Source organism: Schistocerca cancellata, chromosome 6 (assembly GCF_023864275.1).
Source record: "Schistocerca cancellata isolate TAMUIC-IGC-003103 chromosome 6, iqSchCanc2.1, whole genome shotgun sequence".
NCBI lineage: Eukaryota > Metazoa > Arthropoda > Insecta > Orthoptera > Acrididae > Schistocerca > Schistocerca cancellata.
This window is the reverse complement of record NC_064631.1, coordinates 471,213,114-471,285,202: the sequence shown is the minus strand read 5'-3', so window position 1 is coordinate 471,285,202 and position 72,089 is coordinate 471,213,114. Positions and strand designations below refer to the sequence as shown.

The 72,089-nt window shown below is 44.1% G+C and overlaps 1 protein-coding gene across 1 annotated transcript; it reads right to left on the bottom strand.

The window, feature by feature from the left end:
- Positions 1-13,313: 13,313 nt before the first annotated feature.
- On the bottom strand, positions 13,314-64,445 carry LOC126088387 (protein escargot-like). The gene is made up of 5 exons (XM_049906526.1): positions 64,176-64,445; positions 54,533-55,506; positions 51,089-51,400; positions 26,227-26,349; positions 13,314-13,535 (listed from the first exon to the last, which is right to left on the bottom strand). The coding sequence occupies exons 1-5, from the start codon at positions 64,309-64,311 to the stop codon at positions 13,314-13,316; spliced, it is 1,767 nt and encodes a 588-aa protein (XP_049762483.1). The 5' UTR covers positions 64,312-64,445.
- Positions 64,446-72,089: the final 7,644 nt, after the last annotated feature.

The window sequence follows — 72,089 nt, the reverse complement described above, 5'->3', positions numbered from 1 at the left end:
AGTTTTATTAAACGTATGGAAAAACAGTACGAACCTATGCACAAACTTAATATCTTTCTCCGCTTTGTTACCTTATTAGAAATTAATAACCTAGCTACAAAAATCAGTTATATCTATCTATATAAAATGAGCAAAGTAACCTACAATGTGGCATGCCTCTAGAATTTGTTGCAGTAGACTGAATTTAACCGACATCCGTTTCACCATGAAATACACGTTGTTCACTCCAATTCTCCGTCTTTTTACTTAATTAGTTTTCTTTGTAATTGTATAGTGTAGTGTACAAGTAACAAGGAGATACGCTGTTGTCAGAGATGACGTGACACACAGTGGCCAATAGCGTCATTCTGCCACACCTGGCTGTAGCGGACGCTTCTCGGTGAGAGTTGATTGGTTATCGTTAACTTTCTTATACATATGTGGCGTCTGCTTTGCCACTGAAGTATTCATAGTGGTTGAGGTAAAGATATCAATACAAATAATATTACGTTAACAAGCAAAAGTGTCAACGATCCGAATATATTAAAACTGGCAACACAACGAAGGCAGTAAGCAACGTAAATTCGCATGAAATGTACGAGTGCTTGAATATGCAAAAGATCTGCATTTCAGCTTAACCACACACAGCAGGTAGTGGAAACGTCATTTCCAGTCTGTACATATAAGGAAAGATCACACAGCGTGTTTATGATTCAGAAATTCCATTTGAATATTAAAATTTAAATGCAGTATGCATTGTCAGCAGCAATATCCCATGGAGTGGATTCAGCTGCGTGCCGGAAAGGATGTACTGCCACCGGGCACGGTGTCCACCTTCCTTACGGGTACACCACAGTTGTGTCGTGTGTGTATTTGTAGAGTGATAATCGGAATGAAAAGGATACGCACATACTGTAATGTTTGCCTTTTAAGACGATGAAAAAAGAAGAGAGAGGGTGAAATCCAGTGCCTGCACTCCTGCACTCCTCTCGAATACCACCGAGGGGGTGCTGAGCTTAATGTCCTCATTCGACGGACGAATCACCATCAACAGGATCAGATGCCCTCCCCTCCTTCATGAGGCACTGGAGAGAGGTTTGGGACTTAATGCAGCACATTGGCGTAAGGCCTGGTGAACAGAATCTTCACGCAGCCTCCTTTCCTCCATTTGTCAGCCAAGTACTTGGTGTGAGGATTTCATCCACCATCAGGATTCGAACTGGCTCACCTCTGAGTCGACCGTCAGCGCACAGGTGTGCGTTTAGCGCACTCGGCTACCGAAGCGGTTGCATTTGAATATTGGCTGTTTGAGAGGCGATCTTCTTTTCGTTCGTGTAGAAAGGAGTTTTGTGTAGGTACATCGTGCTTTATCTTTTAGTGACGGTGGTTGCAAAACAGAATCGGTGCTTGGAGAAGGGCCTTACTCAACGCCATGCATACTCTCAACTGTCTCGTGCGACTAGCGCCCGAGAGGGCAGACTATTTTCTCCTTTTTTTTCGCTCGACAGTGCAATATCGTAGAACCTCGTCGCACTTCGCCTCAAGAAATGGACTTCTTAGCCGCAAGTAAGTGTCCACGTGAATGGGACGACCACATACTAAGTAACAGCACGGCGACCACTGTTGTGTTACCCACTACCACGTAAGCAGAGAGAAAGAAGTGTCGACAATGACCTGCCCAACGACAACACTGAACAGGGGAGCAGCAACACCTCGTATTTCCAGCCGACCACCGATTCTGCATTCTTATGATGACGAATGGGTGGTGCATCCGAGGAAAACGAACATTGCCATATTGCATAAGCCATGTTCATAACGGTCCAGCACCAGCCGTGATAGTATGGGGTCCCACTGGATACGAATCATCTCTGGTTCGCACAGCCAACAATTTTGACAGCGGTCGTTACAATTTTATCATGAGACTCTTCCGTATCTTCGAGGTCTTCATGGCGCTATCTGTCAACAGTATCACGCAAAACTGAAAGTCATTCGTGCTGTCCTATACTACCTCGATAAAGAGGGTGTTCAATTGCTGATCTGGCCAGCGCCTTCTCCAAAGCATTGACTCACTGCAAACTTCGACCGTTCGTTACCGGGAGACCGGCTCGCCACTACTCACCAGCCGCTACGACTGATGAACTCTGGTACGGAGTTGAAGTAGCACGGAATACCGCACCCGTATCCGCCATACAACCTCAGTTCGACTCTGTGTAAAAAAGATGGGCGTTCAGTAACGAATGCAACACATTTTTACCTCGGCCGATTCAGGTTGAAGATATACGGAGTTTGGTGTCGGACATCGTAGAATATTCCCTCTTCAACCCCTATAGTTTCATGAAGTTCCGATAGCTGGCGGTGCTATACGTAGCCCTCAAAATTGCGTCCGTAACGGAGGTGCGTTCCTAGCAGAGAGCTGACATCGAGTTGCTTTTGAAGGAAAATCAGAGCATCGCAAATATTTGTAGGCGCCTGCAAAATGTCTACTGGCACTGAACAAAAACGTGTTGAGTCGTTGGGCGAGGCTTCTGCCATCATCATCATCGCAATGAGGTCGCACAAAAGTGTCCGATCTCCAGCTTGGGGAGCGGTCCGTGGATGATTGGGAGGTTATTGATGTAGACAGAGGTTGGCTCCGACATTGACCATTTGAGTGGTACCGTGTGAGCATACATGCCCTACCAATAAGGTGGTGTCAGGTCGTCGCATTGAACGGAGAATATGCTGTAAAGTAGGATTTTATAGCCAAAAGGGTGGGGAATAATATGGCGTGTTGGAATACAGAGTAAAACCAATCTGCTTTCAGAAAAAATTGCTGCATTATTTATTGAACTCCCCTCGTATTTCTCATCCTGTATGCCCTCAAATCATTTATAAATGTACTCAAATTCTCTTTATATTATACTGTGTAGTACACGGTGTTATAACTTCCTTACACACTGTGTTGTTCTTTAGTGCATACAGGAGCGAGGAATAGATCCTGTTCATGAACAGAGATTTCAGATATTAATTTATTCTACATCTAATATCAAATAGTAAAAATAATACATAACTTTATGAAGATAGTAACTGTTCTTGAAAGGACAGATACCATTGATGATCGTGCAGCTTCTCTAGAATAAATGATAATTAATTGAAACCCTCAGCTTCCGACAGGTGTTGTTGACATACCTTGATGGGGACAGCTGAAAATGTGTGCCCCGACCGGGACTCGAACCCGGGATCTCCTGCTTACATGGCAGACGCTGTATCCATTTTTTAAAGGAGAAACAGAAACCTTTATTATTCACAAAATAATCGTAATACGTCCTCACACATTACAACTGTCCTGGAGGAACCTCGCTGCCGTCCTACCAAGCAGCATGAAATAACAACAAAGTCAAAGTGGGGTCACCTCCGGCACTCTAAAGAAAAGTATTTATAAATATGAAAGCAAAATTCGAAGTACATCCCATTGTTAACTGTGCAAGTGTTAGTTCTTCCTAGATCGCATACTCGCATAGTTGTCCTTAGCTGATGACTTTACTTAGACGGTTTCACAACGACAGAACCGCCGCTCCTCTTTGCGCACACGGCACACCCCAAGTATATGGCGGGTCCGCAAAAACAGTTACTAGGTAATTGGCATACCAGTCCTTACACTTTTTTAGCCGTAACAGGTTTGTGTGACCATCTTGCAAGTATTGCCAGTAATCCAGTACGTTCAGTACGTTCAGACGTGTGTGTTATAGATGTAATGGACCGTAATACCTATGATCCACGCCACTGCGTTCGTCTTATGACGCGGAAAATACGTTTCCTCTGGAAAAGATACTATGTCAGAAGAGACTCTGTATAGATAGTGCGCCGCATGAACGCTATTATCTTCCTTGCGAGAGTCCATACAGCCAATGCCAGCACGCCGCATTGCTGACACATGGGCAAATCCGCCAAATGTATTGCGTACTTTTTATCATTGGTAGGGTATTTTCGGTTCACTACAATGTACCGCATTGATCTGGCTGTTGTAGGTAGGTGGGGGTGGTGTACCGTGCGCCACACCACGTGCCAATTAACGGCTGGATGTCTCCGGGCGATCTGTCGAAGAAGCAGATGGTACAAGTCTTTGGATGTCGACTGTCGGGACGTCGGTAAATGCCCTCGAACGTAACTGTGTTCCACGATGAAAGTGCGCACATACGAGGTGCATTCAAGTTCTAAGGACTCCGATTTTTTTTCTAATTAACTACTCATCCGAAATCGATGAAACTGGCGTTACTTCTCGACGTAATCGCCCTGCAGACGTACACATTTTTCACAACGCTGACGCCATGATTCCATGGCAACGGCGAAGGCTTCTTTAGGAGTCTTGTTTTCACCACTGGAAAATAGCTGAGGCAATAGTAGCACGGCTGGTGAATGTGCGGCCACGATGAGTGTCTTTCATTGTTGGAAAAAGCCAAATGTCACTAGGAGCCAGGACAGGTGAGTAGGGAGCATGAGGAATCACTTCAGAGTTGTTATCACGAAGAAACTGTTGCGTAACGTTAGCTAGATGTGCGGGTGCGTTGTCTTGGTGAAACAGCACACGTGCAGCCCTTCCCGGACGTTTTTGTTGCAGTGCAGGAAGGACTTCGTTCTTCAAAACATTTTCGTAGGATGCACCTGTTACCGTAGTGCCCTTTGGAACGCAATGGGTAAGGATTACGCCCTCGCTGTCCCAGAACATGGACACCATCATTCTTTCAGCACTGGCGGTTACCCGACATTTCTTTGGTGGCGGTGAATCTGTGTGCTTCCATTGAGCTGACTGGCGCTTTGTTTCTGGATTGAAAAATGGCATCCACGTCTCATCCATTGTCACAACCGACGAAAAGAAAGTCCCATTCATGCTGACGTTGCGCGTCAACATTGCTTGGCAACATGCCACACGGGCAGCCGTGTGGTCGTCCGTCAGCATTCGTGGCACCCACCTGGATGACACTTTTCGCATGTTCAGGTCGTCATGCAGGATTGTGTGCACAGAACCCACAGAAATGCCAACTCTGGAGGCGATCTGTTCAACAGTAATTCGGCGATCCCCCAAAACAATTCTCTCCACTTTCTCGATCATGTCGTCAGACCGGCTTGTGCGAGCCCGAGGTTGTTTCGGTTTGTTGTCACGCGATGTTCTGCCTTCATTAAACTGTCGCACCCACGAACGCAATTTCGACACATCCGTAACTCCATCACCACATGTCTCCTTCAACTGTCGACGAATTTCAATTGGTTTCACACCACGCAAATTCAGAAAACGAATGATTGCACGCTGTTCAAGTAAGGAAAACGTCGCCATTATAAGTATTTAAAACAGTTCTCATTCTCGCCGCTGGCGGTAAAATTCCATCTGCCGTACGGTGCTGCCATCTCTGGGACGTATTGACAATGAACGCGGCCTTATTTTAAAACAATGCGCATGTTTCCATCTCTTTCCAGTCCGGAGAAAAAACATTGGAGGCCTTAGAACTTGAATGCACCTCGTACATTAACGGCGGCGGTATATGACCGATACAATGACTGGAGGAAGATGCGATGTTGGTACGAGTTCTTCGATGATCGTTCCCGTAAGCGAGTGATTCCTGTTGCGCCACCGTTTTAGCATAGTATTAATATACATGGCATGCGCCTTCTCGTCGCAGGTTCACTAACCCAACGCCCCTCTGTCGCGCTGGGAGGGTAAGCGTGTTGAAGTTTACCTTAAAGAGATGTCCCAGGCTTACACAGTACCCAAAAGTCGCCTGAATCATCATAGCCATCACGCACGTCAAGGGGAGAAGGTGTGTCAGGTGACATATCATGGGTGCGAGATAAAGGTTGACGAGTAACACTCGCTGCATCATATACATCGACCATAATAGGGCGTTGAGTTGAGCCACCGAGGACACATATGAGTAGCGCGACTGCAGGGACTTATCCCTTGCACGCCTCCCGTGAGACCCACATTCCCAACTGTCCACAATCTACATATGTAATTTTCCTAATAGATCCGTTGTCCAGCCACTCGTTATTCGCGCCCACTTAAGTTGACGATTCCCGTAAGTGTTCGGGCAACCTATGCGCATTCACACAGACGAAGGTCAATGGCCGGGTAGCCCTTTAACTATATATGAAGATATAACAATATATAACTATATATGAAGATATCATGACAATATTAAATACTGAAATAACTTTAAGGAAAAAGTTCCTGAAAACGTGGATTTCGCGTAGAGCATTGCATGAAAGCGAAATGTGGCCCACGGATAATCCGAAGAAGAAGGATCTGAAAGTATGTTAACTATGGTACGGTCGAATATCTTTGTGAATTAGGTCAAGAGATTAAATACGGTATGACGGTATGAAAAGAATGTGAAAAAAATGGAAAACCCTTATCAGATGAATGGGAAAGGTTAGCAGGACAATTGCTACAAAATCCAAGATCGCTAGCTTGGCGCTGGAAGCACCACTAGATGAGGGAAAATTCTTATAACGGATATTGATTCAGTGACACATGATGAAAATGGCTCCCCGTAGTTAGCCAGTATTACTCAATAAAGTTCAAAACATATGACGATAATGCTCTTAAAACTAGCCGTTGATAAAAGGAAAGGTTCCACGCGTTCATAATCTCCTTTTTCAAGTAAAGGAGACTATAAAAATGTTGAGTACAGTAAATCCGTAGAAATAAAAAGATGAACATCACATTAGAAGAGATGAACACTACATTAAACAGCTCAAAACACAGACTAAATGGAAAACTGATTTTTTCTTAGAGCGTATGGCTCGCAATGCACCAATTTCCATGGGTTCTAGATTCAAAATTAATAAATTGTACGAGCATGTAATTCATATATTAACTTGTATTGGTCTAAAGTCTGTTTCACATTTGGTTTGTTACCGATACTACGATTTGGGTACAGTAGAACGTATTAAGTTATTCACATGGCATACGTCGGGAAGGAAGCACAGTACTGTGGTAAACTTAATACGCTTTCATCATGGTGATACATAGTGAATTTCGTCTTTGGTATCAGTAACGAGCGCAGGGGCGTAAAGGCCAAAAACGTGACTTTAAGCAGTTACCAGATACAGAAAACACATGTAAACAGTACGAAACGAACGCCGTGTTCTAACAAACCAGACAAAAAATACTGCCAACATTTCCTGCGTAGTTCGAAGAAGTCGATTTAGATATCTGCACGGGAAATTCAGAAGCCTTAACGCAGTTGTGCGGGATACTATCAAAAACGCTGAATATATTGGGCTGGTGAATAAGTTCGTAGCGTTTTTCCGTAAATTTGAGAATCATAACAGATACACGTGACAGCGACTTTAGTCATCAATAATATATTCTCCTTCACTATTTGCAACAGTGTGCCGACACTGGGGTGGCTTTCCGATTCCACGACTGCAGAAATCATGTGGTTTTGAAGCGAAGAACTCGCAGAGCCGTGTTCGGAGCCTATTTCCGGAAAGGGAGTTCCTTGAAGGTTGTTCGACTGACGATGGAAAAGGTGAAAATCTGAGGGCGCAAGATGAGGTGAATAAGATGGTTGCGAAATGACATCCCAACCCAACTCCTGTCTCTGTTGGTCCATCACGGCCAGGGGACATCGGCTGGTATGTACTTTTCAATGCCAGTAAACTTTACCAACAGCCGCACACGTCCGCAGCTCATGGGCTAGTGGCTAGCTTTGCTGCCTCTGGATCACGAGGTCCCGGGTACGATTCCCGGCTGGGTTGAGGAGTTCCTCTGCCCGGGTACTGAGTGTTTGTGTCGTCCTCATCGTTTTGTCATCATCATTATCATTATTCGTGACAGTGGCTAGATTGGACTATGTAAAAATTCGGACTTTGTACAGGCGCTGATGACCGCGCAGTTGAGCGCCTCACCAACCAAAAACCATTATCAACAGCAGTACACTTTAAGACATTTTACTTTATTCTGAAAGTATCCAGTGTCGGCAATTGATTTTGCCATTTTCAGGCCGCATACGTGTTTTACAAATCGACGAACTTACAGTACAACCGTAAATTGGCATCCAGCACTTATGTATTTGATGTTCATCTTGAATCTTTACTATAAGCTTGACTGCTTTGTGTTTTTAGATTGGAATTCACGATATCCGGTTTTATGGTGCTATACGATAAGTTCGCTGATTTGAAAAAAGCGTATGGGGCCTGAAGACGGCAAAATGAATTGCTGAAACTGGTTGCTTTTTCAGAATAAAATATCTTAAAGTGTACGGCTGTTGGTAAAGTTTATTGACATCGAAAAGTAACTCCTGTATAGTGTTTTTTGTCAGCCTAGTAGAACGAGGAAAGGTGCTGTCGTGGAGTAGCATCACTTCACGCCGTCTTCCTGGCCGTTGGTCTTGGACTGAGGCTTCAAGACGTGTCAGCTTCAAGACGTCTCAGTTGTTGACAATAAATGTCAGCAGTGATGACAACCCGTCGGGAAAACAATTCGTAGTACACCACACCGTCTCTTTCCCACCAGAAGCATAGTATATTATTTTGTGGATGAACGCAGTTCTTGTAGTTGCTGCTATGTTCAACTATTCCTTTCTTTTCGTTATGTTGCATTAGGACACCATTTCTCGTCACCAGTAACGATACAGGATAGGAATGATCGGTGTTGTCAACGAGCCAGTTGATGACGGGAGTAGAGGTCACCCTATTTGTGGACCTCCCCCATTATATACAAATATATGTGTCCGAAAGAACAGATACCTTCTTCATATACAGTTAAGGCTAACCGGCCATTGACCTTCTTCATCTGTGCTGGATGCACAGCCATTGCCCGAACTCTTACGGGACTCGGTGAGATTGTCCGCCGCGAGTAATGAGTGTAGTGGGCAGGGGCACTACGAATGTAGTGTGTGGACATTAAGTTGGGAATGTGGGTCTAAAGGAGAGCATGACAGGGATAAATCCCTGCAGTCCAACTATTCAGTGTGCCCTCGGTGGCTCAGATGGATAGAGCGTCTGCTGTGTAAGCAAGAGACCTCGAGTTCGAGTCCCGGTCGGGGCAAACAGTTTCAACTGTCCCCGTTGATGTATATCAACGCCTGCCAACAGCTTAGGGTCTTAATTTAATTATATACAAATGTCGCACGATGGTGGAATGAACACAATGCATCACATTTGCCAGTTCTTGAGTATACTGACATGGATAATTCTGGATTAACGCGTTTAAATGATCTTCATCGAACCGTAGTGGTCTTCCTGAACGTGGAGGGTCACTAAGGTCAAACCGACTCTCCTTACAATGAAAAAACTATTTTCTTGCCGTGCTCTGTTCATTATATCCATACGGGGCGCAAATGTTTCTGCCTGCCCCCGCTATTGTCACCCCTCTACTGAGCACAAACAGAAGAGTGGTCGAAAATGTTCCGATCTCTCCACTTGACACTCCATTTTCCAGCGACCATGGCTCCACTCATAATTTCCAGATTGCGAAATGAAAATATGTAAATACGACAGTGAACTACAAATAAAAGCTAACAATCGATAAATAAGCCCATAACAACCGGAATACCAACATTCAAAACAAAAACGCTGCGAAATTAGGCGCTAACCTAATACATGCCCAAGTCTTTGGCAGAATCGATCATGCCAAAAACCTCTTTTTCTTACTATTGAGCCATTGTGGCCAGAAGATTAAAGGTGGACCAAACATGCCAATATAGACACCTTTCACTGTCAGTTTGTTGTTTCGATAGTAGTCTCCGATACATGGCTAAGGCTTTTAACGCGTTAGATAGACGCGCTGGTAAACCACCTACAGCCGTCGGCACACGGACCGTGCTGTCGAACGTTAGCGTTGAGCGTGCCAAGTTCAACGTGCTGCTGAACGCGCAGGAACGATGCGCCTTGTGCCTACGATACGTGGAACCCAACGTGGTATACGCGATCGCAACGCCGCACTCCAGCGGCAGTTGTGGGGTGTTACTACACTCCTGGAAATTGAAATAAGAACACCGTGAATTCATTGTCCCAGGAAGGGGAAACTTTATTGACACATTCCTGGGGTCAGATACATCACATGATCACACTGACAGAACCACAGGCACATACACACAGGCAACAGAGCATGCACAATGTCGGCACTAGTACAGTGTATATCCACCTTTCGCAGCAATGCAGGCTGCTATTCTCCCATGGAGACGATCGTAGAGATGCTGGATGTAGTCCTGTGGAACGGCTTGCCATGCCATTTCCACCTGGCGCCTCAGTTGGACCAGCGTTCGTGCTGGACGTGCAGACCGCGTGAGACGACGCTTCATCCAGTCCCAAACATGCTCAATGGGGGACAGATCCGGAGATCTTGCTGGCCAGGGTAGTTGACTTACACCTTCTAGAGCACGTTGGGTGGCACGGGATACATGCAGACGTGCATTGTCCTGTTGGAACAGCAAGTTCCCTTGCCGGTCTAGGAATGGTAGAACGATGGGTTCGATGACGGTTTGGATGTACCGTGCACTATTCAGTGTCCCCTCGACGATCACCAGTGGTGTACGGCCAGTGTAGGAGATCGCTCCCCACACCATGATGCCGGGTGTTGGCCCTGTGTGCCTCGGTCGTATGCAGTCCTGATTGTGGCGCTCACCTGCACGGCGCCGAACACGCATACGACCATCATTGGCACCAAGGCAGAAGCGACTCTCATCGCTGAAGACGACACGTCTCCATTCGTCCCTCCATTCACGCCTGTCGCGACACCACTGGAGGCGGGCTGCACGATGTTGGGGCGTGAGCGGAAGACGGCCTAACGGTGTGCGGGACCGTAGCCCAGCTTCATGGAGACGGTTGCGAATGGTCCTCGCCGATACCCCAGGAGCAACAGTGTCCCTAATTTGCTGGGAAGTGGCGGTGCGGTCCCCTACGGCACTGCGTAGGATCCTACGGTCTTGGCGTGCATCCGTGCGTCGCTGCGGTCCGGTCCCAGGTCGATGGGCACGTGCACCTTCCGCCGACCACTGGCGACAACATCGATGTACTGTGGAGACCTCACGCCCCACGTGTTAAGCAATCCGGCGGTACGTCCACCCGGCCTCCCGCATGCCCACTATACGCCCTCGCTCAAAGTCCGTCAACTGCACATACGGTTCACGTCCACGCTGTCGCGGCATGCTACCAGTGTTAAAGACTGCGATGGAGCTCCGTATGCCACGGCAAACTGGCTGACACTGACGGCGGCGGTGCACAAATGCTGCGCAGCTAGCGCCATTCGACGGCCAACACCGCGGTTCCTGGTGTGTCCGCTGTGCCGTGCGTGTGATCATTGCTTGTACAGCCCTCTCGCAGTGTCCGGAGCAAGTATGGTGGGTCTGACACACCGGTGTCAATGTGTTCTTTTTTCCATTTCCAGGAGTGTAGTTCGTAAATCACACTGTTTACTCAACAGGCTGCGTAAAATTCCCACGTTAGCTCTAGTAAAACGCACATTTCCTCCATTATTCATATCCTTGTCACGTTGTTCTAAATGTAATATACACAAATAGAAACTTCAATATCGATGTACATGTTTTAAGACAAAAAGGAAAGTACCACGTCCAATCAATAAGGACACAGGCTTATAAAAGTTCCATTACAAACAGTGGGACACAAATTTGCAATAGTTCTCCACATAAGATAAACACTATTTTATTTTCCCCACGTTTTAGTAAAACCCTAAAGTCATTCTTACTTGGTCACTGTTCCTACGCAGTAGTAGAAACTTTAAAACATGTAAATCACGAAACTCAAAAGAAAAAGGAACAAAAATATCTTTATACAAGTAGCGCAAGCTGTCCTGTGGATTAAGCGAATCGAACAAACGCACTCCTCATACAAAAGGTCAACTTATATTTACATAACATCAAATATTGTAGTATAGTCTTACATTAAACTAACAATAAAGTATCACAACCTATTATATACGCGAATATTATGAAAAAAATATTTAGACTTGGAGGAATGCGAACAATTAGCAGATCGCGTGCCTGGTTTTGAATCATCAACGCTACTCACTGCGCTAAAGTGACCACAGTTTTTTTAGTGTCCTCGTATAACATGTTGTCGCTTGCTAAAAGCTTTAATCGTAGCTATGTTATTAACTATAATTTAATTATAACAAATTGTACCGAGAACAATGTGTTTTCGTGGACCCTGAGTGCGTCGCTACCTTCAAATTATATACTCTCATAATACGCAAGTTACAATAATTCTTTTGCCACGAATGCGATGTCTCTCGTTATTTTATTGCAACGAATCACGCAGTAAACGACAGGTTTTCGAATGATTCGCAATTTGCTGGTGCTCAGAAACGACATATATACATGTAGGCTAGAACTGAATGCCAATATGGCGCCTCACAGCTCAATGCTGAAGGGAGATGGCGTGCATGCGACGTAGGTGGCGTTGTGCCATCTGATTGATCAACGCTCAGACGGACGCTCGGGATATCTGACATGCTAGATATTGCTCTGTACGTTCGGAAAAATTCCCGAACGTGCTATTCCACTGAGGCCCACGAGAAAGACAGGCCGCGGCGCGTACGTCCTGCGCTCGCTCGCTTTGCTCAAATCAGCAGACAGACTACGTTTCTACACCTGTTAACTCGTAACTAGGCGTGTCCGTACAAACGAAAATCGAATCTTCTACTGGAATCCGCTATTATGGAATCTTACTGTTATTAGTCCTATAACGATGGGAAGTCCATGGGCCTACTTATAATTTTTTACGGCTGTACTGGCGTACAATAAAATAAAATCAAGCTAAAATGATTATCAGTTGCATAAGGCACCACTTCCAGCATGTAATGAGTACTGTTAAGCAGAAGAGACTAAATGCTATAAACAATCCGTTATACCAACTATGTCGAGTAGTCAAATTAAATTTTGCTGTTGTACTGTTAATCAGTAAGACTTCATAATAGCAGATTGCAGTGGAAGATGCAGTTCTCGTTAGTACTTACACGCCCAGCTGCGAGTTAACAAGTTTAGAAACGCATTTTGTCTGCTGAGCTGAGCGAGCGAGCGAGGTCAGGACTACCGCCGTGACGTACGCGCCGCAGCCTGTCTTTCTCGTGGGCCTCGTATTCCACGCTATCAAGTCAGAAACTCGGCACGTTCAACGCTCAACGTTCGGATGCACGGTCCGTGTGCCGACGGCTTAACAGAGTGTGGGAAAAGTTGGGGACAGCTTTAGTTACTCTCAAAAGAAGCAAAAGTCACTTATTTATGAGATACTTGTAGCATAAACTGTTCCATAGGGGTACAATTTATTCGTACCCAGGTTTATTTGCTGGGGACATATGAGAATGATAGTTTGCTTTCGGAATGCGTATCCCAATTTCAGTTCGAGTCCAGCACTGAGTCGTACCTGGACCCACACGGACACTCCTGGGTGGGATTTATTTGCTTTCTCTCGGTCCCCCCGAATGTACCGCGGCCAGATGGTGGACGCTGCGGCAGGCCCGCCGTGTGGACGCGAGCCTTGTCGCCGCCGCCGCCGCCGCTCGTTGCCTTGAACGCCGGCCGGCTGTGGCCCTCGCTGGCCCGGCAGGTCGGCGCCAGCTGTTTCACGTGTGGCGCCGCGGAGGCGACTGGCGCCAGGCCGGATCGCCTTTCGCCGCATCCTCAGCCGAGCCTCCCACATCACACACTTAAGCAGCCGCCGAGCTCACCGCTGACCGATCAGGGTCTCACACACTCACCGACTTACGAGACTGAACCACCGGCGTTTTTGGAAGTCATTAAACATCAAGCAAATACAATGATCAGCCAGAACATATGACCACCTATCTACAGGGTGGCGCACGAAGTGTGTTATCAATTGTTTCTTTCACAATTTATGATGCACATTAGAGATCCCGCTGGGATCTCTACAGCAGTACCAGCAGAGCTTGGAAAAACAAATGAGTTACGAAATGATGTGTAATTCACGATACTGCCGCTAGGAGACTAGTAAGCAGCAACGATCGGCAATTGTGTTACTTTTTCATGAAACGAAAAGCCTTGTTGTGCTCAGAGGCGTTTTCGACAACAGTTTAACACACGATGGGTCCCTTGCAAGAAGATCATCCACAGGTTGTATGATAAATTTGTACAGGAAGGAACAGTATTGGAAGAGAAGCGACCTCGGCCTAAGCCTGTTTGTTCGCCGGAGAATATTGAAGCGGTACGAGTTGCTGTACAGACAAGTCCCGGGAAATCGTGTAGAAAGGCAGCAGTGCAACTGGGAATATCCACGTACTCCGTTCAACGCATACTTAAAAGTGACCTCCATATGTACCCGCACAAGATGACATGTCCACAGAAGCTCACTGAAGAACACAAGCAGCAGAGACTACTGTTTGCTCAGTGGGCGGAGGATAGGCAAGATACTCTCAACAACGTTTGGTTTCCAGACGAGGCGCATTTTCATTTAGACGGTGTGGTTAGCAAACAAAATGTACGCTTTTGGGCCACTGAAAACACACAAGTGCTTAATGAACGACAACGTTATGCTCCGAGGATTACAGCGTTGGCAGTAATTTCCAGTCACGGACTTATTGGACCCTTTTTCTTTGAAGAAACTGTGAACAGCGAGCGTTATTTGAGCATGCTTCGCAATATCTTCATTCCACAGCTTCTTGCTACTGCCTTGCCCTTCAACACGCAGTGGTTCATGCAAGATGGAGCAAGGCCACATACTGCAAACACTGTGTTGGAGTTTTTGATGATGATGATGATGTTTGGTTTGTGGGGCGCTCAACTGCGTGGTTATCAGCGCCCGTACAATTACCCAGTCTTTGCTCAGTCCAATTTCGCCACTTTCCTGGATGATGATGAAATGATGAGGACAACACAAACACCCAGTCATCTCGAGGCAGGTGAAAATCCCTGACCCCGCCGGGAATCGAACCCGGGACCCCGTTTGGAGTTTTTACACGAGCATTTCGACATGCAGATCATTTCACGCAGGTTTGCAGGTCGCTTCAATGACGGACAAAATTGGTCCCCCAATAGCCCAGACCTCAATCCATGTGACTTTTTTCTTTGGGGGTACCTAAAGAAAAAAATTTTCCCGAAACGTCCACGTGATTTAATGGAGCTCAGAAGACTTATTCTTCAAGCTTGCAGTGAAATTACTGAAGACGTGTGCCGTAGGGCAATCACTAACTTCAGTGTTCGTTTGAAATGAAGTTAGGAAACGAAATGGTGGACATATTGAGCATGTAGTGAGTTAGAACAAATCTCCATGGACGGCTCTTCATTGTAGTATATGTTCCTTTCAGATTGTATTGACAATAAAGTTTATATTCAAAAACAAAATGGTAACACATTTCGTGCGCCACCCTGTAATAGCCGGTATGTCCTTCTATGGCACGGATAACAGCGGTGACGCGTCATGACATGGAAGCAATGAGGCCTTGGTAGGTCTCTCGAGGCAGTTGGCACCACATCTGCATATACAAGTCACCTAACTCCTGTAAATTCTGGCTAGGGGGGTGATGAGCTCTGACACCACGTTCAATCACTTCCCAGATGTGTTCGATCGGTTCAGATGTGGCGAGGCCAGCTGATCTATTGGAACTCGGCACTGTCTTTCTTGAATCACTCCATAACACTCCTGGCCTTGTGACATGGCGCGTAATCTTGATGAAAAATGCTTGATCGTCATGAAGGGATGTACGAAACTCCTTTGCCGTCATGTTATCTTGCACGAGCTCCACTGGACCCATGGATGTCCACGTGAATGTTCCCCAGAAGACAATGGAGACGCCGCCAGCTCGTCTCCGTCCTGCAGTAGAGGTATCAGGGAGCAGCTCCCCTGGAAGAAGACGGATTCGCACCCTCCCACTGGCGTGATGGAGAAGGTATCGGTTTGCAGGGATCCATCAGACCATACAACGCTCTCCCACTGTGCCACGGTCCAGTACTGATGGTCGCGTACCTATTTCAGTCAGTACTGAGGTACACTATGAAAACTGGGTGACGTGAAATACTGTTTCTGACTTGAAATGTCCAGAAAAATAAAATACTATTCTACTCAGAAGAAAAATATCTGAGATTTTATACACTGCCAATTAATTTGGTTGCTTAGCACCCCACCTGATAATTTTGGCTGCGAACTGTTTTCTCACTGAATGCACGTGAGATCTGTCGTGAAATAAAAGTAACTTATCTCACACTCAGCATTTTGTTTTGTCTCTGGTCTACTAACGCTATTGAAAACAAACAGAAATCAGGAGAAGAAGCAGCTAAAGAATAAACTAATCACTACAACATTTGTTTTTTGATTGTCAGAAACAATTTATGGCTTCGTGTAGCGTGAGGTGCAATGCACACACGACATATTCAAAATTTCATTATGAATGATGAAGGAGAGTTTCAATTTAAAGAAAGACGTTCTTCAAAAATTGAGATCTGACTGTTGTCGAAAAGGACTGTATAACATAAGAAGACCCTAAGAATTATGAAATTCTCTCAATACAAAGTTACAGACGTTGCAACCAATTGCGTTATTTGTGACATAATGAAAACAAACAGATCAAATTAACACTAATCATGAATGTTATTAGTTATCTGCGGGACAAAGATTTCCTTCAGTTAATAGTTCTGACAAACGAACGTTTCCTTTTTGTGCTTGAGTTGGTTAACTTGAAAATTTCCTCCAAAAAATCTTCGCTGTCAACAGAATTAATAAGATACGTTTGGAAATAAGCTTTCATTTCCGTAATATAGTATTACAGATACTATCTCTCAGATTCACAAATATCAAATTGCCTTTTCAAAGAAACACAACTGCTCGCTAGTATGCCTAAAGAAGAATGCCCCAGCGCTACACAACAAAGAGGAGAGAGTAAGCGAACCACAGATAAACTTAAACACATAGTCAAGGATATTATTCAGTTCTCTTGCGGCGTGCTCATTCATCTTTGCCGCAGTACAGTGAACGTGAATTATTTACAACGGCAGGAAAAATATGAAAACTTTACAGTACTTCCAACACATCTCACACTACCTAACTTATCACTGCAATGTCAATTACTAACCCAAGCAGCACTATTGTTGTCGGGACATTTGGAATTTAGCGGAAACCTAATAACATGTGGTGTCCCATAAGGTTCCATCATAGTGCCCTGACGTTTTCTTGTGTGTATTAACGACCTTTACTAGTAACAATACCAGATGACAGTTCGTTTTGTGTGCAGATGATACAAATATTGCAATAAAGAGCTAATGAAGCACAGTTTTAGAAATCTCAGTCAATTAAATTTTCGTAGACATTAATAAATGGTTCGCAGCCAATTCTTTATCACTAAACTATCAAAGACATACCTACGTGCTGTTCTCTTCCAGTACATCTCTAAAATATAAGGACAGATAGATAGAAGAGGTTGACAGTGACAAATCTGGACATTAAAACTTAAAATTCAAGTGGGAGGAGCATACGACAGAGCTGCTGAAGCATCTTAACTGTAATCGTCTAACAACAGTGACATATTTTGCGTTGCCTATTAGTATTGTAGGTCGTATATTGTTTATAGAATGGCCCGCCCTAATGCCAAAATGAATTTTATTTACATCCATCTCTCCTTGCTTAGATTCGTTTTTCCTACCGATACATCAGCTCAGTCTACGCTGTCTAAAAACGCAATACCCCATAAACCGATTTAATGTGCGTGTCAGAGGGTATTTTATATTTTACTATCTGTCGCTTTATTTAGACGAATGCAAGTAGCTGAATGAAAGCTAACATCACAGTACTATTCATATCTGAGTACCTAGTTTGGTGGCTTTTCTGTCATGATAATAATAATTCACTTATATTTATTAAAAAGTGCGAAAAAGTTTTCATCTAAAGAGAATAACTGATTGTTTCCGTGATCTAGCTTCCTGTTAATGTCTTACTGCACTCGATTACGGTTTTCAAAAAAATTACAGTATTTTGTTGTATTAATTATGAAATTTAGTAATTTTTATATAAGGTCTTGATGTGTTATGCTATTCACTATGGTCTTAAATCACACACATATAATGACTAAATAAATAAATATAAATTTCCTATCTCTCCATACAGATATGAACCGAGGAAAGATTCCTTATATTGTTCACTGCGATATGCCAGTTTAGGTTCTCTTAGTTGATTCTGTGAAAGTGATATGAAAGGTATTAAAAATACTTGTTGCTTTCCTCCTTGAATTCTTTTTCAAAACAAACATTCCCAAAATATTGGTCGCCTTACTTAACATTTCAGATGTACAATATTTTCAATATTTCTGTCGAACAAACTTACAATGGTCACACATTAAGGAAATATTTGATTATGTTCACATCCCTCAATTCTTTACATAAATGTGGACGAATATTGGCACCCTTGCATGAAAAATGTTGCCCAAGTCAATGTCCAAGAAGGGTAGGATTCCTTCTTTAATGACCCAGATGTCGACAGGGTAAACTGTAGCTGACATTTAGCTTCAAACAAACCGATAAACCAATAAAAAAAGTGACAATTCTTGCTGCCGTTCTTTCCATCTGCTCTATTCCCGCTCCTGGTATATCTTACATGGATTCACAAACTTGAGCAGTATTTCGATACAACGTGCACAACTATTTTATAACCGAAATCTCCAGTCGGCAACTACATTATTTATCAGTTGAATGACATACTGTGCTCATTCCACTTAATATCCTGCACACTGTTCCTCACAGCTATCCGCTTTACATAGATGACACTAAATGAGATTTATTAATCGTTTTAACAAATCATGTAACTATACTACGCTTACACGTACGTAACGAAACAAATCTATTTTTGTACTTAAATAATTAGCGGTTTGTCACTGAATCTAACTGGAAGTATTCGAGATCTGAATGAATATTGTAAGAAATTTTATCGCATAAAATTTGCCCATGGACAATCGTGACTGAAAACAATTTTCGACTTTAATACCGCTGCCTTCCTAGTCTCTGTAACTTACAAAATAGTAAGTGAAAGGAAGATTAGTTTAGATACAAGGAGCTACGCGATTCCTCAACGAGCTGTTTGAAGGACGTCGTAGCTCTCAAGAATGGCCTGCTCGGTCACTCGATTTAACATTAGTAGATTTCTGTTTGTGAGAAGTACCTAAATATAAGCCTGTTTATGGCACCGAAGCACCAACCCCAAGTGACTTCAAACAGCGCATCCAGGAATTCTGTCGCTCCGTGCACCAACTACTTCCCATCTCGTTCAAGCTGTTTCGAACGCGCGTTTAGTTGTGCATTCAGGAAAATGGCCACTCGTTTGAATAACACATTTAAATGAACAATTCGCCATCAGAACACTCACCTGAACGCAGCCGAATGTGTATAGTATGTTGCATTCACTCTTAAAACTTTGAAAGTTTCTAGAACCCATTCTACATTCTAAAGTTGATAGAAATTTTATTTACACTGATTTGTACACAGTTGGGTTAAATACATCTGCTACATCTTAGAGAAAAGTAATATCCTAATTTTAAAAATTATAATGCTACGAATTAACTAAATAAACTATTTAAAGAAAATCACTCCAGGTGGTTTTGAGAAGTTTATTGAGCAAGCTATTGGTTTCAGCCTGTACATTAATCTGACTATTGTCAAGTGGTTCTGAAAACTGCCCCAAATATGAGAGATACATAAATATTGTATATAATAGAAGATAAAAAACAAAGCTTGCACTTGTACAGTCTAGGTATAGACAGTGTATAAAACGTACATTGTACTGCAGAGGAGCAACCTCAAAGGATAACAAAAGTACAAGTAACGTAGATTTGAAAGTTACGTGCTGAATGACACTGTGAGAAAAACGGGGGTACGAAACTATACAATTCTGTACATTAAAATTATGACATGCTTAAGAGGATTTACGTCCTAACAAATTCTAAACCTCCAAATTACGAGGGTCATTCAATAATTAGAGAGGTCAATTGGTCTGGAGAAAAAAGCGCTTATTTTTATGAAACAATACTTTTTCTACTTTTCAACATAATCCCCTTGAACATTTACGCACTTGTTCCAACGGGCTACAAGATTTTTTATTCCGGCAGCAAAGAGCTTTTTACCTTGCTGTTTGAACCTATTTCCCACAAACCTTTTCACGTCCTCGTTGTCCTGGAACCTCTTGCCACGTAATGCCTCCTTCAGTGCACCAAACAAATGGAAATCACTAGGCGCTAAATCAGGGTCGTAAGAGGGATGAGGCAGTACTTCCCAGCCCATTTTGTCGATGGTTTCACGGGTTAGTTGAGCAATATGAGGACGTGCGTTGTCTTACTGTAGAATCACACCTCTCCTCTGAGATCCGCGACGACTCTCTCTCATGGCTGACTTTACCTTGTTTAAAAAGCAAATCCCAGTAGTATTGGCTGTTTATTATACGCTGCTCTTCAAGATAATCACAAAAAACTGGACCTTCAGTATCCCACAACACCGTCAATATGTCTTTTCTTGTGACTGCTTGGATTTTGAGTTTTTTCTTGACAGGTGAGCTGGTGTGCTTCCACTCCATGATTTGTCTTTTAGATTCTGGCTCATAATAGTGAACCCAAGTTTCATCACAAGTAAGAAATTTTGTTGTGGAAGTACTCACCTTCTCTTTTATAACGTTCGTTTAGCTCTGTGCACAGTCTTAACCTTGTTTCCTTGTGTGGCCGCGTCAACTCCTTTAGGAACTATCTTGCATGTTTTGCGGTACTTCAGCTTGTTACAGATAATGTTATGAACTGTACCAGTACTAACCTGAACCTTATGAACTATCATTTCCACAGTCACAAGGCGGTCAGCACGAATAATGTCATCATTTCGACTTTCAAGTGAGGGAACTGAAACTGCAACTGGTCGGTCGGAACGGTATTTGCCAGTCACTGAGTCGCGACCATTTTCGAACTGCTCTACTCGTAAAAATTTGCACGATTCGTACAATCTTCACCATAGACTTAAGACATTCTACAGTATATTTACACTGGTTTCTCGCTTTCAGGAAAAAAAAAACAGAACGTTGTTTAACTAATGTGGACGTTTCAAGAGGACTCGACATCTTGAAATGTATTTTTGAAGTTATAAACATCAGCTGATCAGGGTTCATCCCAGTGATGCCAAATTAAAGCCAGAAAAGTACCAAACTTGCACGGCTAATAGTCTTTTTCCCAGACCAATTTGTCTCTTTAATTATTGAATGACTACAAAGATTATGCGAAAGAACTTGATCTCCTTGTAGCAGCAGTTTATCGTAGTTCGCTGGAGCAAAGAAGGGTACCTAGCGACTGGAAAAAAAGCACAGGTCATTCCCGCTTTCAAGAAGGGTCGTAGGACAGATGGTCATAATTATAAAGCTATATTGTTGACGTCGATCTGCTGTAAAATTATAGAACATATTTTATACTCAAGAATTGCCTCTATAAAAATCAACATGGATTCCATAAACAGATATCTTGCGAAACTCATTTCGCTCAGTTCCTACACGAGATCCATATAACTGTACATATCGGCGCCCATGCCATGATCCGGGACTTCAGGAAGGTGTTTGACACCATCGCGGACTGCCATTTAGTGGAAAAATACGATCTTACCGAGTATCGGACCGGATTTGTTACTGGCTTCAAGACTGCCTTGCAGACAGGACTCAACACTTCGCTCTTAACGTAACAATATCGACAGATGTAGAGGTAATATCTAGAGTAACCTAAGGAAGTTTGGTGGGACAGTTATTGTTTACAATGTATATAAATGGTATAGTATAAATCGTCGGAAGCTCCTGAAGACTGTTTACAGACGATACTGTTGTCTATAAGAAAGCAGTAAGCCAGAAGACAGTATCGACTTCCAGAATGTCCTACAGAGTACTGATGAATGGTGCAGGCTCTGGCTGTTGACTCTGAACGTAAATAAACGCAGCGTACTGCACATACATAGGAAAAGATATCCACTACTGCACAACCACTGTTGATGACAAACTGCTAGAAGCAGTATGTGCCGTAAAATATCTAGGAGTAGCTATCTAGAGCGACCACATAACACAAATAGCAGGAAAATCAGATGCCAGACTGAGATTCATAGGAAAAATCGAAAGGAAATATAACTCATTCACGAAGGGAGTGGCTTACAAGTCCATTGTTCGGCCGATTCTTGAATATTCTTCATCTCTCTGGAATCTTTACCAGGTAGGACTAATCGAAGAGGCAGAGAAGATCCAGCGGAGAGCGCCGCGTTTCGTCACGGCATCGTTTACCCGGCGCGTGAGGATTAACAAAGAAACTAAACAAACTCGAATGGCAGAGATACAATAGAGGCGATGGGCATCACGGAGAGGTTTACTATTGAAATTTCGAGATAGTGCTTTGTGGGTAGAGTAGGGCAACATATTACTTCCTCACACGTATATCTCGCGAAATGACTTACCGACAATCATTTTTTCCTACGCGCCATTTCCCAATGGAAGAGGAAGAGGGGATCAGTTAGCGTTACCAGATATACCTTGCATCACACGCTCTTACATGGTTCGAGGAGTATGGAGTATATGTAGATCCAAAGGGTTAAAATAATTTTTACATTTAATAAAAGCGTAAAAAAGTTGCACTGGGTAGTACATTCAAGTTGAATGCAAAATTGCGTCCTCTAAGCGTGAAAAAGATGAACCACAGGTAACTGTAGAGTCCGTCAGCGTTCCTCGCACGGACTACTTACGGAGTATGTTTAGGAGCGTTTTGTTACAGTTACTAAATTGCGGCTTAACATGAGAGAAAATTCTCAATTAAGGAGTGGCACAAGTCAGAGAAACTGCCGTTTCTAACGCCTCGAATCTACAGTGACAGGATCGTTTATTCAGTAAAGCCAGTACAGTTAGCAGATGTATGATCGATGGCAGCGAAGCCAACAAACACAATGCCGAACAAATATGTGGCCCAGTATGGGATGTGCAGCTCTCGGCTTCGCTGTCGTAGGCTGCATGTAAGAAATCTTTTTTAAGTTTCGGCCTTAACCGTGAGGCGATCGTTGAGGCCGGTGAGAGCAGGCCGGGGTTGCAGGGTGCAGGGTGGCGCTCTATTCCTGCCATCGCCTTCCCCGCAGTCTGAAGGGGCTGTTAGCGAGAGACCCTCCTCCCCTTGGGCTAAACTTAGTCCACAAAGTAAGAAACCAGGCACGGAGATGGAAGCGAGGAGTTGGCCACTCGCCGAGAAGTCTGTCTAACTTTACGACCTGTTGCCGCAACGTTACACGTGCTTCAGAGAAATTATCTCTTCACTGCCAGACGCACTAACAATCCGTAGGCAGAAAAAACGGACGGTATGGATTATTAAATAAAATTCCAATACACATTTCATTTACCGTAAAGACCGATCCTACTGCATTTTAAAGTTGGTATTCTTCCGACTATTTCGATGTTGTGCTTCATCTTCCTGTTTTGTGCTAATTTTTCATCTCTACGTAACAGTCACATGCAACATTCTGCATCATCTATTATAACTGAGGCGTGGCGAGCTGGAGCCAGTCTTATTTTGTTCATGTATCAATGAGATCGACTGTGGTTGAGGTACGCTAAATTTGCTCTTCGCGTGTCTTATCTTGCGGCTTCACAGGCAAAGCGAGATGGTTGTTAGCCTTCGACGCGGGAGACGAGTGTCAGTGGCTGCTGAAAGAGTGTGATGGCCGTTACACGTTGTGGTGTGAAATTGGTCGGGCGTTTTGCCGACATGGGCAGCTTGGAGATACAAGTTCTGTGACTTCGCTGGGAACAAAATCTGAAGGGAAGAGGTGAACTGTGGAACCCGCTCCCTCGTATTGTGTACCTGATGTGGAGTAAGTCGTCGTAATTGTTTGTTCATCGACGCACTCAGAGATTTTGAACTTTATTATTATTATGGGAGACTTTCTTGGCCTAGTTAAATGGTGGCCGTTATTTGAAAATTTTCTCAGAAGATTTTTGTGTCTCTTGCAATCAAATGATTTTATGTTGCTGTTTTTAAAGCCTGTCCTCTATTACTACAGTTGTCCATGTGTAAGTGAGTCAAAGGTTCTGCCCAGTGTTCCTATGTTTCAGAGTTATTGGAATGTCTTTGTGATTCGGGCAGAAACTTTTAATTGTGCCAGCGCCTTGGCGCGGGGAGTGAAATGTCATCCAAAGTCTAGGCCTGGCAGTGTTTAAGAACCTGGCCACTACCGAAGTTGGTCACATTTCCCCTTCCAAAGTTTAGTATTTATCTTCCTTCCGCCAAGGTGGGCTAAGCTGGTACATACATATTTTGTATGTAACGTGTTTCTTAAATATTACGGACTGTCAACCGGCTAACCTTAAACTGCATAGCATCTACTGAGTTCCTTGTGCAGCTTTTTCTAGTAATTTTTACTAACACGTCTGATTAAGTAAACATTTTTTTTAAGATCAGTGTCTCTGTTGTAGTTTTTTTAATTAAGTGATTCTATCATGTTATGTAATGCATCTTAGTTTGGCACTAGTGCTCAACTGTTATTAAGTCACCCTTTACCTGTAATTGTTTCATTATGTCTATTTTGAGGGAAGTCATATATTGGAGTTTGAAGTTCTCAAGTTTGTCAGTAACCCCTTTTCTTAACTTTGAATTGTTTTTTAGAGTACTGAGTACGTTGGGTTTCTAATTGTATTTGCAAAGTTTTATCTAGTGGCTCGTCCACAATTTGTAATTCTCAAATTATTTTTTTAAGGCGTAATGCCAATAAAGTGTCTTAGCTATAAAGTGTGACTACCTGTCGTGATTCCATCCCGCTTCCTCTTTTATGGTATTTAAGATACGCTGTGCAACTGTGGTACGACTAAGGAATCACGTATCAAAAATACTGAATTATTGGTCTGCCTCTCCTATTTTTCCCTCCTATTGCCCATTCCACCGCCAAGTTAAATATTCATGGAAGCCGTAGCAAATGACGCACAAACTTGTACCGTATGATTAGGTTCATCCACAGACTTCTTTCCTCACCTTTCCTTTTTCATTATTTCTCCAACTCGTACTTAACACATTCATTTAATTTTCAAATCGTTCAATAGTATAACACCTCTAATGCTTCTAATTTCCTTTTCACTGAATTTCAGGTGGTCTAAGTACCACTTCCCTACAATTCTGCATGCCAGACGTACTCTTTCAGAAGCTACTGACTCAAAGGCACATCAATTTCCGATACCAGTAGAGTTCTTTTATTAGTCATTATTTAAAGCTCTGTCAGCCGTCATGTTAGCAGATAAAATTTATAGTATTTCGGGTGTGACTATAACGGAAACGACTGTTTTTTAATATAAAAGCCCAAACATAATTCATTATATTTTTGCCATCATCAGTGTGTACTTTTATTCAATTTTGTAAAACGTAAACGTATTTTAACTAACAATAATTCTAATGTAATTAGGCCTAAAAACACTTTTTGTCTGTCCTTATTACCTACATTTTTCTATATTGCGGGTTCCGTAGGATCCCCTTTTCATTACTGTAACTATATTGGCAGCTTGTCATCTGCCATTAAATTATATTACTGTGAGTTTGGATGCAGAATTGACAAATCACTTCACCGATAAGCGAAATTTTGTTGCATGAAAAAAATTTGCTGCTACAGTTTGCGGTTACTTGCAGTTAGTTTAGAAACATCCGTTGTCATCTGCCTTTCTTCTGTTGTGAAAATGCACACACAAACACAATACATGTTTTTGTGGAATTTCACTCGCTAGTTACGCTTTCTCACTTCGCAAAACACAGTGTTTATACTGCTGCTGTGTGTCCAGTCACTGTTGATGTTCACTTGTTTTCATATCAGTTTGGTGCCAAGTGAGAAACTTGGCTTACTTTCGCACTCTCTCTCTCTCTCTCTCTCTCTCTCTCTCTCTCTCTCTCTCTCTCTTCAAGTGGTTCAAGTTGCTCTGAGCACTATGGGATTTAAATCTGAGGTCGTAAGTACCCTAGACTTAGAACTACGTAAACCTAACTAACCTAAGGACATCACACACATCCATGCCCGAGGCAGGATTCGAACCTGCGACCGTAGCAGCCGCGTGTTTCCTGACTGAAGCGCCTAGAACCGCTCGGTCACAGCGGCCGGTTTCTGGAACAATAATTGTCGCACGGTAGTCTGATCACCGTTTCTGAACGTGACTGGCGTCTAAAACATTCATGAACCCCCTAACGGGGAAACGTAATGGAATTGTTTTTTAGTCTCCTTAAACACTAAAATTTTGTATTCGTAGTTTTTTTATCACCTGTACATCATACCGGTGATTCGCAACTGAAATGGATATTACTGGAACAGTGGATATAGTTTCATGAATGAAATATGTAATTTCTTGTTCGTTTGTGCAGCAAAGTGGTGGCCCACCATGAACTCCAGGTATAACTGGAAAACTAGCTGTTATATGTTGTTGTATCTGCACAAATTTAAATGAAATATTAGTACTGACTTATAAACAGCAGTCTAGGCTATAGGTGATAAACGACAAGGTGATAAGGACAGTGTTGTTCATTTTCAGCTCTACACGAGACTTTTGCGGTGAAGAAATTAATTGCCTATGAAGTTCCTACGAGTATCAATAAAAGTTTCAGTACAGCATTGCAGCTGTTGACAAAAAATTCTGTGATCTTGTTAAATGGAGCTGCCAACACTGGGATTTAACTAATGATGGTTCGAACCTCCAGTTCCTGAGCGTTCCATCAATAAAATGATTGTGGCTCAGGTGAAACGTTCATCAAACGGGAGCCTAATACCCAGCATCCCCGATGATGCACAACGGATAAGTGTTTAAAACTCTATCTGTGGCCCAGTGTGTTCATCTGACTATGTACTGTACGAAACTCATCCTGCTGTAAATGTTTAAAGTCAAAGAGCAAACATATTTTACATGGAGTAAATATTTCTGTCCACCACGTAACATTCATTGCACTGCATATTGGTAAATTAATCATAACATTTCAACGTCATCACACAAAATTCCCAGTAAAATGAAAGCCCTCTCTTTGAACAAACTTGTAGCGTATTCTGAAAATTGAGAGGGTCCCCATGAAAAAACGAGTGATTATAGGGAAATGCAACTTTGTGGAAATATTTGTAAGGTCATGCGGAAGAGAAGTAACGAATTCGCTATTGAGAGACAAAGATTTTAATTTCCACCTAAGAGGGTAACATTTCCAGAATGAGATTTTCACTGTGCAGCGGAGTGTGCGCTGATATGAAACTTCCTGGCAGATTAAAACTGTGTGCCCGACCGAGACTCGAACTCGGGACCATTGCCTTTCGCGGGCAAGTGCTCTACCAACTGAGCTACCGAAGCACGACTCACGCCCGGTACTCACAGCTTTACTTCTGCCGGTACCTCGCTTCCTACCTTCCAAACTTTACAGAAGCTCTCCTGCGAACCTTGCAGAACTAGCACTCCTGAAAGAAAGGATATTGCGGAGACATGGCTTAGCCACAGCCTAGGGGATGTTTCCAGAATGAGATTTTCACTCTGCAGCGGAGTGTGCGCTGATATGAAACTTCCTGGCAGATTAAAACTGTGTGCCCGACCGAGACTCGAACTCGGGACCTTTGCCTTTCGCGGGCAAGTGCTCTTTCAGGAGTGCTAGTTCTGCAAGGTTCGCAGGAGAGCTTCTGTAAAGTTTGGAAGGTAGGAGGCGAGGTACTGGCAGAAGTAAAGCTGTGAGTACCGGGTGTGAGTCGTGCTTCGGTAGCTCAGTTGGTAGAGCACTTGCCCGCGAAAGGCAAAGGTCCCGAGTTCGAGTCTCGGTCGGGCACACAGTTTTAATCTGCCAGGAAGTTTCAGGGTAACATTTGTTAATTGCGTACCATGTTTACGTTCCAGGTCACAAGTATTCCTCAATGTGACGACCATCTGCATCCACGACAAGCTGGAAATTTGTACGGACCCCACTTCACAATTGTTCGCAACATTCTTCGACCGGTGGACCATGCAGTGTTCAGCTATCGTGACAGAGGTCGCGCACTGTTTGAATATCGCACGTTTTGTGTTGCATTTTCAGCCATTGCAAAACAAACTTCTTCAAAAATTTGTAGCGCAATTGACCGTCATCCTCTTCCAGGAACAATTCCCAAATCGCCAGCTAATTCTAACTTCCGAATCATCTTCTTCAACCACAGTGCGCAATTAGGACCCCTGCGGGTTCCTTCAGTGCGTCAATACTTGCGAAGAACAGCACTACTGTTTCTGTTGTTCGGATAAAGTAGCTTTACGAGCAAAGCCCGGCTCATATTGTCCAGACTCACGTTGGCTGTCAACAACCGTAATGCACACTCATACTTGCGCTTCAGTCCTAGGCCGCCGTATCAGTACAGACGCCTAACGGCAACTCATGACGCTAACACCATTAACAACGCAAAATGCGCAGCGCTCAGTCTGAACATCATTCCTATAAAACTGGGTACCCATATGGTACCCAAACTGCGCAAGAGAATTAAAGGATCACTTTTTCTAAACCACATTGCGCCACTGAAGTTGGAAATTTCGCTCAAAGCTACATTCCCCTGTAATGGTGTAAAAGTGCGGCGCCTTGCGACGTCACCCTTGGGGGCGGTTACGCTTCAGACAGCAAAGTGTCGACACATGTGAAAAAAAGGCCGCAGCTCAGATGTTCACCTGTGTTGTAAGGTGGATTACTGATGCCTCATTGGCCGACCGGTGTGGCCGAGTGGTTCTAGGCGCTTCAGTCTGAAACCACGTGACCGCTACGGTCGCAGGTTCGAATCCTGCCTCGGACATGGATGTGTGTGCTGTCCTTAGGTTAGTTAGGTTTAAGTGGTTCTAAGTTCTAGGGGACTGGTGACCTTAGATGTTAAGTCCCATAGTGCTCAGAGCCATTTGAACCATTTGATGCCACATTGGCAACAAATTTCACCATAATTCTCCAAAACGCCGCCGTGAACGTGTCACATGATGAGAAGGTTGCCACATCCCCTCTTACCCACCTTTCACCCCATCTTTTGACGTCTCTGCAATGGAGGTCAGAATCGCGACACCCAGCCTTGAAATCTTATAGTTGGCCGAGGAAAACATTTCAGACACACCACTGCTAAAAATCGACACTTAAAGGCCTCAGGGCATAAATGAAACCACCCCTTTCCCCACGCCTTCTGGGGATCGAAAACGACAGATCGCAGTGCGATCATCACCGTTGAACGTTGGAGTATTATGGGCAAAGTACTTCAACTATCACGGGATTCTCACCATCTAACGTGCCAGTTGGACAGAATTTGGCACGATGTACCTCAGGAGGACAATCCACAACTCTGTAAATCAACACCAAGCCGAATAACTACTTGCATAAGCGCCAGAGGTGGACCAATGCGTTAAGGACTTGCTCAATTTGTGAAGCTCTTACTCTTAAATAAATCATCCAATTTTACAGAAACTGTAATCACTTGTTTTTCTTCACTTGTACGTCAGACCTACCGATTTCTGTCCCATTCGGATAATTCCTTCGTGGCGCGCCGTGGTTTTTCGGTTTACAATCTATTTTGAACAAAGTTAAATGATGAGTCGTGCTTCGGTAGCTCAGATGGTAGAGCACATGCCCGCGAAAGGCAAAGGTCCCGAGTTCGAGCCTCGGTCGGGCACACAGTTTTAATCTGCCAGGAAGTTTCAAAGTTAGATGATGATTATAGAAAAAAACTAAACTTGCTCTAGGACCAGAGGCAATGCCTTGAAGAATTATACGATCTTGTTTTATTCGACAGAAATCTTCCTGAATGAACCATATAGCGTGCATTTCCTATGAGGACGGCTGCCTGCGTTTAAGAAGAAAGCTGAGGTCGTAATTATCTGAAGAGGGCAGGACAAGGAGCCAATGATACCCCCAGTCCTACAGGCATAGTTGCCTCAGTACGTTCTGGGTAATATGTTCAAGAAATCATTATACAAAAGACTGCCAGACCATAGAATACTGCGCAGTATGAGCCCTCACCATTACGTATTTAGCCGCGCGGGATTAGCCGAGCGGTCTGAGGTGCTGCAGTCATGTACTGTGCGGTTGGTCCCGGCGGAGGTTCGAGTCCTCCTTCGGGCACGGGTGTGTGTGTTTGTCCTTAGGATAATTTAGGTTAAGTAGTGTGTAAGCTTAGGGACTGATGACCTTAGCCGTTAAGTCTCATAAGATTTCACACACATTTGAGCATTACGTTGATAGCCGGCCGCTGTGGTCGAGCGGTTCAGATGTTAAGTCCCCTACTGCTTACAGCCATTTGAACCATTATGTAATTAGGGGAGATGTAATAAATAAGCTGATGTCGCCTGCGACGGCACCCATCTCACAATGGTGAGAATTATTACTGGCGATTTCGATAGGCTTTCGTGGTCTTCGTTCTTTAGTCGCCTGTGAGTGTCAACGGGGATAGAAGAGTAATATTTAAGAGAATATTGCGAGGATAGAAAAAAATTCTTAATGTCCGCAGAACTTAACAGAAGATAGGTCTTCACGAAAGGCTATCCCCGGGGGTCAATATGTGGTCCAAAGCTTTGGGTTGTAGCCCTGGATAAGATACTACATACGTTACATGAGAATGGAAGCATAAGTGAGCTGGAAATATTGGCAGATTACATTATATTAATTGTGCGTGAAGACTCGAGAAGAAGTGTGGTAAGATAGGTGTAATGTTGCGACTCATGGAATCCGAGGGCGATGTCAACGCATTAAACTCAGACCTGTGCCTCAGTGGGAAACTTACTCTTTGCTGGAAGGTAACCTGCCTAGCAATCCAAAAATAATATTACGTGACACAACAACTATACAAAACGTAGTGCCGATGTATCTAGGTTTATATCTAAACGAACGCCTTGCCTACACACATCACATTGATGAGGCAGGCAGAAAAGAAAAAGTAATGCACGAGGTGTCACAAAACAAAATCGACTTTCCTTGAAGGCAGAGTATACCAACGTTATTCGTGATACCTGCTGTGGCGTACGGTTAGAATTTGAGAGGAAGTAGGCTATAGCTTGTAAAGCCCATTAAAACACACACATGATGCTACTGAGGTTAAGAGCTGCCTATTCTAAAACACAGACCGATGCATTGCTTGATCATTCCGCAATACTCGAGTTTGAAGCTGGAAATCAGGGTAAGAGGAGCCCTGTATTCGCTGAAGAATTGCGATTAAACGGGAGTACAGTGCGTACCTGGAAATGAGTTCAATACAAAGAAAGAAAAGCAAAAAGTCATGTTAAAATTACGAATCTATCCCTGACACAAAATCAGATTAAGACTGACAAGTTAGACTCCTTAATCTGTCAGGTAGTCTGATTGTTAACAGACGGGTCATGGCCTATATGCAGCGTACCCGTATGAAATCAAAATCACACTTGTAGCGGTTGTGCCAGTATGGGTACTACCTTGCACACGGTGTGGCTGGGTATGTCCACTCTACGCAAAAACGTGTCACCCATTTGACACGCAAGTTGTTGCATCCAAAACCAGCACTGAGGAGTGAACCAACCTGCAGCTAATTGGACGATACTGCAGCCGCAGTTGTTTATTTGTTCCACATATACACTACCCCACACTGCACTCCGACCAAGCCGCACCATTTGGCTCGAACTATCTAGTCTCTAGGTTAGGGCGGATCTAAAATCCTTTCGGACAGAAAATTAAACGTATAAAAAGAGAGTGACTCGTTGTCTGAACTGTCTACACATAATCAGACGCACTAGGCCTTCACGTATATGTTTGGGACATATTGTCCGAGAAATAAAGAAGCACAGCTCTAGTCCTTCAGATTAAAAAAAAATGGCTCTGAGCACTATGGGACTTAACAGCTATGGTCATCAATCCCCTAGAACTTAGAACTACTTAAACCTAAATAACCTAAGGACATCACACAACACCCAGTCATCACGAGGCAGAGAAAATCCCTGACCCCGCCGGGAATCGAACCCGGGAACCCGGGCGCGGGAAGCGAGAACGCTACCGCACGACCACGAGCTGCGGACCCTTCAGATTCGACTGAGGTTTTGCGGAAAGTTTCCCTAGCTGCAAGTCAAATGGAGGAATTGTTGTTGAAGACCTCATCTGTTCCACTGCAAGATTGCCTGGTAAATGGTGGAACAGAGCCACCACACAATACTGGGCCGGGCTAAGACTGGCAGTCTGTCCTTAGGGATAGAGTACGAAAAGTATTAAAAAAGAAAAAAAATAATGATTCCCTTAAGTTCCACAACCAGAAGGTTCGGACACCGGTCAGCTCGCACGACACTATAATATTTTTCGTTGAATATCGGAATTGATGTTCAAATGTGTGTGAAATCTTATGGGACTTAACTGCTAAGGTCATCAGTCCCTAAGCTTACACACTACTTAACCTAAATTATCCTAAGGACAAACACACACACCCATGCCCGAGGGAGGACTCGAACCTCCGCCGGGACCAGCCGCACAGTCTATGACTGCACGCCTGAGACCACTCGGCTAAGCCCGCGCGGCTCGGAGTAGATGATCTTGGAAACAATTCCAGCAGGCCCACCATAGTACATCGTTCCGGTTTCACATACAACCTGAGATTTTTCATTGTGACATGAGTTGGACTTTACAAGGAAGTTATGGGCAACATGTTACCAGACTTTTGCCAAACCTTAAAAATCTGAATAGCGCGCAGAACGAAAAGTGGGAAAAAACGACAAGGATATAATGCTCAGTCGACGTCGAAGTCATCAGTGACAGAACAAGCTCTGTCTCGACAAGAATCGCCATGGTGTGGGGAATGAGCAGAAAGGTTAAATTTGCACAGCAGAATCTTAACATCTGCACCACGTCTCTCCGTTAAAAAAGACGACTGGCTCAATTGTCAAAACATACTGCAGAGAAATGGAAGCGTTTGTCTAGCGAGGTAGGAAATACTTCACTTGCGTACAAAGATTCAGAGAAACGCTGTTGACAGTATAAATGGAAATGCCGTGTGGCTAGGGTCTCCCGTCGGGTAGACGGTTCGCAGTGTGCTGAAATAAAGCCAAAGGCGTCTCCTATAAGAAAACAGAGGTGAGCAAACGTAAAAAGTAACTTAACCGAGAATTTTAACCCACCAAGATAGAAGTGCAAATTAAAATTCTTTTATGTATACCTGAGAAGTAAGTCATCATTGTAGCAGATAAAGGATATAGGATTACTTCTTAATTTCGTACCTGTATTTGCGTTTGAACGAATGAGTCTCTATTTACATAGATTAATTATAGTGTATAAGTGTAATCACCAAAGAAAAATGTAAGACAAGTACCTTCAAAGAAAGTTTTTTTGAGAGTGATGACAGTTATTTGTGTTGAGATAAATTATCCGACAAAGAAAGGAACGAAAAAAGCACAAACGTCCAATGAAATTCTTGGTTAGGTTAGGTTAGGTACATGCAGTGCCTGACAAAGGCTTTACACTCAGACGAGTGCCAAGCTTTGCATTTCTTGAAACGTAAAAAAAATGTTTTAGCGTCAGACTACGTTGTTAATGAGCCTCAGTTGAAGTCGACTATATTAAATAAATTTCTTGAGATAACTGTGCAGGAACGTGAAGGTCCCACACGTTAGGTAATACTTCACATAAATTGTTGGTTCTTATTCGTTGGTAGGATACTACATAGCGTAAGTTTCTGTAAGAAGTAGGTGGTTTAAAAATAGCTTTACTGTTCCGTTACAGATCTTTTGGAGGATATCCAAAGCAGGTTACAGTAACAGAGGAGATCCAGCACATACACTGTGGGGTAGAGGGAGACATTAGTCTGTTCTTTGGAAAAGTGTCAAAAGACGGGGTGTAGGTGATGGGATTGCAGTTATGTGGGAAAAGTATGGATGGGAACCTTCACTTGGTATGGAAAGGAGTGGTAAAGTTATAGGACATAACATGGACCGATCTCAGGAATGATACCACGGTTTGAGAGGGAAGGCTGTTGAACTCACCCCAAAAAAATGGTTCAAATGGCTCTGAGCACTATGGGACTCAACTGCTGTGGTCATAAGTCCCCTAGAACTTAGAACTACTTAAACGCAACTAACCTAAGGACATCACACACATCCATGCCCGAGGCAGGATTCGAACCTGCGACCGTAGCTGTCGTGCGGTTCCAGACTGTAGCGCCTTTAACCGCTCGGCCACTCCGGCCGGCGAACTCACCCCAGCAAAGGATACTGTAGAGATGTAAATCAGGAAGAACTGGTGGCAGAGGCTTAGTAGTAGGACAGGGTTCTCAAGCATGGGAGATAGAATGTTCTGGGATTCGATTTTTTGGTAAACATAGTATTCGTCAGGGTATTGCGTGTGTGATAAGTGGAACTTTATCAGTTGGTACAAAACGCGAGTGAGAAAGTATAAAAGGTTAAGAAAAGAGAAGTGTAGTTCATGACGTACAGTGATTTACAGGTAAAGGTATGTGTAGGACCACAGGTTTTTTTTTCTTTATTGAATTTCGTTCCCCCCGATGGGGGCGGGCTGGCAGCAGTTTAATACGCTGTTCATTAGTCTATAGAATTGAGAACTGCAGGCTAGAATGTGAGGGGTCATTTCAATGCGCATTTTTCTCGGTGTGAGAGTAAAACGTTTTGCGGTGTCGAATGCGCTTGATTTTATATTGAGAGTGAGTTTTACTCTATTCTGTTGAAGATTATTAGTCAGATCCACGGCGAAGAAATAAAAAAGAGAGCCAGTCCGTAATAACCGCATAAAAGCAACGCGCGAGCTGTTAAGAGTGAGCTAAAGGCACGTCAGCCGCTAGTTCGGGCTTCTGCCGCCAGGTGTCTCTTGACGCCGGCGCCGCGTCAGCCCGTGCCGGCCGCTATTGGCGCACGAGCGCTCCGCAGAACACACAGGTTAGCAGCTGCGGCCGCCGCGAACCAAAATAAACGGCGCACGTGGGGGGACCACTTGCCGGCTGGCACCCTCTTCCTCCTCTCTTCTCAGGAGGGCCGCCCAGGAAGGAGCGCTGCGGGCCCTCAGGGTGCCGAAATAACCTGTCCAGCGCGGGGCTGTGTTTACAATCGCCCCCTTCAGCATCGGGCGGGGCTGCAGCTTCGCTAACGTGACGTCATGTTGTGCAACTGGTTTGTGCAAAAATACGGCTTCCAGTCTAACGGCCTACGCATAATACTAATCAAGACGAACTGCAGCTGCGATGTCCTCAGGTGATGTCATGTGACATGTGCCTCCAAAATAAAACTTTTATCCATTATTAATGTGGAACACTGCCACTGTGGCCCCCATAAATAACTGCAACCTGTCGCCTTTTGTGATGCTTAAATTTTTTATTTACCGTGACCGGTTTCGAATCATTAGGCGATTCGCCATGAGATGGTACACATTTTCAATGAATTTCTGGAGCACTGTAAGGTTTGTGTAGCTGTGACAAGATAGATGAACGAAATAAGTTAGCAATGAACGTGGCGAGAATTATTTGCACCATAAGATCGACTTAAAGGCATTGCTTACACTTCTTAGCATCCATGTATTTGTTCCTGGTGCACACATTACTTTGGAAAACACGAACTTACGTTTTTCCAGTTAGGTTCAAATATACACCTCTACACAAGCTCTGATGCACCTCGGCAGCTGCGTGGTCACCGCGGTTGACCAAGCCGACACGGTAGCTCTTATATTATTTTTTATTCGATGGACAGTTTACAAATTAAACAGTGAATTCAACTTTGAAGACAAACCCACTGATTGGGTGACAATAGTTTGCACCTAGAATAATCTCAGTTATCTTGAGCAAAGTTATACTGCAACCACTTTTAAAGTTTGTTTTACCATTATTACTGTATTAGACATATTTAGCATATAAATAGTTTAAAACTGGTTCTTTTTTTAATGTTGCAAATGGTTTAATCATTAATTGTACTGTTGAATACTTGAAATGTATGTTTTAGTAAAATACAATTAAAAAAAAATGTGTCATTTTGTTGGGGCGGTGGTTCGCGTCTTGACACAGCAAAATTTTTTTCCTAAAAAAAAAAAAAAAAGCGCGTTCGGTCAGAGGGTTAGCTGCCTTCTGTAATAAAAAAAAACTGACTTAATCGATCATCAACGAACTTAAACGGATGTCTTACGACGTCCGCCCCGAGCTAATGGAACGAACTTAAGCGAACAAAATGAGATTAAAAAAAAAAAACCGCTAACTTAAGGGCCCAAGATCGATTCCTGCCAGGGTCGGATATTTTCTCCCCTTGGATACTGGATGTTGCGTTGTCCTTAAAATCTTATCTTCGTAACTGACATTCCACTACTGGCTGGATGGCCAGGTCCCGAAAGCCAATAATTAAAAAACATACACACACACACACAAACTATGTGACAGCCAGCAACGCTCATGTGCTGTACAGAATGCAAACAGACCAAAGAGCTCGTACAAAGAATTTGCGTTGGAGCAGAAATTTTCTTTGGTTAACACTCGCATTACCGAAATTGCATACAAATTGGTTTATGTTTCATGCAATTCATTATTTTAAAAGTAATATGCGCTGTTTACAAAGTCGGTCAAACTACGCTGATCAGGACATTGGTGATTGCATATTTAGGTTTTTTTCACAGTTTTGAAGGTTTTTTTTACAGAAACAAAGGTCAGTAGAGTAATAAACCGAATAAGTCATCGTTACATTATTTCTCTGTAATGAGCCGCCAGAGACTATGGCTTCCTCATTACTCCTAAAATATTCCTGAACACAATTTCTGTAATTCCAGGTTACCTTCCTATGAAAGTTAGGTAAGTGGTTTCGAGTTCGCCGGCAGCTATTCCTTCTGAAACTGTAATCATTTGTTTCTCTGAAAGTGTACATCGCAGCTACCGATTTCCGCTCCATGCGGATAATACCTGCGTAGTGCATCCTTTTTTTCGCAGCTGTTGTGATTATTTGTACCTTAGTGTATCCACTTCAGTTTGTTAGTTTCTTTTACCCCTCTGTGTCTAACACTCGTCACACAAGCACATCACATACCTCAACTTTTGTGCCCGGTCGTAATTGCACCACTAAATGGTCGACACCTGTCAGTTCAAACTAACCCTCCACACTTCCAACACATGACCTACCGCCCAGGGGAAAATAAGCATTAATGGTTTGCTCTTGCCACATTTACTTGTAGGTACTAACCAGCTGAAAAACATACTACTCCCAACAGCTATAATTAAAAAAGTCTGCAAATAAATACAGATGGAATGTTGTTCAATACACTGTCCTCAGTCAACAACAAAACGCACTGTCTATACGTCGTGGCATGGGAAGTAGTCAAGAATGAGCCGTGCAAGTGTTTCCTAAACAATCCATTTTATAGATAAATTGCCGTGCCCCAGTCTCCTGCCGGCCGTTGTGGACGAGCGGTTCTAGGCGCTTCAGTCCGGAACCGCGCTGCTGCTACGGTCGCAAGTTCGAATCCTGCCTCGGGCATGGATGTGTGTGATGTCCTTAGGTTAGGTAGGTTTAAGTAGTTTCTAAGTCTAGGGGACACATGACCTCACATGTTAAGTCCCATAGTGCTTAGAGGCATTTTTTGAACCCAGTCTTCTACCGATGAGATCTATGAGTTATAGCCTGATACATTCCTTACTATCACTCATCGTTTCCTGCCCACCCATATGTGATGGGTCTGTCCGGTATTATTGTTGCAGCATGCAGAATAATTCCGTAGGATGATTAGGAGAGCATAAGGGAGCAATTGACAGGAATGGGAGAAAGAAATACAGTAGAAGAAGAATGGGTAGCTCTGAGGGATGAAGTAGTGAAGGCAGCAGAGGATCAAGGAGGTAAAAAGACGAGAGCTAGTAGAAATCCTTGGGTAACAGAAGAAATATTGAATTTAATTGATGAAAGGAGAAAATATAAAAATGCAGTAAATGAAGCAGGCAAAAAGGAATACAAACGTCTCAAAAATGAGATCGCCAGGAAATGCAAAATGGCTAAGCAGGCATGGCTAGAGGACAAATGTAAGGATGTAGAAGCTTATCTCACTAGGGGTAAGATCGATACTGCCTACAGGAAAATTAAAGAGACCTTTGGAGAAAAGAGAGCCACTTGTATGAACATCAAGAGCTCAGATGGAAGCCCAGTTCTAAGCAAAGAAGGGAAACCAGAAAGATGGAAGGAGTATACAGAAGCTCTATACAAGGGCGATGTACTTGAGGACAATATTATGGAAATGGATGAGGATGTATATGAAGATCAAATGGGAGATACGATACTGCGTGAAGAGTTTGACAGAGCACTGAAAGACCTGAGTCGAAACAAGGCCCGGGAGTAGACAAAATTCCATTAGAACTACTGACGGCCTTGGGAGAGCCAGTCCTGACAAAACTCTACCATCTGGTGAGCAAGATGTACGAGACAGGCGAAATACCCTCAGACTTCAAGAAGAATATAATAATTCCAATCCCAAAGAAAGCAGGTGTTGACAGATGTGAAAATTACCGAACTATCAGTTTAATGAGTCACAGCTGCAAAATACTAGCTCGAATTCTTTACAGACGAATGGAAAAACTGGTAGAAGCCGACCTCGGGGAAGATCAGTTTGGATTCCGTAGAAATGTTGAAACACGGGAGGCAATACTGACCCTACGACTTATCTGATAAAATAGATTAAGGAAAGGCAAACCTACGTTTCTAGCATTTATAGACTTAGAGAAAGCTTTTGACAATGTTGACTGGAATACTCTCTTTCAAATTCTGAAGGTGGCAGAGGTAAAATACAGGGAGCGAAAGGCAGAAACCAAATGGCAGTTATAAGAGTTGAGGGGCATTAAATGGAAGCAGTGGTTGGGAAGGGAGTGAGACAGGGTTGTAGCCTCTCCCCGATGTTATTCAATCTGTATATAGAGCAAGCAGTAAAGGAAACAAAAGAAAATTTCGGAGAAAGTATTAAAATCCATGGAGAAGAAATAAAAACTTTGAGGTTCGCCGATGGCATTGTAATTCTGTCAGAGACAGCAAAGTACTTGGAAGAGCAGTTGAACGGAATGGACAGTGTCTTGAAAGGAGGATATAAGATGAACATCAACCAAAAAAAACGAGGATAATGGAATGTAGTCGAATTAAGTCGGGTGATGCTGAGGGAATTAGATTAGGAAATGAGACACTTAAAGTAGTAAAGGAGTTTTGATATTTGGGGAGCAAAATAACTGATAATGGTAGAAGTAGAGAGGATATAAAATGTAGACTGGCAATGGCAAGGAAAGCGTTTCTGAAGAAGAGAAATTTGTTAACATCGAGTATAGATTTAAGTGTCATGAAGTCGTTTCTGAAAGTATTTGTATGGAGTGTAGCCATGTATGGAAGTGAAACATGGACAATAAATAGTTTAGACAAGAAAAGAATAGAAGCTTTCGAAATGTGGTGCTACAGAAGAATGTTGAAGATTACCTGGGTAGATCACGTAACTAATGAGGAGGTACTGAATAGGATTGGGGAGAAGTTTGTGGCACAACTTGACTAGAAGAAGGGATCGGTTGGTAGGACATGTCCTGAGGCATCAAGGTATCACCAATTTAGCATTGGAGGGCAGCGTGGAGGGTAAGAATCGTAGAGGGAGACCAAGAGATGAATACACTAAGCAGATTCAGAAGGATGTAGGTTGCAGTAGGTACTGGGAGATGAAGGAGCTTGCACAGGATAGAGTAGCATGGAGAGCTGCATCAAACCAGTCTCAGGACTGAAGATCACAACAACAACAACAACAACAACATGATTAGGAGCTCAGCGAAATCGAACAGTCGGTCTGCACCCCTTTGTAGGGTTGAGGTGGTAATCAGCGCCGCAGTTTACGGTTTAACGTGACTCGGGAGTCTGGCGTTAGTGATCCTTCGTGATAAAGGACGTTACTTTTCCGGTACGGAAACCTTACAGAGCATTCGCAAGTGCGTTCTTGCGGGCGCGCGTCGAATTATGCTTAGGCGGTTTTCTGTTTTTCTCGACAGTTGTTGCGGATTAGTGACCGTGGTCTCAGAGTAGAGGGTGGAACAACTAGCTTGCTGGAGGTGGTGTTGGATAAAAGTAACGGACTCAAAAAAAAAAAAGGTTCAAATGGCTCTGATCACTATGGGACTTAACATCTGAGGTCATCAGTCCCCTAGAACTTAAAACTACCTAAACCTAACGAACCTAAGGACATCACGCACAACCATGCCCGAGGCAGGAGTCGAACCTGCGACCGTAGCATTCGCACGGTTCCAGACTGAAGCGCCTAGAACCGCTCGGCCACTCCGGCTGGCGGAACGGACTCGGGTAGGGTTAATTGATACTAAATAAATTTCAGTTGTATTCCCGGTGGATTTCAGACTGGTGTTTTTATATGAATCTATCTCTGTTGACTCTGAACAACATTCCTGTTCAATTGTTAAGGAATTCTAGGTGAGAGTTGCTAGTGGCCAGCTAGAGATGTGTACGAACAGTTAAGAGGTGCACGTATTCCAGTCCAGTGGTGGGACCTTGGAATCATTCTGCAAGCAATACATTGGCACGGGGATTTGACTGGTAACACTGGAGTAGTGAATCCACGCGGTCGAACAACTTACCTCTACAAGTCGTCACTACGAAATTTTTATGTGACATGACTGACTTATTAAGCATGTAGTCTAGAGTACCACCTTTTTTTATCTTTTCTAATGTGTATTGATTTTCATTCAGCTACAATAAGAGGCAATTGATTCCATGCACCGCCAAGACTACTGTCACTATCTCGTCTGAAGTTTTCGTTGCACATTTCCACCACGACTACCTCTCCCTTGACAGACTCTCAGTAGTTTTAATGTATGAGACTACTTTTTCGTTACATCAAAGACAATTTTTTGTTACATTCGTCCTCTTGTGCTCAGCAACTGCTAATTTTTCTAAACCACGATTTTTTTCTGACGTTGCTGCGCAGAACGACATTAGATAATTGCGGGTTGATTGATCGACATAATTGCCTCCGCTCTTACAAGAGAATGTAAATTCCAGGGTCCCGGAGGTCAAGTCACGTTGGACACGAATGGGAAAATGAATCGCCCTAGGTCCTATCGATTGACCTTCCCCATCAGTTTCCTGAAACGATTAAGAGTAGTCTTCAAAAACCAAAACAGTGATGAAAGTATGAGAATCTGGGCCACACCTTCTGGCGAGTCCAAGGGTATAACCATTGTTGTTGCTCGCCGAGTAGATACGTGAAGATTATGTCGAGCTTCTGAGAATAGCAAAATAACTTTTTTGATAAAGTGGTACACTCAGTCGATCTGGCGTCCGTGCTAACTGATAATCCTACGGAATTGCATTTCCTACGTGTCAACGTGGGTAGCTTTCATCAAGTCTCACGTCCAACTTCATTAAATACATGTCTTATTAGTACTCGGTAACGTTAATGCAGTCCTCCAAAATTGCCGTTTTTTTACCAGTAACGCCCTCAGATCCGGAACGCATTTCTATTGTGGGACTGCGCGCCAGTGTTAGCAGTCTTCCCGAAACGTATCCACATGGATCAGAAGCCCTTTTTTTGTAAGGTGACCAGTATCTCCGCAGCGGAATGCGAATATCGAGCTGACGTTAACAAGCTATTTAACGAGGACATTAGCTAAACTGTGAGCGCACGCCGCCCTCAATGGCAGATCGGACGCCGATTGTGAAGTAAAGCACCTTGCGGACAGAGCGGAACCGGTTTGGTTGCGAGATTCCTCGCCAGGGCGCGCCAGTGTCCGCTGCCGTGGCCGCGCGTGCGCGCTGAGTCCGACGGACAAAAGACTGCCGGCGCTCAGATGTTCGCCTGAGCAGTCAATTAAACCGTTACACGGGCGGCTCTGTTTTCTGGTGCGAAACAAATAATTACCGTGTAGATGTTAAGGTACAATTGCAGAGTAGTATGCAGGCTGTTGTCGTTTCTACGCGGTTTCATTTCCACAGTGCAATCAACTTGTAAATAATAATTTTTTTTTTTCTGAGTTACGAACAAACCCCGTGTTTAGCGTACTCGCTACACAGAGCTGCTATGTTTAAATTTTTTTCCCTCGCAATACAATGGAATTACAACAATCATTTCGAAAACAGCAACTCAGCTCGCATAGAGATGTAGTTTCCGATAGAGAAACGTATCAGATCCCAATCCAATGCGCGTTCTGTGTACGAGGGCAGAAATCGCACCACGGGAGAGGAAGGAAAAGGACTTGCCCGCTTTTGGCTATTCTCCTTTAGAAATCACACTTATGTTCAGTTTGTCGATCGCTCTTTTTATTATTTCCGGATTACGGGATTCAGGCCGTGTCGCCTATCTGCAGACCATTCTCGTAGTTGCCGGGTGACCATTCTTAATGGAGATGTTATCAGTTTCGCTGTCACTTACATCGTTTAGAGTGAAACTGATCATGTTTCTTTTAAGACCGGTCTGTCTATAACAACGTGAATGATATGAAGATAGGCGACACTACCCGAAATATTGACAAAACAGCGACCGCCAAACTGCAAATAAATAATTTTCTAGAATTAAGGAGCCGGCCGCGGTGGTCTAGCGGTTCTGGCGCTGCAGTCTGGAACCGCGGGGCTGATACGGTCGCAGGTTCGAATCCTGCCTCGGGCATGGGTGTGTGTGATGTCCTTAGGTTAGTTAGGTTTAAGTAGTTCTAAGTTCTAGGGGACTTATGACCTAAGATGTTGAGTCCCATAGTGCTCAGAGCCATTTGAACCAACTAGAATTAAGGAGCTTGGATCACTCGATACTGACAACAAAGTCAAGTTTTGAGATTCTGACTTGAGTTTTCCGTACATTCCTAAAACCACTTCAGGTCAATACTGGAGTCGCTTCTGATGAACAAGGCAAGAATAGATCGTCAGCCTGTCCTACAAACGATGACTTCTGAAGAGACATTTCGACAACAAACAGCTGTTTCGTTTACTTGCACATACCCGTACTTATCATATCAGTTTGCAGACCATCAACATGATCTCAATGATCGAGTTTCGTGTTTCGAAAGCTTTACTGTTGCATCCACGTCACGATCACTGTTCAGCTATCGAATTACTCGATGAACGACAGCAAAAAAAACTGTATTAGAAAAGAAAAACAACTCACAAGTTATTACAATTTCGGGGAGAAGACGGAGTCTGCTGGACTCTCATCCTGAATGTGGGGAGTATGAGCTAACAACTATCAATCTCTCATGCGCAGTTTTTCGGTTACAGTTTCGATGTTTAGGCGATGCTATCATGGACAACAAGTGGCCCAGACATTTTTTTGCTCGTTTTTACTTGAATTCACTATAACAAAATGCTGTTGCAATTGTTCTAGGCGGAACTCTTGTGTGTCATAATGATCTCTGGCGATCATAGCTTAGTCGATGTTTGATCCAGCTTTTTTTTCTATTTATTCTTTACCTGGGCCTCCCCACTCGTTGAACTGTGATCTAATTCTACTGTGCACAAATTTTGCACTGCATGCGTCTGTTGACGTAATCGATCACCCTGATTCTGGATCGTTCTGAGTAGTCACACGAGGCTCGTGGCTCTGAGCACTATGGGACTTAACATCTTAGGTCATCAGTCCCCTACAACTTAGAACTACTTAAACCTAATTAACCTAAGGACATCACACAACACCCAGCCATCACGAGGCAGAGAAAATCCCTGACCCCGCCGGGAATCGAACCCGGGAACCCGGGCGTGGGAAGCGAGAACGCTACCGCACGACCACGAGATGCGGGCAAGTCACACGACCACAACAAAAACATCAGCTAGAAACTGTAATATGGCTAGCTGTTAAATCGCACTGAACACAGAGAATTTTACCACGAAAGGTTTTGATAGTGACTCACGACATCTAATCTGTTGAAGTTGTAGTAGCAAGGATCCGTGCAAGCTCCATCAGTTCAAGGTCGTTACTTAAAGCTGGAGGATACTCGTGCTATGGCTGAAATAAAGATTTTCATACGATTCTAACTACTATATTTCTTCACGCGTTCATAAAAACTCTTAAAAACTGTAACACTCAGCCGGCAATTGTGACCGAGCGGTTCTAGGCGCTTCAGTCCGGAACCGCGCTGCTGCTACGGCGCAGGTTTTAATCCTGCCTCGGGCATGGTTGTGTGTGATGTCCTTAGGCTACTTAGGTTTAAGTAGTTCTAAGTTCTAGGGGACTGATGACCTCAGATGTTAAGTCCCATAGTGCTCAGAGCCATTTGAACCTTTTTTTTTTTTTTTAACACTCAAACCAGAACTCGTGTGCAAATAAAAATAAATTCCTGTCAACAATGTGACGAATGGGCTACTTTTTTAAATCGTACTGTGATGTAAAAAGCGACTAGTTTACTTCTTTCGCTGCGTTTAATAATCGACGAGATTGTAAATGTACAGTTTTAGGGCAGAAATAAAAATAATCTGCTTCTTAAGTGCTGCCTGCAAACCAAATGGATAGGCAGCTACTCTGAAAACCTTTAGATAGATATTTTCAGTCAAATCCGACAAGTTATTAGACGTTTCTGGAACCACTTTCTTTAGTTTATGTTGGATGGGAGTCTAATATAGCATTGTCATCAGTTTAATAGATGTATACAAAATCCATCGTAATTTGACAATAGAAAGTGTGGTAAGTGAACACCAACAAACATGTGAAATTAGCAAAGTAATGTAAAAATGAAAACGTTAATGAAGAGGGCGATTCGATGAGTTTTGAGCATGCATGAAACCTCTGTTGCAGAGGGAATTTCAGTATATCTCTACCAGCAAAGCTGTTTGCCGCGAAGCTTCAGCAATAATGCATCGCACGCTATTCAGTGGAACAATCACATCTGGACTATCTCTTCAGGCGGCGTGACCATCTCACACTAAGTTTCGGGAATGTTTACATGTCACACAGCCAGTATTGGTACAATGCTCAATTCCTTGCATTACGCACTCATTGAATATCTTATTATTGAGTAACACGTAATGTAATTTAGACACCTCAACCAGCCGTTCCGAAAAGTTGATATTAAAGGCATGCGACTGTTTTGGAAGCAATGCTGCCTCATTTACGTGTCCACTACGCACTGCTTGGCGCAAGATACTCGTACCAATATTAACGAGCTTCGGCCCTACGATTGATTCCATTCGCACTTCGGGCGTGGAAAAATTAGTATACGCATCAGTATAGGATCTTACCTCCAATGTCGAATTCTCATGACACGTAAGTGAGGTACAAGATTGTGTTAGCAGAAGAGCACAGTCTTACTCGACATAATGATTTTCTAAATTTCTCTAGCAGGAGTTCTCGAAAACAATGTCACCTTTCTACCAAAGATTACCATTTAAGTCCCCCGCGAACCTACGTTACACTTTCATATGGGCTATACAGACCTATGACTATCCTCGCAGCGCGCCTCTGAATTCGTTCGATATCTGATCGTACCAAACTGATGAAGCCTCCAAACTCTGCGGTAACACTAACACAATGCATTTCACAGACTTGTTCCAACAATTATGTCTTCCGAACTACTGATTTTGCGTGCTCGCTCCGTTTCATAATGATTTTTACATATATAACGCTTTGAGTACCAGTGCTTTCTGCCTATTACTTTAAAGTACCGATGGCTTTAGCGTTAATCACAGATGCTGTTGCGAGACAGAAACACTCTGGCACAATGATGTACTTTCATGAATGTAGTAAATAGTAGCAGTCACTTACAGAGCCCAAACCAATAGTCGGCACGGAGATATGCTACGTGGTTGTTGGAGATCGTTACATACGGTTTTTTTGTAGTTATATTACGGATATCATTCACAGTAAAAGTAAGTATATCTAAAGTTATTGAAGCGTAAATTTGAGTTTGTACTTCGGATTTTATGAGTGCTTTCAAAATGAAGACACTGGGAAAGTATGTAATTTAATTTATTAAATTTTAGGCCAATTTTTGCTTCTTATTTAGGCCTATAATTTGTTTTAGGCATTATAAGTTCATGTAAGCTTCAAGATGTGGGACTGTGTCTACGAAAAATGCGAATTTGCTTTACAATGTACAACACGAAATGATGGGTGGATGTAAACTGTATGTTCTAGCGGTTCCAGTGCGAAATCACTCCTCAAAACAATTAACTGTTTACCTTTCTGCCAGTTTATTCTTGTATTTGTTGCTTACTGTTGTAGTAAAGGTTAATTTTCTGCAAAATTTTTAAATTATGTCTTTCAAAGTGAAACAACCTCCTTAAAGCCATTGAGGGTTCACTTCGTGCATGTTTCTTCTTGTATTCGTTGCTTACTTTCGTGAAGAATTTTAAAATTTTGTTTTGATGTTGTTGGGATTCAGGTGGTAAGTGATGTGACGTGCTTCATTTATTCGTCACTAATCTTGTAATCGGCACTATTAGGTTATTTTTCTTTGTTTTATGCATTTATCCACATGCAAAAATAGCTGCCATTCATTTAGAGTAAGTCCCTCTGCGTTTGCTTACGCTCGTCTAACAAATATGTGAAGGGGTAAAGTTTATCGTAACACTTTTTTTTAAATTTTACGAGGAGGTAAGCTTGAGTGTCGTGTGGAAAAATCATTACGAGAAAACATCAGCTGAGAATTATATGAGTTATGGCTATGTGTGTGTGTGTGCGTAAAGGAAAATATTGACAACTCTGATGAAATCCGATATCTGTAACGACGAAGACCCAGCCTCGTGAAATTTAATGACCTTCGGTAGAGAACCAGGACAATGACCTCGTAGGAGAGAGGCGTGCTTTCAGCTGCTATCTACGTTATTTATCCCGAGAGACAGTACTTACATCTCCCAGAAGCGCGGTGCTTTGCACTAATATCCACCAGGAAATGTGAATGCTAAGGTGTTTACATGAGATATACAGATTAGGCTGAATCGCATACGATTTTGTTTGGTGTTGTTTCGAAACATTAGTTTCGTTTAATACTGTTTTTGCTCGTCTAGTAGACTATTGTTCCACAATAAAACGCTAGCTGTGCTAGAAGACTAATCCAATACTGATTCAGTATCAGGTAAGTAAAATTAATTACAATGTCTTCAGTATCTTCGCAGGTGAACAACTATTTACGAGAATAATAGGTAACGTTCTTGAATATTTTTAATTTTTCTCTAATTCTCACAAAATTACTTACTGAATGTTTTAGTTACTAATTTTGAATATGCAGCTCATTTATCATTTTGACCTCACACAAACATACAGGCTTAGGAACAGAATTTATATTCTGGTAGTATGTAGAACTGAATATTGTGTCTTCACATGAAATTTTGTTTAGCTCTTCTCCGACAAGAATTGAATAACGTGTAGTTAGATGGAATTTACAGCATAAAAAGCAGACCATATTAACTTTTACTAAGGCCAGTTCGAATTTCTCCTATTATCATGTTTGGTATTTGTTGATTCCTGTGTTTTATGGTTACACAAATTGTTCAGTCCATCAAAGAAATGTTCTTGACACATACCAGCACCTATTGCGTTTTTGTTGAACTAGCATATTCTGGTGACTTATGGAAACTTCACACCATTAATGAGTGGTAGATTTAGGACACCTTTCATTTTCTTCTAAATGTGACTTCTTGCAACGTCCTTTTCATATGGCCCTCAAACTAATACTAGTGAGAAGATATACGTTTGTGAGTAAAATTTTTTCTCCTATACCATTTTTGCAAAGAGTACAGACATTTGACAAGAATGTAATGAGGAAACTGCTTAATGTTAAGAAGATTGGCGTTTCTTAAATTCCACATAATTATCACAATGTATAGTCATTAACAACGTTCTTATATATTGATTACATACTATAGAAATTGTAATTTTTACTATCTGGCATGAGAAATAAATGCATACATAACAATGTAAGTGTCCGCACAGAAAGGCCAGTTAAAATAAAAGATTTTACAATTTGATCTTTCTCTCACTTGGTAACCAGTATTCCTTGTGATCATTAGAATATGATTTATTATGGATTGATAATTTCGCATCTGTGTGTTTGATCTGTAAAATGCTAAATGCGGCTTTAAATATATAAAGTCTTCTGTTTGATATATTATACCACGATACTTATCAATACTGGAAGGCTTTTCCCTGTGCTTTAGTTTTAGCAGTCGCTAGCCGTTACATCACACTGAAGCAAACCTCACGGCGAAGGCAGCCTACAGAAATTATGACCTTACTTTTCAAGACGAAAGAGAATGAAATGAGTCCATTAACACGAAACTGTGTCCGTTCAGCTCTCACCAGCACACGATTAACGCACGCAGTTATTCTTTACAGTGTAGAGGAATCACTGCTAAGTCAGAAGATATAAATATTTCAAAATTGTCGAAAATGTGTTGCAGTTTACCAATACACAAAGTGACTAATTTAGCTTGTCTAAGATTCTCCATGGTCGCGTTTGAGAGGAACCACTATTTTACTGCGCGCATGAAGCGAAAGCCGAGTGGGAAACGACCCGAAGAGGAGAGTGTTACTAAAGTGTGAAACACAGCGATGGAGCAATGGCGGGCGTTACATTACAGTTTTTATAGCAGCTCCGCGAAAATTAAAAACGTGACCGGTCCAACACGACGGCTGTTAATTGAACCAACGGAGGGATTAGCCAATGGTCTGCATTTAATTATTGCAATAAAAGTATACGGCTATTCGGCATGCTGGGACACCTGTCGGAGTGCTGAAGTCGCCCCCGGAGTATAAATCGAATGCAATTAGCGCACGCTGGCAGCGTTGCATCTGGTACGCCTACGAGTCCATCAGAGGTGATGGCACTCCTTTTTAATAACCAAGTCTTTGTTCTTCTTGAGGGCTGGCTAAAGGGAAAGTGGAAAGAGGAACGGAAAATTGTATGGTACAAGTAAGTAAACGTTAATAAATGTTTAAAAACATATTTATTACAATCGTATAAAATATCTGTTTTATAATATAAATCTGTATGAATGATACAAAATAGATGCCAATGGCACTCCACAAAAAGGGCTATTCAACTTTTCATAACACTTTATAAAAGACACAGCTCTCCTTTTTTAATTAATACGAAAGTTCCTTTCGCCCTTCATGACTAGCTTTATAATGGCATGCTCCGCCGCGAATAATGCGGCGGGCATAACCTCGTCAATAATAACATTACTTTTAAATACAAAAGACAGATTAAAACACCAAGAACGAGAAATGGCGTCAGAAAGGTATAATACAAAAGGGCTATATACATAGGGACGTGCAAGTTGGCAGTTTTGTGCTAGTGAAGGAAGAGTACGAAGAAAAGATCACCAAAAATATATATATATGTATAAAAATTATAATTCCTTACAAAATAATGACTTACAACAATTGCAATGGCATCATCGTACGTGGAAAATAAAAAAACGCCGGACAGAATGGTTGTGGCAATTAAAAGTAATAGATGTAGCGGAAAGAAGTTGCAGGCGTCAGCAGTTAGGCCGCTTAATCGTTTGTACTCTGTCTCGGTCGACAAAAAAAAGCACCAATCCGTTTGTCAAAATAAGAAATAGAGAATTACAAAAGATCAGTCTTTTTGGAATAAGTTTACTTCCTTTATTTTTTTTAAGATTTTTTTCGTTAGTAAACAAAGGGAGGATACTGCGCGAAAGCCAGCACGGGTGCGCACACGACAGGAAGAACGATTATTAGTGGCGCGTGGGCGGGGTGTGCTCTAGTCCGCAGCGGGCGTTTCGCTCTGCTGAGACAATGCGTCATCAGCAGCAACGTCTGGGAGTAACCCACGCGTCGCGCCTGGCTGGCTGGCAGTCTATCGGTGGGGCAGTAGGAATAGGCGAGGCAACAGGGCGTGCAGTACCAGTAGTGGTGACGAAGAGGGAAAAGAGCACGTGCAGTGGCAGATCCCTCAGTCACGCGTTCGACGCTACACACAAGCCACGTGCAAACGACGGAGAAAGAGGAATAAAAAAATAAATATATCGTGGAATGTCGACTGTGGAAGGGATACAATAAGCTACTGTTTTTCTCCCGAAGACAAAGAGCTCGGTGGGCGGTGGGAAACTGTAGTTTATAAAAAAAAAATAGTCGATTATAAAATAGATCACCAAATCTCGGTGAAGGCAGTATATGTATAAAACTTCAGAGTTTCCTCTCTGATATGTATACTCTTAAAGGCACTTCGTACGTGATATAAGCTCCGGTGGAAGACCTTGGAGTTACAGAAATTGAGATTCCTGGAAACGATAAAATGGGCGCCGCAACGCCAGATATGTATAACAAATGTAGGCCAGGCAAGGCAAGGCACCAGTTACGTAAATCGACACACTCCCCACGGAGTTTTCGTTAAAGGTCATCTTAATAATACGATCGTTTAGAACGAGTTATGCGCCTGGGCGGTCGGTTTTCTGTGGACAGAAAGTGACTGACTACCGCCGAGGCATCCGGACACGTTCTAAGAGTATACAGGCAGTTTTTCACATGTTTACACAGTTTAAACGACACATACCGTCAAGAAGTGGGCATACATGGAGTGACAGGTGCATTTATCACGCTACATTAACCATCTTTATGTGGCAGAACGCCGGCGCTGCGGCTCAAAACACTGGAGCACGATCCGTAATTCAACCACTGTGCTCCCTGGAGCTCGTAAAGTAGATCAGCATCGTCCACTTGCTTCGTGTGCGCCAAGTCCTTCAGAATTTAATAGGCAGGGAATGTTGCCGTGTAGGTGCATGGAGTTGGTGAAACTTTGGCTCTTTCTGGGACTCCAGGGAAGCAGGGAAATGGGCTAAAGCTGAGCGGAGTGGAGTGATAGGCACATCAGACAAATGTAATGGAAATCGGGGTTACACATTAAATCTTAATGTTTTTCAGATAGACGACTGGTAGTCGATCTTCGCAGAATTTCAGGACTTGGCGACAAAGTTTTTAAGAAACGGGAGATGCTACATTTGTTGGTATCCATGTAACTGGTGGAGCACTGCCCAGTGATGATGGTTGTGATGGCTGGAGATGGTGTACCAGTTCTCCCTCCTGTAACTGGTGCGGCAGCGGTCGGCCGTGGAGCGCCTGTTCACCTCGGGGCTCGCAAACCACTGGCGGCGAAACAGCGGACAAGAAGACGCGCGTTCGCGTCCGACGAGTGCAGAGTGCGTCTGTCGGCTAGTGGTAGCCGGCGGCGACGGCTGTGGCGCTGTTGACGCGCTCGTCGAGGTGCATCGCGGGGGCGGACGGGGGCGGCGACTGGCTCGCGGGCGACGTGGGGCCGGCGCCGCCGCCCACGCCGGGCCCGGCGCCGGGGCAGCCGCTGTCGGCGTGCTTGGACAGCAGCGACATGCGCGAGAACGTCTTGCCGCAGAGCGCGCACGAGTACTTCTTGACGTCGGAGTGCGTCTGCAGGTGCGCGCGCAGGTTGGAGCGGTCGGCGAAGGCGCGCGAGCAGTGCTGGCACGAGAAGGGCTTCTCGCCGGTGTGCGTGCGGATGTGGCCCTGCAGCAGCCACGGCCGCGAGAACGCCTTGCCGCACATGTTGCACTTGCACGGCAGCGTGTGCGTGCGGATGTGCATCTTGAGCGCGCCCAGCGACACGTACACCTGCGCACAACAGAAGACACCGCGTTAGGAACCACGAGCATTCGAGTAAATGTCTAACTACACACTCTAGATTATTTATGCATCGTTCAGACTGCAAAAAATGTCCATTCTAAAGCCGTACTGTCTGTTTTCCCTAATGTGACTTTTCTCTTACGCAATATGAACAATTCGGGAAAAGACAGATTGCTATTTACTGTAAAGAAGACACCTTAAGTTGCAGACAGGCACAATTAAGAGAAACTTAGACAAAAGTTTTCGGCCACAGCCTTCGTCAGTAAAAGAAATACCACTCATTCACACAAGCAAGCACACCTCATGCACACATTGGCTGCCAACTCCAGCAGCTTGGACCAGAACGCCACTCTTATGTGTAAGTATCTTAACAGGGCCTGCCTGCAAATTAAGGTGTCACCTCTACGGTAAGGAGCGATCTGTCTTTTGCTACATCGTTGATATTCCAGCCTAGAGTTTCCATTAATTTTTCTCTTAAAGGAGAATGAAGTGTATTCTTCTAGTAATTCTACTCAGCTACCTTTATCGTTTTACTGTTCAGTGAAGAAGCATTGATGTAAACATAAGTTTCAAGAACGGGCTAAAAATTCAGGGTGAAAGGATAACATTACAAATCGCTGATGACATTGCAGTTCTCAGTGGAAGTGAAGAAGAATTACAGGAGCTGTTGAATGGAATGAACAGCCTAACGGTTCTAAGCACTATTAAACTTACAAGCCGGCCGGGGTGGCCGAGCGGTTCTAGGCGCTACAGTCTGGAACCGCGCGACCGCTACTGTCGCAGGTTCGAATCCTGCCTCGGGCATGGATGTGTGTGATGTCCTTAGCTTAGTTAGGTTTAAGTAGTTCTAAGTCTAGGGGACTGATGACCTCAGAAGTTAAGTTCCATAGTGCTCAGAGCCGTTTGAACCATTTGAACCAAACTCAGAAGCTGAGGTCATCAGTCCCCTAAACTTAGAACAACTTAAACCGAACTAACCTAAGGACGTCACACACATCCATGCCCGAGGCAGGATTCGAACCTGAGACCATAGCGGTCTCGCGGTTCCAGACTGTAGCGCTTAGAACCGCTCGGCCACCGCGGCCGGCGAATAGCCTAATCAGTACAGGATATAGATTGAGAGTAAATCGAAGAAAAACGAAACTAATGAGAAGTAGTAGATATGAGAACAGTGGGAAGCCTAACACCAGAATAGGGGATCACGAAGTAGGCTAAGTTAAGGAAGTCTCCTGTCTAGACAACAAAATAACCCATGATGGACGGGGCAAGGAGGACATAAAAAGCAGACTAGCTCTGGCAAAAAGGGCAATCCTGGCCAAGAGAAGTTTACTAGTATCATACATAGTCCATAATTTCAGGAAGAAATTTCTGAGAATACATGTTCAGAGCACGACACTGTATGGTAGTGAAACATGGAATATGGGAAACCTAGGACAGAAGAGAAAAGAGACGTCGTGCTACAGAAGAAAGTTGAAAATCAAGCGGACTGATAACGTAGGGAATGAGGAGATTACCCGAAGAATAGGCGAGGAAAGACGTATATGAAAAACAGTAACGAAACTGCGATTATGGTTCTGTATCAGCTATCGAATATTTCGGAGCAAATGAAAATTACTGCACCTCGACAGCAACATGGGACGCGTGTGTAGCCCAACTGGTTCCTCTGCGGCACACCTATTGCATATGCGGGTGTCCCAGGAAGAACGGTCAATATTCAGCGATACAATAGGAACGATCATTCTAAGCAAAACGTCTAGCGAACATGGGCTCTGCAATGAGAACTTGTTCAACAGAAGAGACGTGTTTCAAGGTAGCGAAGATAAAGAAGTGGTCATAGCTGTTAAGTTATACACTTTTGAGCTCTTGTTTACTGGACTTTTTTTGTCATTTGGGTCCATACTGCCGCCTCTCAAAATATGGAGAGCAAACGGTTTGCCGTAGGACAGACCTGTTCAACAGTATCGAAGTGCTCATAGTTCTTAAGGTATGCATTTCATTACTGGACTTTTTTTTTTTTTTTTTTTTTTGCTTCGAATGATAGTTTCTGACACATCCCTGAACATTGACCATAGTCAGGTAACAAACAGCCAAGCTACACTGCCTCAATGCGTAAGTAAGTAGGCCGTTTCTTCTTGACAAAGCAACCGCAGAAATACGAGGATCTTATCTAACAACGTAGATACCGAGAAGGTTCCGGGCATCAGTGGCTCACGATATTAATAAATGCAGACAGATATTAAAACAGTACTAACATTTTCTTTTCCAGGCGACAGTTAAAATTATGTAACTAACTAGAAAATGCATGATGCAATTGTCTTTTAATGGTTATTTATTACTACCATTTTCAGTCACTGACCATCATCACAGTAGAAAAATTACAATCATATGTCATAAACGAAGACTTGATCATAGTCAAAACGTATTAAATAGTGAACATAAGTTCCCACTACTACAGAAGCACAGCTCCATCAGTAACAAGCAAGGGTGTACTGCATGCCGATTATTAAGTCAAGCTGCTTTAGCAGTGGAAAGTTTTGCTGTTAGTTCCGAAATTTTGACTTTTTTCGACTTATTCTTCGTGTATGAAGACAAGTATGACGCGTGATCCAGGACAGAAAGAAGGTCAGCATTGGTAGTAACGTCATCTGTCTTGTTTATGGCATTGCAGATCTAGACTTCAACACAAAGGGCAGCTATCGTCAGTACTTTATACGTTGTCATGTAAACTGAACGTAATTATAATGACACATTCCATTTTAACTCAGGCATGTATGAGTTAGCTCGGACCGCGTCGTTAATTACATTCAGTACACACGACTACGTATAACGCACTGATGAAGCTGCAATGTCGGTTGAAATCTAGATCTGCAATGCAATAAAGAAGACAGATGACATGACGACCGATGCTGACCTTTCTGTCCTGGATTACATCACGGCCGTGAGGTACAGTCATTTCCGCTGATCAAATATTGTAGGACATGCGGTGTTGCGACTGTAATTTTTCTATCCTGAGGATGCCAATGACCGCGAAAGCGGTCGTAATTAATATTACAAGACACCACTGTATCACACATTTTTGCAGGCGACTAGAACAGTGGGTAGGATGGGAAAGAAACTGACCTTTTCGCAGAACTTGCAGCTGAAGGACTTCTTGACGGCCTGCGCGCCGGAGGCGGCGCTGCAGTGGAACTGGCGGTGCTTGGCGAGCCCCGAGTAGGTGGAGTAGGCCTTGCCGCAGTCGGGGCACTCGTAGCGGCCGCCGGCGCCCGCCGCCTCCTTGGGGGCGCGGCTCTTCTTGCTGCCGCTGCCCGCCCCCGAGCTGCCGCCCCCGCTGGAGCTGCTGGCGCTGCTCACGCTGCCCGGCGAGCTGAGGTCCTCGGGTGACGGCGGCTGCTGGAAGCTGCTGGAGGACGAGGTGGGCGACAGGCCGGCGGGGCCCGCGTACGGCAGGAACAGCTTGGGAGGCGGCGCCACCACCGCCACCGGCGAAAACACGTGCGGCGCGGGGCCCGGGGGCGGCGCCGGGGGCGACACGGGCGCGAACGGCAGCGGCGCGTACGGCTGCGAGTGGTGGTGCTGGGCGTGGTGGTGCGAGTGGTGGTGGTGATGGTGGTGCGCCGCGGGGTGGAAGAGCGCGTGGTCGGCGGGGTGCGGCGGGTACCAGCCCACGTAGGGCGGCGGCGCCTGCTGGTAGTGGTGCCACGGCTGCAGGTAGTCGGCGTGAGACGGCGTCGCCGCCGTGTTGAGGCTCAGCGGCTCCAGGGGGCCGCCCTTGCTCGCCAGGAAGTGGTGGCCGGCCACCGGCGTCGGCTGGTGCACGGCGGAGCTGCACGGCGGCGTCGGCGGCGGCGTCGACGCCTTGGAGGCGGCCGCGGCGGCGGCGGCGGCGGCGGCGGCGGAGGCTGCCGAGATGAGCGCCACGGCGGCGGGCGGCGTCAGCGGCTTGGGGCAGTGCACCGTGTGCGTGGGCGGCGGGGGCGGCGGCTGGGGCTGCGGCTGCGGCTGGGGCGGACCCGTCGAAGACGCCGCCGCGGAGCTGACGCTCAGGTCCTGTGGCTTCGTGCTGAGGTTCTCGGGCTCCGAGTTGTCCTCATCTGCGAAACGGAAACAAACACGTATTGTAATACACAAACGTAGACGGCCCGAAATGGTCACTTCAAAAATGTCTAGCTGAGTCGGCTCTTGACCTCAATAGTTGGCAGTGGGCCGAGCACGGCAACTTCGAGCGCCTACTGCACCCTACCACGTTGCGCAATTTTGTAAACGTCACTGTAGCAACGCCTCAGTGTTGCCGGAGCGCTAACGACAGCTATTATTGCTTTCGCCTGCAGCCGTTTGCCCTTCGTCGATGAGAGCTGGCAACAACTTAGGTCGACTCGACTGCAGTTAGTCCATAGTGTATAGAGTTATATAAATTTGTGAGCGGTGACATCCCTTATACTTTCTAAACTGTAAAGCCAAACAATCGACATACAAGCGTTCCTGTAAAAACAAAAAACTTCGGTGGTATCAGGTCTTAAACATTTTCCTTTCGAAAACGAATTCCTCAATAAAATTCAGTGATATAAATGTCGTAAAAGTTTCTTCACATTTTTACAACTTTTGCAGTTGGAGGTTTCATCCTTGCAACCGATAAGAAATGAGTAATGTGACGACGAACGATACAGGGTGTTCCAGAAATGTTGCGACAAATTTCGAGGAGCTGTAGAGGGCGCTTGAGGATAGGAATCAGTTTCTGGATCCGTCATTCAAAGGCGCTAAGTAGCTTCGAAATTACAGGCATCGGCACTGCCGCTAGGCCATCGCTTCGGCAGCAAATGTGACTTTCTACAATGACGGGCCGGAGGCGGTACGTCTCGCAATGCTGTTAGTTATTCAGTGGCCGCGACTGATGGCCACGATCGCCAATGGAGAAGATGAAGCTAGCTGCTGCGTGGGCAGGCCTCTTCTCCTGCGAATGCAATGCTCTGTTGCCTTGGTGGAAGGCGGCTTCGGGCATGTGTTTCCATCTGTAGTCTATTTTTCTCCTGTTTTCCCAAAAACACTGGACATTTTAGAGGATTTCAGGATAGAAACAAACTGGAAGTACAAACCCATGTCTGAAACCGACATCCATCGAGAATGCGTCAGCGTACAAAGTCATGTTTGCTGCCGAAGGGATGACATGGTAGGTGCCGACGGCTGTAACTTCGATGCTGTGTCATTCCATGACGTTTTGCCTCATGGGTTCCTATCCTCGACTTGTTCCTCTAGGCACCCTCAACAATCTGCCGCAACACTTCTGGGGCACGCTGCATACTTATGCCTAACATTGAGCTCAATGCAGATAGAATATTAGCTCTGTTGGACAGGACAGATCAGCGAAAGCACAAAAAGTATAAAATACAATGCGGGAAAATGTGTTAGGGAACGGACAATACGCATAATTCATAATCTTGTTCTCTCACACATTGACACTTAAAAACCTTCACGGCAGCCCCAAGGAACTAAACATCGCGCTGGAAGGTTTCTGTCGCCTAAAATGAATAACTCCTGACTGAAATACTTTGTATTCCCTGCAAAGAACTGCTGATTTGACCATGTGAAGCAGAAAATGAACTTGAAAGGAGGACTTTAGCCAAGTCTTTATCGTCTGTCGAAACGGCACAAGTGAAGATAAGCAGGACTACCTGAGGTACTAATTCAACAGACCTAGAGGTGCTTGCGTTCATGTCTTCGCCTGCACTTATATAACAGGGATTTCACGAACCTCGTCTCAAACACTCGTCCCAATACCAGCGCACTTCCATCGAAAAAGGAAAAACCCATGCCCTGCTGCACTATATTTGAACACAGATTGTGGTCTGATTCTCATGTTTTAGAAATCGAAGCAAAGTAGAAACCACGAAACTTAAAACTGTACGCCTGCCTGCCTTTCGCAATAGATTCTGCACGTAGTTACGGAGCACAAGATGTTCTTTCCTTCTAGAATAACATTTTTTTGTTGAAAAGGGAGGCACTTGGACTACGCTTTCATCTGTCATCTGTGAACTCCCCAGTATGACAATAAGGCGTCTTCAGACTTACACAATTGCAGTTGTTCAACTCTTTGTCTGTGGAATGTATTAAAATTAAGTACCACTTCTCAGTCAAACACCACCTCCCCACAGCTTGAGTGGTGACGCAACGGAACCCAAGCCCTGGGTCGGAAGTGCGAGCAGGTACAAAGGCACTTAGCGAAACGGCCGGTGAAAGTCGCCGGATTTTTTCCCCCTTTTACTCCGCCGCTGACACGCGGGACGGCCGGGCGTAATGTAGTCGTTTGCGCAAACGCAATCAGGCGGTGATCTCGGCCGACTACTCCAAATATGATTTGCCGCCGAGGCGCTCGCTCGGAAAAGAGAAAACCCCGGTTTGCCTCTTGACGCCTCGTAGACTACGCCGCAGATGGGGCGCCGGGCGCGGGCGGAAACTTTCCAGAGAACAAGTTCCCGCCGGGAGACACTACAATATGTTCAGCTTCTCGAGGCGCCGTCACTGGCTACTGCGACGCGGAAACCGTGTGGAAAGGCGTGAAAGAGTTTTGACTCCCCGGTATTGTGAAAGAGAAACAGCTGGCGCCATTTAAAGCTTTCATCGCGTGTGTGCTGACCGGCTACAACGATGTCTGCGGAAAGGTCACACCGGATCAGCTTTCGACCAAACAATGACACTTGATCCGCGTAATCACTAGGTTGATGTGACGAGAAAGACTTCTTAAATACAAAACACTGAATATCAAACAAGTTAAGAGACGATTCTAGTAAATTACGCTAGATCATGCTGCACAGTGCACCTGTTACAACTCAGGACCTATTGCAAACGTTTTACAAAAAATTCTAACTGCTTCATTGCAACAGTGAAGCTTCTATTTTCGTGTCGAGCTATTTATGATCCGTTATTGACCAAAAATCGAACGTCAGTTCTATGAGCAGTTGATAAACCGGCATTTCGTTAGTGGACAAAACACACACTTTCGTGCATTACACCACAGAAGATGGCGAATGAAAATTAAAGCTTTTTATACCTTTTTTTAAAAAAATTCCGCCATTTTAATGTCAATCGTTCATTTATTTTACACAGTCATGATTTCGGCTTTGTAGTTATTCTGAAACGCACGTTGAAATGTTTTAACCTTTCAACATGCACTTGATAATTGCTATAAAGCCGAAATCATGACTGCGTAAAATAAACGATCAATTGACAGTCAAATGGGGGAAATTTATTTCAAAAAAAATCCCATATGACTGTGGTCTTCAGCGAAGGAAAGATCGCGAAAATTAAAGTCTTTTCCACCTACTTACGAATGCTGACTACAATCATGGAATCCATTCACCATACACTCACTTATTCTTGAACACTGTCTACTGTTGCCAACAAAGAGTTATACTTTCGACCACGCGTTTCAGTTCAGTGATAAAATTACACTCAGTTTGGAACAAACTGCCACGCAGGCAACAGCATGTCGACCCATAGACGTCCCAAACTAATTAGAACTATGCCGTCGATATACTTTTTCTTTTTGCTATAAAAGGTCATGAGAAATTACGTTATTTCACGAACAAGAAACGGAATGTAGTGGTACACATGTATATACTTTACACAGCCTTCAAGGCGTTTTAGAGTCAGGACAGCTGGTGTTAAACATACGGAGCTGTGCAAATGGAGGAAGCCTGATGCTTGAAGCTCGTATAATTGTGTGCTCCGACTTTTGGGAACAACTGAAAATGTCATTCTTTTGCTTTATCAATGTCCGTGAGATAATTAACAATAGAAAGCTTCTCAACAGTTTGCTCTTAAACAGTATGAGATTTTACGCTCTGTTAAATTAGTAACCATGCTTTTGCCACCACAGGAATAACAGTCCAGCGCTACAAATCGGTGATGGTGCGAACAGTGTTTAAGGAGATAACGCTTGTGAGTCGAGAGAGATTAGCGCAGGGTCCGTTTAAAAGGTTGGCAACAGAGCAAACATACCGTAATTGTTTGCACGGCCGCACTACTGTTATCACTCAGATGCATCACTGATCTCACGGAGCTGCCCTGAATTAATGAGTGCGCGTTGTATTTCTTTGCATCACCACGACAGCAGGAAAACAGTTACAGTCAGTCTGGCTCCGATGATTGTTAGTGGCAGCGCACATTGCCATACTAATGACACACGAAAGAAATTTGTGTGTTTCACAATCATAAAGGTTATATTGTTCTCTCAAATTTTGCGCTGCCAACATGTTCGCATGGAAGAAACGTAAACCATCAAAGTGGCAGAGCGTAATCGGAGGAGTGACATAATTGAAGAATTTAAAAATAAAAGCATTTCGCGTAGCAATAACTCATGTTTAGTTTAACCGTGCAGCATCAGGTAACATTACAAACGTACAAATCAATAACTCCAATACTCATTCCTGTTACAGTCGTTTCGAGGTAAAAAGTGTCATAGCTGGGGAAAGAAAACAGCAACGCTTATGCCGCGTCATGGCGAAATCCGATTGTACAAAAGGCGAAACAGAATGAAACTTCGATAAATAAAAAATGTGAGTCAAGAATACGAATTGGCTAAAAAGACAAAACTGGAAATGCTCAGTCCAGACAGCATATCGCACACAGTCAAGAATGGCGAAACAGCATCTTTAATTTATGTCACTGAAAAATACGTGTGAAGTGCTTGAACGAAAAATGTGATGGAATTCACTGCCAACAAGACTTCCCTGAAATGTAAAGAAATCTTATAAGCTTTATAGAATTGACTCTTTACGTCAAGTTTCCCGAAGTAATCCATTTATGAGTTACGTCTCTGTTCTTGCCGAGGTGCGATATGTACTTCAGAATCTAGTACGATTGTTGAAGACGACTTGAAATTTTTTCCCCGCGTCGTGTAAACTGCAGTGCACATAAGTGAAGGAGGAAATTACGCGATCTCTAAACTACGTTAGATGGTCTCAACACTCAATATAATGAAACAACATAACGAAAGAAATGAGCAGCGAAACAGTGTAGGTTGGTGCAAATGGCTCTGAGCACTATGAGACTTTTGAGGTCATCTGTCCCCTAGAGCTACAATCATGGACATCACACACATCCATGCCCGAGGCAGGATTCGAACCTGCGACCGTAGCGGTCGCGCGGAATATTGTAGGAAATTAAGAAATACGGAATATTGTAGGAAATTAAGAAATACACGAAAAGGCAAAGGAATTGCTACGAGTTAATGCGAAACAGTTCCGATTTTTGTTCTAGAATAGCTAACTCAAGGTATCAAATATTTTTAAAAGTAACTTGCCCTTTACCACATTACTCAAAATATTATCGTTGAACTACTCCCAGTAAGTGGGCCTTTTTCCATAAAGTCCTCACGAGATAACTGAGGGCCGCCATCGGTTATACCGACGCATCTCAACTCCCCAGAGAGATGGAGCCTCCGCCGTAATTGTTGGCTGACAGAGAAAGGAATGGGAGCCATGGAGTCGGGACCTATCCCTCGGCGCACGGAGGCGGTATGCGACTCGTACAGAGCGGACGGGCGGAGAAGTGTTGCTAAGGCCGTAATGACGGCCGGCGACCGGGGTCAGGCGCCGGCGACGTGTGCGGTCTCTGGGGGCGTCGATCGCGTCCCGGGCGCGGCGTTTTCACGCATCTTAGCGCGCCGACGCCGACGGGCCGCGGAGAGGTCAGTTGGCCACGTGCGCCCGCCAGCCTACCTATTACGACCACCGAAGTTAATGTCTTCTTCAGAGCCGAACACGAAATTACACGGCGCACACGTAATCTCCGGCGCGGCCAGCAACCCGATTGATTGTCCGGAAAGCGAAATTATCTCCACGCTCGCTTCTCTTAACTGTCGTACGAACGAATACTCTAAAGGATGATGGCTTAATGCACGCCTTATCCACAGCGAGCAGTTTAGCTTACTGCTTAATTGAGACCCTCGCCGCCTGCCACAAATAGAGTAGAACACCCTGCAGACTTGCACTGTACGTTCGAACACAGTAAGTGCAGTACTTATTAAAAACGCCCTCTCCCGGAGTTTGTGTATCGAAGCTAAACTGTTTCAAAGGCTTAGGTCCAATTACTGTTGCAAGCATGAGATACAATTTTATCTCGTTTGTCCGTGGAACACATGCATTCTTAGAAAGAGTAGGAAAAAGCTACTGAGTTTAATTTCTACAGAGCAAAGTAGCGTTCCAATTACACACACGCACTCCTTATATGTTACTGAATTACAGGAGTCGAATGTTAAATTGTTCGAACTATGTCCTCACCAAGCAATTCCACAGCTGCTGTAGTGTTCTCTCTATGGACGACACTATTCATGTCTCACTTAGCCCTGAACTTTCTGTCGACGTTACATTAGTAATAAAGAAAATGAAAAATTGTACTAGAAATTTTACAATTGACGGCATGAATGTCGTGATTAAGGCTATATAATAACAAGCCAACTACCGTATTCTCGATACCACATTATCTTAGGTCAGAAAAGAACGCGCTGCAGGAACCAAACTTTTACAGCCAACGAACAGAGCAGGAATATCATGTTATTTGCAAAAATGAACAAAGACGACAGATCACGAAACCTTGACAGTTTAATATCCAAATGTCAACAGAAAAATCCGCTGTCATCTAACATCTCGAGAGTAGAGATGCCAAATGGCACTTTGAACGCCATCTGAAGCTTACAGAAATGGCAAGGCAGGCAGGATTAAAGAACGGGCTACTTTATGCTACTGATAAAAACATTCGATACGATTTTGCAGTGCTGTGTTGTTCAGAAGTACGACGCAAGGCATGCATGTCCGAAGGAACAAGTACTGCGGTGACTAAAGCCGATAAGACAGGCATTATATGTATTCGCCGTTGCGTTTATGGACACCATCAGCTGAAAACTGCTATGACGACTTCCGGCCTGGCAGACATTTTCATTGCCGTCATTCCTTTATACATATGATGGTTGTCCATATTTGCAACGGCGAATACACTTAATGTGTAAAAGAAATGTTTTCCGCGATTTGTCACGAGAAGCACTGCGTGATCGAAAATAAGGTAGCGAGTAGGCCTACGTACGCTTTATCTTCTTAAGATATACCACAACTGATCGTCTGGGCTATGTCCTTCGTAAACTATAGCGACAGGGAAAGAAATGAATGAAATAAACATAGAGTAAATCTGGTAACGGGGAAACAGCTGTTAATACTGTCAGAAGTATATCGTAGCAACATCCAGGAATGAGAGGACTTGGACAGTTATATCGTAGTAAGAGCTCAGCGATTCAACAATGATACATCTTTGCGGCTCCAAGGCCAAAGAACTTTCGTGTATCAGAATCGCAGAAGGCTTTGAAGAAAACATGTCCGGCAGCTCCCGACCTAGGCCAACAGTCACTTGTTGCGTTCATCGGCACGCTACGCTAGAACACGTTACGAAGTGAGTGGCGAAATGCAAGAAGTTACAAATCTGAAACCTATTAGACGCGGAAAGGGGCCAAGCGAAAGAGAACACTAATGCTGCAAAAGATATTGACGGCAGAACACAGCTGAGGGCAAGAATTACGTGCAGCGGTCGTGTGCGAACTAATCCCGAGTTGCACGCTGCGAGCGCGGATGGTCTGGCGAGGCTATTTTTACGCCGTATCCGGGAGCAGAGCAGTGATCGAGGTCACGACAACAATTCCGCCGCCGGCCGCTGCTGGCAACAGTAGCCGCCCGCGCGCAGGCTGCAGGTGCCGCAGCCGCGGCGTGATTCAACGGTGAAAGTGCGCACGCGTGCGGCGTCGGCTGCTGCCGCTGCTGCACATCTGTGCCCATATGCGACGCCCCTCACCGGCCGCTAATCGCGAGCTCACGAGAGTCCGCACCACCCGCGCGGCGAGAATACGTCAATTGAACTTTGCCGATTTCAGCGTAGCTGCCAACGCAGTCTCAATATGGATTATCGTGCCTGAGCTCGAGCACCAGATGTTCCACGCGCAGCAAACGAGAACGGGAGGGGGAAGTGTAAGTAGATACGAATTATCAACGAGAATCAAGACTGTACTTCCTAAAAAATAAACTGTGAACTCTTGAGAGTGCTGTGGTACAGGATCATGAATTATTTGCGGATGTTTATCCTTTTGATAACTGTGCCAAAGTGCCAGAAGATGATGCAGTAAAAAGCTTCGAAATCAACTAGAAGTAAGGTAAGCAACAAACACGGCTGAGTGCAAAATTTGTAGGTGAACAACTTTTTTGCTTCATAACGAAATCATTCTCAGCTGAAGTCTCCAGGCGAACAAGAAGCAGACGATATCGTATCGCGAAAAGCGAGCAATAAGAAATTTTACGAGCTACGGACAGTAATGTCAGATATAACTTTTATAATACACTGTTGCCCATGAAGTAACCTAATAGCCCAAAATTTGGGGGAATTTCAAATTGCATATGTAGGAAACTTCATAATTCTCACTCCGAAAGACAGCACTGTGTTCTAACTTGCAGAAACAGACGCACGGATAGATCATATAATTACAATGTTATTTGCTGTTTTGACGCCCATAGAAATTCTAGTGTCACTTAGCCCCAACAGAGAAATTATACGACGCTACTGAGCGCCTTTTCTCGTAATAGGCCCACAGTTGTAGGAGGCTGTCGCAAAAACGTCATGCGACAAGCAAAGTCCACAGTGGAGAAGTAAAGCGAGATGACGCAGGAGCGAATATAGGCAAGACAAGAGAGATCCGATGAGAAGGGCAACAGCGCCAGCGAAGGCAACGCACCTTTTTCCTCCTTGATCATGAAGTCGTGCACGGGCCTCTTCTTCAGCGGGCAGTGGCTGTAGTTCTTCTTCTTGATGAGGAAGGACCGCGGCATCGTGGCACACGATACGGAGCGGTCCAGCCGGGTCACGTCCATAAGCACCAGGGCGCACTGCACACGTAAATCACACTCGTCGCTGTCACGTACTATGCAGCGTAGCACACTCGCGCGCGCGGTCGGTGGGATACTGACAATAACTGGTGTCTCCCTCCTCAACACGTCCTACCGACTCGCCGGTCGCTCCTCGAATGACTAAAGCTCCGCGAGGCGCTCAGTCCAAATACTCCGGCCGCTAGCTGCCAGCACGTGCAGGGTTGCGGCAGCCAACAGGCGTGCGTGACGTCACGACCGGCCGGCCAACGACTGCCCGTCGCGCGCGCAGCGGCCAATCGCCGGCGCCGGGGGCGTGGCCCGCAGGTGGTCCTCCGGGCGGCGCGTGGGGGTACCGGAAACGGCTGGCGGCGCGCGTGTCGGCTCGGCCTGCGTGCTATATGGTGCAACGGTCGGCAGCTGGCCCGCACAGCAGCCCGGCTTGGGTGGGGGGACGGGGGACCGCAAGGGAGGGAAGGAGGGGAAGTGGCCGCCCCGACAACACATCCCGTTACCTGCATTAATGGACTGTGAATTTTCGGACCGCGGACCATAATCTTGTGATCGTGACCGCTGTTAATAACTTCGTTGACCATTTTACTGCCCTTTTCAGAAGTCGGACACACTCTGCTGTTGTAGCGCTATGTTTTTTTACCTCGTAAACAGTGATTGGGTGTTAACGGGCGTTTTTACTGTCAGCTGCGCGCCGGAAGTTCCGCTTGCCTCCTGATCTACCGCGCCGACGTCTTTTTCGGAGAAACAAACGTTAGCGCACGTGTTATGTCAGCGCTAAGCTGTTTTACAGGACAACTTCCTTCTAGACTTATCTTTCTGAAATACGTCGTTGCTAGTCGTCATGTAACGTCACACGCTCCGTACTGACTTTAATACTTCAGGTAATTACCTTCCTGAGCAGCCAGCACAGATATCAGCATTCTCATGCTGTACAATTATAGTTTCTCTGAGATCACCTTCCCCGTAGTGTAATAAGTAGTGTTGTTTCAAAAAGATTCTTCAGATTTCACAAACTATGTCTTTTACACGAGTGAAAATAGAGACTTGTGAACTTTAAGTCACTCATACGATACCATTTTTTTTATTATTTTCAGAACAATCATCGGTTTTTACAATGCTAAATCTCCTACGTGCATGCACATAGAACGTTGAGATATTTTTAACAACTGCCTACAGAATCAGAATTTTTATTCGCCTTTCACAAATGTGCAATGTGCTCTCCATCGCAGGCATTTCAAGCATCCACGCCGTAGTCAACTTAGTACCATACGTTTGCGTGCACGTCTGCTCAAATAGTTCAAATGGCTCTAAGCCCTATGGATCTTAACATCTGAGGACATCAGTCCCCTAGACTTAGAACTACTTAAACCTAACTAACCTAAGGATATCACACCATCCTTGCCCGAGGCAGGATTCGAACCTGCGACCGTAGCAGCAGGGCTGCACGTCTCCATTCATTGCCGTTGCTACGCAGCGTCGTAGTTCACCCAGAGTTGTTCGAAACGCAGGCATTCTGACTAAGTGTTTCAAATCCCAACCTCCCCCCTCCCCGAAAAAGGAAAAGGACATGCATATGCCGCGAGATCCAGACGCTATGCAAGATCAGTCCGCCTCTAACGTCGCAGATGTAATGTCTTACTCTACACAATAATCATGTCGCACAGTGTTGTAATTGAATTGTACGTTTTGAAATGTGGTGTGTAACACGCTATTGTTGCTACGTTATCGCATCAGGAAGCGACGAACGTCGGGTAACGAATGACCGTGCGAGCGTGGAGCTCCGCGAGGGAGATATCTACCTACAAAACATAAACCGGTAACTTACAACTGGCGCCGAGGTAAGCTTTTTGTTTCGACACCGAAGTCAAAATTCATCCCAATAATGCAGAAAAATAGTGTTGTGAAATACGATGAACTTTTTACAAAATACCCTCTACAGCAGCATTCTGATCGCAAGCATATGCGAACACAAGGGCTGATATGCCTCCCGTTATCAGCCCTTAACCATTACTAAAAGTGAACGTCACAGTAAATTCCGAAACTGATTAGGTTATGCGCACATAAGAACTGATTCCTTATTCTGCAACTTGTGTTTTGTGTTCAAGTGCTACCAAAGAAGACTCTTTCCTTGAGATGGGTAGTGTACGTGTTTCTTTGGTTTACAGTACAGATGATTGCCATTATTGTTTGAGAACTTTGACCAGCACATGAGGCGTAATGCTTAGCGTCATCGACCTGCGAGACAGGGAGGCAAGCTAGAGCCCGCATCTCGTGGTCGTGTGGTAGCGTTCTCGCTTCCCACGCCCGGGTTCCCGGGTTCGATTCCCGGCGTGGTCAAGGATTTTCTTTGCCTCGTGATGGCTGGGTGTTGTGTGCTGTCCTTAGGTTAGTTAGGTTTAAGTAGTTCTAAGTTCTAGGGGACTGATGACCATAGATGTTAAGTCCCATAGTGCACAGAGCCATTTGAACCATTTTTTTTTTTTTTTTTTTTTTTTTTTTTGAGGCAAGCTAGATCTGCTTTGAACAATGGTGACGTATTAACGACCGTTTGCTTGGACTGCCTGAAACTTGTTTTTAGACATTTTTCCACACTTTGTTATGACAAACAAATAAGAAAACTCTCTTTCGTTAATTTCGTGCTTCGTCGTTCCTCAGGTTTGATACTGCTGTTTATCATCCTTCAAGCTTCGAAGGTGTGTAGAATTAGAGCCGCAGAGGCAGAGTGATTAATGATGCAAGTTGCGATGGAAATTTTAATAATAGTGCAACGTGCCTACTTCCAATGTTGTACATTGATTTTCACCGTCCTCATACACACTATGAAAGTACTTCTGGGAGCTCTGCCATTTTCCTCTATTATATTTCATAGGCGGAAAATGCGTTAAAACAGCTGAAGGTACGTCTTCCATACGAACTCTGAATTTCCGTCTCTGGATCGTTCCGCAAGGTGCTTGTGGGTGGAAGTAATATGTTGCCCGAGTCTTGTTAGGACGTACATACCCTGAATTTTAACACTTCTCCGCGGGGCAAAGCGCTTGTCTGCTACGGAGCTTGATGAGACATCTCCGTAGCACTAGCGCCTTCACATTTTTTTAATGTATATATAAATGGACCCGTCACGAAACGCGCGGATCTTCTTTGGATTTTCCCTATCTGCCTCATTAATCCAATCTGGTAAGGGTCCTTAACAGACGAGCAATACTCATGTATCTGTCGAAGCTTTTGTAAGCTACCTCTTTTATGGGTGAGTTACATTTCCTTAGGATTTTTGCAGTGATTCTTAGGCTCGCATCTGCATTCCCACAACAATTCCGGACAGCTATTCCTATGTGTTTTACGCATGGTACGGTTCCCGGTGATATATTCATGCTCAGTACTTTACATTTATTTACGTTCAAGGCCAAGTGCGAGTCCCTCCACCAAGTGTCTATCCTTTTCAGGTTTTCCTGATTTTCGCTACTGTCTCTTTGGTGTTGCACCTTTCAGTTCGCAGACAGCTCATTGAATATTGAACAGTGCCCGTTAGAGTACTTTTTGTATCGTGAACATTATCAACGCTAATTCATTCGGAAATTAGTTTAATGTGAAACTCTTTCGGTATATATACATATATTTACCATCAAAAACAGTCTTGATCACAGTTTATTTATTCCGGTGACCGATTTCGACCACTACTGTGGTCAACTTCAGACCAATGAGTAAAAACCTCCTTCTGGTGGCAAATTTACCACCAGAAGAAAGTTCTTACTCAGTGGTCTGAAGTTGACCACAGTAGTGGTCGAAACCGGTCACCGGAATAAATAAATTGTGATCAAGACTGTTTTTGATAGTAAATATTTGTAACAACATTGATTACTGTTCACTCCCACAATGTATTCAAAAATAATCTTTCAGTATAATTTGACGAGGGAAGTTACTAGAAATTTATTACTTCCGATACATTACTCCTCCAAATTGTAGTCGCCCGTAGTTAACAATGTAACTACCCAGATGTTTATTTCAACACAACGGGGCTTTGCATCGTTTGGTGTCACAGGAGTTGGTATGTCTTCCTGTGACCCTATAACTGGCTCAAAGCTACTGTTACGATAGGGAGGGGCGTCGCCGTTTGACGAGGAATCCGCGGCGCGGTACAAGCTGACTTTTTCACGTACACAAAGCATTGCCAGAGGGGGGAAGTCACGACAGGCAGTTGATACTTTCCTAGCCCCAGTGAAGTGGTAAAGGAAGGTGTGGATACCTTGGAGAAACGGAGAGTACTGTATGCTGATTCAGACACACTTTGTACCCCGGATGCCACCCTGGGGCGTCAGACGGAAGCTGCTTTGTGTACCGGTATTGTGAAATCATCTTTTGTGTTCCACTCATGGGAGACAAGCCGACCCTAGAAGAACGAGTATCCGCGCGTCATTCCTGTCGCGCCAAGTGAGTAGCAAAGGAGGGGGAGGGCATGCTGTACAGTTACTCGACACTTCCAGCTTCGCCTATCACACAGTCTAACGTGGACTTCGACCTGGATAAGTAGCGTAGGTTATTAAATATTGGATGATCACTCGACACTCAAATTTAGGTTTTTCCGCGGTTGTCCTAAATCGATAGAGGAGGGTACCGTTATGGCTCCCTTGAAATTACTCCTTAGTTTCTAATGACAAAGTCGTCGACGGGATACTACCTAACTTTTCCGGAGAACATATACAGGTGTATACCATCTCCTGAGACGATCCACGTCTCTAGTTTAGCGTAAGTGTCAGTCACCTATCACTTTTAGAAGTGAGCAGTAAATGCTATATTTTCATTTCCACTATACACAACTTCTGATTCCCTCTTCCGCCTCCCTTTCATCCCCTCCTCCTCACCCACAAACACGTCCAGTAGCAGTAAAAAGAAGACGTGCTTCAAACAACTCTTTACCATTTCCGTTGATTCATTATGGACCGTGGGACGACGGCTGGCATGAACTTCTTGATGCAATAATTTACCAACAGCCGTATGTATTGTAGAAATTTATTTTATTTTATGAACTTCTATGTGCTACCAGTTTCGGCATTATACTGATGCCATCTTCAGGCCCCACTCGTCATAGTCGTAAAATCACTGTACACGGGAGCCATTGCAGGACGAATTGATTCACGGATCCAGTTATATGGCTCCTTCCGTGTATAGTGATTTTACGACTATGACGAGTGGGGCCTGAAGATGGCATCAACATAATGCCGAAACTGGTAGCACATAGAAGTTCATAAAATTAAATAAATTTCTGCAATACATACGGCTGTTGGTAAATTATTGCATCAAGAAACTCTATACCATCGTCAGTTGTTACAATCACTGAGGCACCGTATAATCTACATCTACATTCTTCAAGGAACCTTACGGTGAGTGGTGGAGGGTACTTCTCGTAGCATTATCATTGCTCACAGTTTATTAAGGGTGCGCGGGGAGTAAGATTGCCGGCAAGCCTCCGCATGAGCTCGCATTCCTGAAATCATTTTGCGAGATTTATGTGGGAAAAGTAATTTGCTGCCTCGCCTTCGTCGAAAGCACGCCATTGGAAAAAAATGGTTCAAATGGCTCTGAGCACTATGGGACTTAACATCAGTGGTCATCAGTCCCCTAGAACTTAGAACTACTTAAACCTAACTAACCTAAGGACATCATACACATCCATGCCCGAGGCAGGACTCGAACCTGCGACCGTAGCGGTCACGCGGTTCCAGACTGAAGCGCCTAGAACCGTACGGCCACACCGGCCGGCGCACACCATTGCAATTTTAGCATTAAACCTCGCCATGATTAACAAAGCATCTTGTAGTGTCTGAGAGTAAAGCTCTCCCGCTTAGTTTACGAATTCATGATGAAACATACCTTTAACTATATTGAGAGATGCCGCTGTATAATTGTACTTTTCACCTAATTACCCGACAATATAACACTTACTGTGGCAACATTAGATAGATTAATATTTCTTACCCTACACCATTCATCCGAAATCCGTTCACCTACACCACAGATACCGACTGCGCTCAGGAGATATCGTTAGGCAGAATACAGCTTGCTATTGTTGGCAGAGGACAATATTATGGAAATGGAAGAGGATGTAGATGAAGACGAAATGGGAGATAAGATACTGCGTGAAGAGTTTGACAGAGCACTGAAAGACCTGAGTCGAAACAAGGCCCCGGGAGTAGACAACATTCCATTTGAACTACTGATGGCCTCGGGAGAGCCAGTCATGACAAAACTCTACCATCTGGTGAGCACGATGTATGAGACAGGCGAAATACCCTCAGACTTCAAGAAGAATATAATAATTCCAATCCCAAAGAAAGCAGGTGTTGACAGATGTGAAAATTACCGAACAATCAGTTTAATAAGTCACAGCTGCAAAATACTAACGCGAATTCTTTACAGACGAATGGAAAAACTGGTAGAAGCCGACCTCGGGGAAGATCAGTTTGGATTCCGTAGAAATGTTGGAACACGTGAGGCAATACTGACCTTACGACTTATCTTAGAAGAAAGATTAAGAAAAGGCAAACCTACGTTTCTAGCATTTGTAGACTTAGAGAAAGCTTTTGACAATGTTAACTGGAATACCCTCTTTCAAATTCTGAAGGTGGCAGGGGTAAAATACAGGGAGCGAAAGGCTATTTACAGTTTGTACAGAAACCAGATGGCAGTTATAAGAGTCGAGGGGCATGAAAGGGAAGCAGTGGTTGGGAAGGGAGTAAGACAGGGTTGTAGCCTATCCCCGATGTTATTCAATCTGTATATTGAGCAAGCAGTAAAGGAAACAAAAGAAAAATTCGGAGTAGGTATTAAAATTCATGGAGAAGAAGTAAAAACTTTGAGGTTCGCCGATGACATTGTAATGCTGTCAGAGACAGCAAAGGACTTGGAAGAGCAGTTGAACGGAATGGACAGTGTCTTGAAAGGAGGATATAAGATGAACATCAACAAAAGCAAAACGAGGATAATGGAATGTAGTCAAATTAAGTCGGGTGATGCTGAGGGAATTAGATTAGGAAATGAGACACTTAAAGTAGTAAAGGAGTTTTGCTATTTAGGGAGTAAAATAACCGATGATGGTCGAAGTAGAGAGGATATAAAATGTAGACTGGCAATGGCAAGGAAAGCGTTTCTCAAGAAGAGGAATTTGTTAACATCGAGTATAGATTTAAGTGTCAGGAAGTCGTTTCTGAAAGTATTTGTATGGAGTGTAGCCATGTATGGAAGTGAAACATGGACGATAACTAGTTTGGACAAGAAGAGAATAGAAGCTTTCGAAATGTGGTGCTACAGAAGAATGCTGAAGATAAGGTGGGTAGATCACGTAACTAATGAGGAGGTATTGAATAGGATTGGGGAGAAGAGAAGTTTGTGGCACAACTTGACTAGAAGAAGGGATCGGTTGGTAGGACATGTTTTGCGGCATCAAGGGATCACATATTTAGCATTGGAGGGCAGTGTGGAGGGTAGGAATCGTAGAGGGAGACCAAGAGATGAATACACTAAGCAGATTCAGAAGGATGTAGGTTGCAGTAGATACTGGGAGATGAAGAAGCTTGCACAGGATAGAGTAGCATGGAGAGCTGCATCAAACCAGTCTCAGGACTGAAGACCACAACAACAACAACAACAACATTGTTGGCAGTAACGTTCTCATTATAAATTATTGATTCACTGAAACCATCGCTGAGTTTCAACGGGAATAACCCTTTTAGGGCGACATCAGCCATCTGCATATCGTACGGAAAAGCATCAGATCA

What these genes read in the sequence shown, in the direction of transcription:
- LOC126088387 (XM_049906526.1), bottom strand. Translation starts at nt 64,311, where the DNA reads ATGGACGTGACCCGGCTGGACCGCTCCGTATCGTGTGCCACGATGCCG. An exon ending in GCTGCAAGTTCTGCGAAAAG is followed by an intron (nt 51,401 to 54,532) that starts GTCAGTTTCTTT and finishes TGTTGTGCGCAG; the next exon opens with GTGTACGTGTCGCTGGGCGC. An exon ending in GCCCCGGCGCCGGGCCCGGC is followed by an intron (nt 26,350 to 51,088) that starts GTGGGCGGCGGC and finishes AAATTTGTGCAG; the next exon opens with ATACAACAACATATAACAGC.